Here is a 72089-nt window from a genome sequence, read left to right on the forward strand (position 1 = left end):
ATGGGTTGGTCTGAAATGGACAAGTCGCTGAACTATAAAATGAAATCCCGGGGCTCATAGTAAATGTAGCCTTTATATTTGTTTCGTTTTTTTGCTGCTGAGTTTAAGCAGTGATTACCTTTTAGCCTAATGCTCCCCTCTGTGTCTTTAATAGAACCAGGAGTTGTCTCTACTAAATACGTTTCGGAATCTGCATATCTCTGACTTTCCAATCTGTGAGGAAAGCTTTGGGTTGGAAGGTGATGGTCATACGTGTGTGTGTGTGCGTTCTCCGTAAAGTGCAATGTAAGAGAGGATTGTGGTAAGACAGCAAGTGGAAAGACATGCCGGATGGCATTAACCTTGATAGTTTTGGGATGCTTGATAAACAAAATAGTGCTGTTGGTCAACGCCGGGAGCTCCTTCCTGCTGAGCTCATCAGTGATGGCGAAATAGGCAGAGGCAAATGAACCAAGAAATCAGATGTTGCATTGAGATAAAGAGGGTGAAGAGCTAGAAGACAAACTAGTAAAGACAATTGGGCCTCATTATGAGGTCGGCGGTAAGGGGTTAACGGCGCCGGTAAGGATGCTGGTGCCGTTAACCCCTTACCGCCGCATTATGAGTTCCCTTAGCGGGTCCCGCTAAGGCCAGCTGGTCAACCAGCCGTCCTTAGCGGGAGGCGCTAAAGGACCAGGGAGCTAACAATGGGCCCATTGTTAACGGGCCCGTTGTTAGCTCCCTCCCCATTCCCATTGAGCCCTATGGGGGCTCGAATAGGAATGGGGATGGGTTTCCTGAATGGGGACTTACCGGGTCCTCCAAAGTTGGAATGACCCGGTAAGTCCCCATTCAGGGAACCTGGACCCAAGTTTGGAGGCAGCCATGCCGCAAATAGCGGCATGGCTACCTCCAAACTCGTAATGACCCCAAATGGCCTACAACATCTCACATATCGTCAAAAAGGTAAATTAATTGTAAATTGTTAGTATAATCAAGCACTTCCTGTGTGTAAGTGGTTTGTTGGTCATTCATCCACACATGCATATGTCTAAAAAGCAAGAAATCCTTGAGGTGGTCAACATGCGTTGACTAAGTTTCCACACATCTGGAAAAAATTGAACATATTGTTGGTGAGTCTTGGTCCAAGCAAGCCACATATAAATGAAGAAGTGTATGTGATGGCAAATGTCATGAGCAATTGATTACTGGACTTGTATTTGGCAAGAGCTAGCTCATTGTCGATGATTAACTATGGAAACATCAATGTAACCCGGCCACCACAATCCAAGATGGTGAAGTCAGAGAGTACTGATGGTGCCCTCCCAAAACATCCAGGAACGTGGTTCTTCTCGGTGACCAACATATCCATACTGAGGATAATTAAGAGGTGTGTTGGTGATGCCCACAGGGAGCGAATAACTCTCTCAAAGTCATCATATTGCGATTGTGGCATATTGTTGACATCGTGTGGGCAATGCTACTATGCCATACCCATACCATGCTCCTCTGTGGAAACAGGGAACACTTGGACATCGATTTAAACACAACAACACAAAAAAGGAAAGAAGGGAAAGTGGAAGAAAGGACAATTCAAAATGAATATAAGAAGTGACAAAAAAACAGAGGAAAGAAAGAAAGAAAGAAAGAAAGAAAGAAAGAAAGAAAGAAAGAAAGAAAGAAAGAAAGAAAGAAAGAAAGAAAGAAAGAAAGAAAGAAAGAAAGAAAGAAAGAAAGGAAGAAAGAAAGAAAGAAAGAAAGAAAGAAAGAGGAAGGTATTTTTGTCATGAGATCATGCAAATGGCCGCAGTACTCCGTTATACTTCATTCCCAGCAACATAACATAACATAACATAACATGCATAGCAGTGGCTAGTGAATTAACAGTGTACCTAATCATTCCTCCGCCTCCTAAAGGGTCACGGCATTTCTCAATACCGAGGGCTTGTTCTTACACTTGTTCTGAATGAATAAATTACGTAAATACGTCTGGCTGTAAATTGGATTTCCTACGCATTAACAATTGTAGCATGTAAGTGCTGCAAACGTGGAATGGCTGTCATTGCCCAGACATATCTATCTGCACCTTCTCAAAGGTTACACGTCTTGATGGAATTAAATCCGGGATCATTCCGCAGCCTTTGCCTCACGTGGGGGAAAGTGGCGGGAAGGTTTTCAGCCCTGACCACACTTTTGGGTTAGAGCCTGGTGGCACGGGTCCGACCCTGTAGAGTCACAAAGCAGCACCTGTCATAAAGCTGGCCGAGGAGCCCAAGAACTGAACGTTTTCTAAACATTTTCCTAACGCCTCAACAAAAGAAGAGTGTGTGCTTTATTCCAGGATCACAACCCTGAAATAAGTGAGATGACATCACCCGCCAGGGGGTTCAGCGTTACTGCCCGAGACACCCCTAGTGACTCCTCTGCTTGGCCAGACACCCACATTCACAAGACCCATAAATCAAAACATGGATTCTTCCCCAGGCTAAAAGGAGACTTCGTGTCCTGAAGGATAACTCCCCGGCATCGCGAGAGGACGATGTGCACGGCCTGTCTCTCTGCTCTTTCAACATGTGGCCGAACTGTACTCTAGATGCAGACTTGCACGCCTCTTGATTGACATAATTTTTCTTGTTTTTCTCCTCTCTTTCATGTAGTCTCACCCCCTCTCTCGCTCTGCAATCTAGCCTTAGTAAGCCCCCTTTCCTCCTCCCTCCCCCTCTCTCTCTTTCTCTAGGGCCTCATTATAACCCAGGCGTTAAGGGTTTAACGGTGCCGTCGGTGCCGTTAACCCTTAACACCTGATTACCATTTTAACGCCTGCTTTTAGCAGGTGTCAAAATGCAAGGCGCTAACCCGCCTTGGTGCTAATTACGGCACCGTAATTTACGGTGCCGTAATTAGCGCCTTCCCCACTCCCATTATGCCCTATGGGGCAAAAATGGGAATGGGGAAGGGTAAATGGGGAATGGGGATTTACCGCCCCACTCACCTTGGAATGGGGCGGTAAATCCGCCATCCACCATGGTTATCACCATGGTGGTAAAGTAGGGAATTTACCGCCTGGGTTGTAATGAGGCCTCTCTCCCTCTCTCTCTCCATGTCCCTTCCCTTGTTGGTTTTGACGCATTATGGTGACGCAAACACCAAAATATGGCCAAATCATTGCTATTGTAAAAGAAACTGTAAAGGGGAATTCAGGAGCAGTGTATGGCGTTTGTTATGGCAACTTGCTAGCGCTTGGCGATGAAATGCTCGAAGCACCACTCAGGCTTTGAGCCTCTCGCTCATATCTTGGGAGGATAGCTCAGTGGCAACGTGCTCGCCTTGGAAGCAAGATGACATGGAGCAACACAGGGTCGATCCCCGGGTCCGCGTTTAGAAACCTCTGGGTGTTAAGTGCGTTATAAATAACCTATCCTGTCTGCAGGCCTGCTTCTGTTGCTGGGGAGTTCTGCATGCTCCGAAGTAGGTGCAAAATAAGTGCATTAGACTATATTTGGATTTGGATGCACCAATGCTTTTTAACAGTTGAACTCCTATCGGACTATTTATAAAGTCTGCCGCGGAGTGATCTGACAAGCGCTTTCCGGAAGCTCTGTGAGGGTGAGCAGTGACGGGCAGTACCCCCAACAGCGGCCGGAGATGAGACTAGGGTTCACTCTCATATCCCCATTACAAGTCTTTGCTTGCTGCAAGCAGCCACGGAGCTCTGACTGGCGCTTGGTGTTTCCTGTTCAGAAGAGCTCCAACTCCGAGGCAAGCGCCAAGGTAAGCTTCCAACCCGTGCAAATAAGGCAGCTGAACGTCAAAATTATGAGCAGCAAACATATCGCGGTTTGCTTAGTCGCTTTTGCAAGTAAATGCAGCGCTCAAACGTGTACGTTTTGAGTTCCTTGCAGTCCCTCGGAGAAGGCACGTACACCGCCTGCAGTCTTGCTTTTGTGAAAGTGAGGGGCAGTCAAGCAAATACGGCAGGAGATGTCCCATGGGCAGCCTACAGTCTTCCAGCAGTGCCTTGGTGCACGCCAACCAAGGGGGCAATGGAATCACACAGTCACTACCACAGGGAGGGCAAAATGTGACAGTAAATCAGGCCTGTCTCGAGCCCAGAGTGAATATAGTGAAAAAGCCGGGGACGAGAGCGGGTGGACCTCCCAATGTTTAGATGCAAAATGGGGGACTTCATCACATCGGCGAAAGTGTCATGTGTGCAGGGCCTTCAAATGCGGGGGCGCAGGGGCAAGTCCATAGTAGGCAAACTTAAAAACTGCAGAGCAAAACATTTCAAGGCAACAAGTCAAACTAGGAAATGGCTTTGTAAAATGTGCTCGGCACATACAGCTATTTGAGCAAATTACAAGACTCGCTACAGGGCATAAATAAAGCCAACACTTTAATTGCCTCCAAAATGAAGATTGATTCCAGGTTTTCACAACGAATCATGCTTTTATGGAAGAGAAGGCTGCAGACAACCTCATATAGACACGCTGGTAAATATTGACAAGGTATACTGTACGATGAGGGCAACTTGGGCGAAGAGTCTCCACGTTCTACCTTTTGAAGACTAAATTATGCTAGTGTGTGGCTCGTAACCCGGGCACTGTGTTCCACACATCTGAATGTGTGCATATACTTTCTCCAGAGTTGCTCTTACATCTGATCTGGGTGCCATTTCAGCCTGCAAACTCTTAACTGCACCGGCACATTAGAATGCTTACCTGCACTCACAGGCGTTGCTAGGTCTGGAAAAGATCTGGGGCTACGCTAATTTTGAAACTGTTGGGACTCGGCTAGCCTTTTTGGTGGTAACCCCTGAACTTCTATCCGTGGCTATAACCAAAATACCCGGGGCTACAGCCCCCTCAGCTCTCCCCTAGAAACGCCTCTGCTTGCATTGAACTGTACTGAAGTGTTGCAGAGGAAAAGAGCGAGCCACCTTAAATGAGGGGCCACCTTAAGAGAAGGAGGTGGGACTCAACACCAGGGACAGAGGAGGAAGGGGAGGGGCTACTAGAGCACGGGAAGACAGAACGATGTAGAGAGAAATAAAGGAAGTTGTAGAGTTCTACGTCTCTGTGTTTGTGTCGGGGATACTAGGTCCAGGCCACGGGCCCTAGGGAGGCGGGATGTAGCCCAAGGCAACATGAAGTACCCTAGAACAGGGGTTGGTTTGACCTTGGGGTGCATGTGAAATAGAGCAATGCATGAGTTGCCAAATGGCCACTTCCACCTGTTTTCTGTTCATGTGTATAGCATGTATGCGTGTGCCTGCGCGGAAAGCTCCATTTTAATAATTGCATATGTTTTATGCACAGTGTAGTCATTTTTGCCAGAATTCAGCTGAAATAGTATGTGTGCTAACCTCGGTTTTATTCCACGCCACATCTGCTGCCATTTTTTCTCTGCTGCTCCCATAGTCCCATCGACCCCGGCAAACCGTGGACAAACTGCTGCAGTACTAACATATCCATCTACGGCCTGACTTTGGGGTAAGAGCGCGGAGTCCTTAAAACTGTCAGTACTGGGAGACCATGTGGAATCCTTGTGTTTTTAAAGGGGCCTATAAATGCAACGTGAAAAGAACATCAGTAAACGCCAAAACTGTTGGCCTTGCCAATGCTTGTTTCTACTACACAGTGAAGTGTACAGTACGTCAGGGCTGGGGAGCTGAGGGGTGCAGACTATGGAAAAAGTGCTGTTTTTCATGGTGGAATCGGGTTCTACTAATGTGTGGTCAGAGAAGGGAGCAATACCCAACCAGCCTTCTTCATTGACTACCAAACCCCACTTCCACAATACAAACAATAGTCTTCAGCAGTCCCAACTGGTGAATCTGTAAAGAAGAAAGGTCAATGTTTTTTCCTGAATAGACCCAGAACTAATCCAGTAAATATTAGGGCAGTGCTTCACTAGTGATATTTTGTGAAAGAATGGGTTGAAAGTGTACATGCCCAGACTAGCATTCTGAACCTGCTAGGTCCAGAGACCCAAGCCACCCTTCCTGATGATGCCCGGTGAGGCCATAACATGTCTGGGGGTGCTTGTGATCTCATGCAGAAGGGATGTGACCTAGTGGTTCAGGCGGGACTGCTCCTGTTGGGGTGGGACTAAACATGATATTCATATGGTCTTTCCCCTTCTGGCAGGCAAAGCACAATGTTCTGTAGGGTTGCTCAGAGCTGTGCCCGTGGTTAAGATTAATTCTGAAACTTCCAGCCATCACCTTTTGGTTTTATGTCCCCAAAGAAACACATGAGGCCTGTGTCAACAATGTATGTCTGCACTGCTCTGCTTTTAAGCAGGTTCTACCCATATCATATTATTAGGTCTGTCTGTCCACCTTTCATGCTTTTTGTCTCCAAAGAAAGTAATGAAGCTGATCTGAACACATGCCAGCAATGCCACTGTGCAATACATTGTCGTGCTGCCCGTCTTGCATGCAAATGGTGCTAAAATTAAGTCCTGCAGTCTGTCTCAAAATATACCCACACTGCCACCAGCTCGCAGTGTCCACAAACTGCGCCTTTGCCCTAAACACGTACAGCACATACAGACATGTACACACAAACTTATGCAAACACACATGCAAACACATTTTTTGCATACTTTCTTTCTGATTTATGTTCCTAAATGCCAGGAATGGATACTTTTCCACAACTGACATTGGAAACATTGAAATCTTAATAATGGCAACACTTGTTCAAACCAGAAGAACCTTTGTGTTAAACCCACCTGCCTCTATTCATCATTTCATAAAGGTATGCACATCAAACAAGCAACTCTAATGGTTAAGCAGAGGTGAGGGATTTCAGAGGAAATGTTGCAATGTCTGCTTCCAGGGGCGCAGCTAAATTGAAACTTCGGGGGGATGTGGTAACACTTCAATAGGTGGGCAGAATCGACCTTTAGGGACTGTGTGGGCAGAGCCAACTTACATGTATTGTCCCCACTTCCCGTTCTCATGAAGGAATGTTTTAGGAACCAGGGCCATTTAAGCTGTAAATGGTGCATTTTCAAATATATTGGACCAGTGACATTTCCCAAAAACAAGATAGGATTTGAAGACAAAATGCAAATGTTTAATGGTACCTCCTAGCGTGGTAATGCTGCGGTTGTGGTGTGTTGTGTGGTTGGCTTTGCCAGTTGCTAGTTCACGGTCCATGTCTATCTGCATTGGACCATAATTCCATGTAAAGCTGAGTAGGATTACAATTGGAGTGTCTTTGAAGTGTCAGTGTGCAGTCAGAACGGAGGAGCAAGATACTGACTAGAAACTGTGGGCTTTGAATATGTGCCATTGCCACCTTTTGTGGCATCAAGTAGCCTAAAATCACATAATATGCCATAGCCAGGCATAAAAGCTAAATAAACAATCGTTTGCATGGATGAAAACATGGACATGTGACCAACTGCGATGTTTCCAGAGTGAAAAGGGTTATCCCCAGTTTTTTTGTGGTGTCTTGGCCAAGGCATGGTTAAAATAACCACCTCAACATCATTCTACCTTCCACTCTATACATCTGAACATACTGTTCCAGCACAACAAAAAAAACAGGTTACACAATGGAACTTACACCACCGAAAGGCATGTGTTTACCACACTAAAAATGCTGTATACAGGCACATTATACATTCCATATCAGATCATAACACACCACAGATAGACTGGCACAGCTCTCCACAGCCCTTAAACAGCTCCCTGACAGACATCACAGACAACCACATGAACAATTTTCAATAGCACCCAGAAGCAAACATTAACCAATTGTCCTGAAAACTCACAAAATATCTAAAAAATAAACGCCACAGAGATCATTTCAAATGTGCACACATCAACATTGCAACAAGGCAACCTTGCCCTACTCCCCTTGCTTCTTCTTTAGTCCTCTGTCCGGCTTATTGCAGATTATGAAGCGCCACACACCCATAACAATGGAACAAGGGGTTCTATACCAAATACAATGACATAGCATAACAGGGAATATCAAAGAGTTTCACTCATTCTTCTATGAGGCCATATTCAGGACGGTTCAATTAACCTTCAGTGACTGGCACAACAGAGAAGGAAACTCATTCTGGCTCTGCCACAATCAGTCTGTCGTCTTAGAAACTCTGGTGCACTGACTGGCTAGTTGGAGGGAAAACAAAAAGGAACAAATGAAGATAAGAAAAAGCCATACAAGCCATACAACCACGTCATTGCAATGCCGCTAGCCGAAGCAACGAACATGACTCAGTATTTGCAAATAAGTATCACTTCAACCCTGCATGCTCAAGGGCCTGTTGACTAAATTGAAATGATAGTGAAGCGCAATTCAATAACATTATTATATAGGCAGTGGATTATTTTGAAAAACACATAGATCATTAAACATGTGTAAGATGGTTCAAACCAAAGAAACATTTTGACGGTAAAACAAGGATGGCCATCTATAAATTCCCAAAGGGATCCACATGAACCATCATGGAAGTTCAGGCTATGAATATTTTACAGAATCTGAAGCTACTGGGGGTGATTTGAATATGTACCAGGCATTCGAGAGTAATACATTCTCTTTTCAAAATTAGTCCTTAAAAAGGATAGCCAAAGATATATGTAGTGATGTTGATTTCTTGAAATCCAGAGTGTCATGTACTTCTGACTCTCATCCGTGTTTACATTCTAGTGACTGCGGACGCGAGGCGGAGGAGAGGCGATTGGCCAGAGCGTTGGTCGAGTTCTCCGGAGCGGGCCTGTGAAATAAAGCTTAAGCTTGTAACTACCCCCTTGTATTCTTGGTCCTTTACAATGGCGACAAGGATGGGATAAAGCTTAGCTACAGGCCCGCTCGAGGAGAGGACATGGTGTGGACTCCTGCTCAGCCGCTGTGGACGTTACGCAAAGTTGAGGACACTCGTCGGCTGCTTTCCCCAGAGTTGCGGGCACCCGTCAGCTGTTTTCTCCGCACCTCAAACGTGCTAGCGCCGGCTAAAACAGACAGCCGGGGTGCTGTGACAGCTGCCTTCCCCTGCGAAGGATTGCGGGAGGCACCACCGGTGTGCGGAGGGTGCCAGCATCCGACCCCGCCCCACTTTACCGGCACACCAAACAGAGGTGAGGAGGCGGGGGTGGGAGAAGGAAGAGCGAAATCTACGCAACGTGTAGAGCAAGAGTCACGTAACGTGCCACACACTCTTTGAAAAATTAACCCTTGAAGACCCACAACCAGTGGGAGGGATTTCATTTAACTAGTGGAGCAGACTGCCCAGAGCTCTGACTCAGTGAATGATTAACCCCAGAAGTTCTCACTAAACAGTGGGAGGGGTTTGAGTAAAACTGGGAGGCATCAATAACCAGAGAGAGGAGTATCATTCCAACCTGTGAAGTCACTGACTAAACTAAGCTGGATACGGGGAAACCTCCTACAAGACTTGTAGCACAGGTCATCATTGTGAATATAGATAAATGGCACCCAGACTCAGTACATCTGCCAAATCATTCTCCTAAAACGAGATACCCTGAGGCTTTAAAGATCTCTGGAACCAGCACAAAGTCCAAAACCTTCACAAAGCATCTAGCACATTGCAAATTGAAGGACACTCAATGCCAGTAGTGTCTACACACTTGTAAAAGCCAGGAGTGTCATTCTATAGGTCTTCATATAGTCAGCTGAGTATATTTTAGAGTGAATTGCTAAACCAAGTTTTCGACATGGCTGCAGCAAGCATGGCAGCACCTCCACCATTCTTACCGAAAGCTGGCACACCCATTATCAGGTGGGATAGGTGGAAGAAACTGTTCGACACATACCTTGTCGCAATAGGAGGGGAGATGTTTGCTTCTGCTAGCAAAGAAGCTATTCTTTTGCACAACTTAGGTGCCGAAAGCCGTAGTGTGTCCAATGGGTTGCCTGAGCCACCGCAGGAAGGTCAAGGGGAAACTGACAGTAAGCAAAAAGAATGGGTATCCCCTATACCATGGACCGGGAGAACTAAAACATGAAAAACTACAAAAGGAGGTCACATGGAGAAGCACTAAAATCATTTACGTGCTCATATTACAGGAGGAGGTCAAAATTGAAGAGAGGTTCAGTCAGATGTTCAAATTTCACTTCATATTTTAATAGTTATTCAGAACATTATAAAAACACATATGTATACATCTGCAAAAATATCAGCATTAAAAACACTAAATCATGATAATAGTGCAAAATGTTTGTATCAAACTTATTAATAAAAAGAGAAGTTATAAGATAATAAGTTCCTAAAGCTGTGTTGATGGAAAATAATGAACAACCATTAAGAGGTTAATTCCATTAAACTAGGTGGAAATGTTATAGCAACCAGTACTATAGGCAGGAAAAGTGTCATGTGCCAAAGTGCTAAGGGCCTACTGTAATAACAACATGTAAATCGAAAATGTTATATTTTATCCATGTTACAGTTTCGGCGACAAGATTCTATCTAGTTCATCTAGTTTGAACTGGTAGTCGCCTTCATCAGGTCGCACTAAAAGAAGTACAAATGGCAAACCTTTGAGAGTTCTACTGTGAAAGGGGGTGAGGTTTGTATGGACTGCGAATGAGAGGAGGCACTCAATAGAGTCAAAGAAGCAATAATAAGTGCACCCTCAATTGGAAAATGTATGACTTGTGACAAGTGTGTTCTAGTGGTGGATGCCAGGGGTATTGGGTTGGGTGCAACCCTAGTACAGTCCCACAGCGAATGGTTTAGTAGAAAGAGTGAACAGGTACTTGAAAGGAGGGATCCAGATGGCGTTAAACATGTGGCAACCATGGAGAGAAGTGTTGAAACATGTAACATGGAGCTGTGTGACGACTCTGCATTCTATAACGGGCGTTGCTCCGTTTGTGTCCCTTAAAGGGAGAGAACCTAACACCAAACTGTGGCTTGGGATGGCAAAGGCTGTTGATGTGGATAGGAAAGAGATAATGAGGTGATTGAAGAAGGGCAAGAGAAGAATAAAGAGCACTTTGATACCAGGAAGAATGTGAAAGTACATGAATGGAGTGTGGGTGAGGAAGTGTTTATAAAGAATCCCCAATTTGTGGAAGAATGCACAGAGAGCAAGTTTCTTGGACCTAAGAGGATATCTGCTGTTGGGAATGGAGTAGTTGTTCTAGAGGGAGGTGAAGTATGGTCAAAGGGGAGGCTGGCGAAAGCATATGAGGTACAAGGAGTTAGTGTAAATCATCAACCAATGGATGATAATGAGAGCAGTCAAAATCTTAATCGTGCTGGTGTAAATGGAGAGGCCGGTACGTGTAATGAGAGTGTTACCACAAAAGGAAGGGTAACTAAAGAACCAGTTTGGCTGGTAGACTGTGTGCATTGAATTATTAATTTACTGCAGTTTTATTTGTGTATATAGTTGTTTGAGGTTCTTTTTATTTCTTAAATATTTTAATTATAAATCTATTTTATTGGTTTCTTTGATAGGGGGGGAGATATGTAGTGATGTTGATTTCTTGTGTTCCATAATCCAGAAATCCAGAGTGTCATGTACTTCCGTCTCGCGTCTGCCTCGCGTCCGTGTTTACATTCTAGTGACTGCGGGAGCGAGGCAGAGGAGAGGCGGTTGGCCAGAGCTTTGGTTGAGTTCTCCGGAGCGGGCCTGTGAAATAAAGCTTAAGCTTGTACTTACCCCCTCGTATGCTTCGTCCTTTACAATATCCCACTTTTGGGATCATCAGCAAATGGAGACATTCACCAAATGCATTGAAGAAAATGTAAAACCTTTAAATGTAACAATAAGACAAAGTTTATCTATTGAAATAGTAACATTTCTAGTGCACAGCCCACCCCAGGGGCAAAGTCTTGGGCTTACAAACATGCCCATGTAGGTCCATGTAACATGTAACAGGGATGAAGGACATACTGTCCCCGACAGGTGGGAAGTTAATATATGGGTTGCAACCACTTTTGTAGGTTGCGTATATATGTCCGTGGCCACTCAAATAGTTAAGAAGGGATGAGACTGATCTACCAAAAATTAAAAATGCAGTAATTTTGGGTAGACATTGTATTTCTTTCAGTGGTAGTATTATATAAAGCATAATGTGTTCATTCATTCTTGTATCTTCCAGTTCAACAACTTCCTTCTTATTTGAGGAACACAAAATATGTTAACAATTTCTTCCAAGATCTAGATATGGGCCATCCCTGCCTTCTGTTTCATATAGTTATTGATCATGACGGCCGGCTAATTGCCTAAAATATGTCCTTCATCAGTGCTCAGTATCATTTTTGGAATGCTCCAACCAGCATCTTCAGTGGATTCATTGAAGTTATTCTCAGAAAATGGTATTATCCGAATTGACTGATCACAATTGACAGTTTGAACTAATTGACCGAATTACAGCGGTCCTAATTGACCTTCTGTACAATCGACTTTTTCATTATTATATATATATATATATATAGTGGGTTAGTTTTGGTGGGAATTGGATAGGGGGCTCAGGGGGGTTTGGATTGGTTGGGAGGTTGCAGGTGGTTTCCCAACGCATATATGTCCTAATTGACCTTTTAAATTCAGTCAATTGTCAATTCGGTCTATTGTAAAAAGGTCAATTGTGAAACGGTCAATTTGTATACAACCCAGAAAACATGTGTTTGTATATGGGAGTTTATTGTCTGCCAGGAAGAACTACACCATAGGCCCTATATTTGCTGATTATATGCTAACATTATGATAGGGTAATTTGGGTAACATGTAATTTTTGGTGAGGCATTGGGTATCTTTGGCAAATATGTATGTCTCTATGGAGATGCATGGATGAGGTCCTCCTTATGTGGCACACATGAGAAGTGATGATGATAAGGTTCCGGGATGCCTTCATTGATTACTAGTACATATAATATTCTCAATGGAATGTTCTCAAATAGACGTATATTTGTGCTTCAGTGTATCATAAACCGACATCCGTGAATTCAGAACAAATCCAAAATCTATTGTTAACATTTCCCTTGAAGAATTGCTGAAGGACAAGAGTAAATGTTTACAGATGTTACTGTTCGAGAGAACTCAATGAAAAACTGAAGAGATGATAACAAGGGGATACTGCAGCGACGTCGGTGAGGCTATTTACTGGAAAGTTAGTAGTACCAATGAGTCGTTTCTTGTCTCTGTTTGTAACACGTGCATTATGAATAAAAGCTCAAACGACACTAGTTGTCCACTGACTCCTATACTGTGAAGGCACGGGTTGGTGACTGTTTCAGAATGTATCATCGATATAAGAGTTGCGTGATCAAAAATAGTGTAGTTATATTCAGTAAAATGTTGTCATGTAAGGGTCTAAACTGTAGGGCATAACTGTGTGCCTCGTTTTTACTGCATTGAGGAGAAACTAGCATCAAGTGCAATATTTGAGACATCAATTTTCAGGACGAATTTCAAGAAACAATCTGTCGCAACACTGGCAGTGACCAAAAAAGTCCTATTCATGAAAAGGTTATTTTTATGCGGTTCTTGACACAACTGGCAAATTCTTCCTTGTCCACCTAGTCAAGAGAGAACATTTATTTAACAATACATTATCTAGATTAAATGTCTTGATAAATAGCAAATTCAAGAAACCTTATTCATTTTTCAAATTCTTGAGCAGCAATGAAACGTACACAGCGTGTACATAAAACACCTGGCAACTTTTCCACAAGAATTTCCATTTCTCATACAATCTACTTTCCTCACATGGCATCCATATTTCTTCAGCCTGTTCCGCAACTCATGATATTAAGGTCACAATAGAACTACTCGTACATGTTGCTGATGTCCTGCCAAAGTATGTGAGCAAACCCGATTCTTCTCCCAAAAGATTACTAGAAATATATTTAGAAATCTTTTAAATATGTACATGTTACTATTGCAGCGTGTGTGCAATTTCACTCCTTCACCACACATGCATCACATGCACACACACACACACACACACACACACCCCCCCTCTGCATGCAGCACTTCTATGATCTGTAGAGTTATGCGCTAAACAGCCAGAGAGCTCTTCTGCAACACTTGTTGCCTCTTGTCCAGTTTCGTTTGTTACACCTAAAACCCAATGCAATGCTGCATTGATGTATCCATTACGGATACATGTTCTCATTTAAAATACATATTGTATGCGCATGCTATGCTTTTTTGCTATGTTCTGCAGTGTTATGTTCATTAGCTGTGATATTTTAGGCAATGGCAATACACTAAGCTGCGAGGTCTTATTATGCTTTGCGATGTGAACATGCTCATCTATCTTATACTATGCTATGTTTGTTTTGGTAAGCTGTGGTACGCCGTGCCTTGTTTTGGTGTACTGCGTGCTTCCACTCTACACCCTCGGTTATCTTTCTGAATTCTGCCTTTGTTACATGTGCCTTCTCAACGTGGCAGGTTGTCTGGCTATTTCAGACTTGGATGTCTAGTGCCTACCTCAAAATGCAGCCCGCCCAGACAGAATTCCTGTTCTGCCCTAAAAACACTGAACACCCCAAACAGTATCTTTCTTGGTACCTACTCTTTGCTGGCCTCCATTGTTCCCCTACATCTACTCTCAGCATTACCACATGCTCCCAACTGACTTAAATGTTAGCTATGTCTTACCACTAAAAATGGAAATGCTATGCCTGAATGTTATGTTGTAAGGACTGTCTTCCCATATCAACCTACTATATCCCTGTAATCCCTACTGATGTCAGAGCTCCATATTTCCCTGAAGCCATGTTTGCTATGTTTGCATTTAAAGTAAAATTAAAATCAACAAATAAAACAACTGAATGAAGGATCCATGAGGGAAGACGTATTAACCAGGATTTTTATCAAATTGCTCCGACTTTGAAGCACATAGATATTGGTCATGCAAGTTAATAAATATTAATACTATTAAATGGACAATGGACAGGCAATATCCAAAGGGAACAACATTCTGAGAGTGCATTGCAACACCACTCCGGAAATATCTGGAACTTAAAAAGAGACAACATGGTAGGGTAGATGGAAAAAATACTGTGAAATGTTGTTAAAAATTGCGATCTTGAAACCATATGTATTGCTAATTGCTCCCTGACCACGGTCCTGCACTCTCCCGAAATATTCTAGGACTAGAATGAGACTAGGAAATTAACCTAATCCTGGAATGTGTGGGAAATGCCTTATGCTTTCAGGAAATACATATCTGACTAAAAGACAATCTTTATACGGCGAAAGATACAAACAATATCTGGAAACACAAGAAACTGCAAAATCACAATAGAACTAAATTGCCAGCTGAGAAATAAAAGCACTAGGTACCAGGGTGCCTAAACATCCACTGAAACAATACAAAAAATCAATGATGAAATTGGTCTTAAATCACAGTTAATCTGAAGGTCTTTCTTAACAGAACAGTCATATTGAGACTCAAGGTATCATTGATGGAGTATGGCTAAAGCACACGTCTTGATCACTGACTTTCACAAACACAAAAGAAGAATGAAGCCCGTGTGTAATATGTTGAACCAGATGCAGACATGTAATAAGATATCACAGCTATTTAACAAGGTAAATAAAGGTATGAAGAGAATTCTTTATTTATGCGGCTCTAATAACCTGGTATATAGTAAATACATTTACAAATAAAAATATTCTCAATTCTATTGGAAAATGGTTTACACACATTTTTACTAAGTCTTGATTTGTAGGACCAACACTTTCCAATGAAAGTTTTTGCTTCGAAAACCCAACCATCGAAAATATTTGCATTGAATGCATTTTTTTGTTCCCCTGTTTTTTTACCCTTCAAAACCCACCCCAACGAAAATTAACACTTTACCCATCACATATATGCATTTGATGCATATATTTTCGATGGATAGGTTTCGATGGAAAATGTTTTGTTGGAAACCTTTTCGATGGAAACACTAGATACCGACCAACATGGATCATTGCCATGTCCAAGAGGTGGACATTTTCTGTTGGAGAGCGATATAAAGCTACCCCAAAGTGCCTCATGAATATGGATGTGTTAAAAACATGTAAGTGCATCTGCTGGAAATATTTATGTTAAGTAATACAAAACATGTATATTTCAATAATCAGCGGTAGCAAAGCACTAAATCAGTGAACACATGCACGTCTGCTAATTAACAATGAGACAACAGTCCATTTTCAAAACGGGTGCTGCAATGGACACATTGCCCTTTAAGACCCTTTCAATATACACATATCTTCATTTTCAGACCCACCAGGTGTCTGCTTTGCCTCCTGGCCTGGCAGCTGGGAGGCAGTGGCACCTCCATCAGTCAGTTTTCTTGCACTGCATGGTGTTGCTTCAGATGGCATGTCCCCAAAACGGGGCTTGCAGGATAGTCGCCCCCCAACCCTCCTCCCAGGCCTCTCCAATGTCAAATGGATTCCAATCAGCCTGCACGTGTGGCCACATGGAGATAATCTCTTTGCATTGAATGTCGCCCCCCAACCCTCCTCCCAGGCCTCTCCAATGTCAAATGGATTCCAATCAGCCTGCACGTGTGGCCACATGGAGATAATCTCTTTGCATTGAATGTGGGGTGGAGATTACCAACAGCCCCGAACCAGTGCTGCTTTGATCACCTTGCAACAATCTCCGCCTTTCACTAATCAGTTTGTGGTGCTACCACTTTATTTGGAGATGGCAGATCAGAGGTGGGTCACAGTGGAGCCTAGGCAAGGCACAGGCAGAGCTAAGCAGAATAATCCATATGCCAGTCACTGAGCTCTACTGAATTGAGACCCATATTTGTAGGACAACCTGTAGAGCTACAAAGTGATCAGGAACTATTCTAGTTATATATTTGAATGGATGATAATGGTGGTCATAGGTAGCGCAATATGTCAATGATGTATTCATGTACTGAAACTGTGTGTCTTCCATGCAAGATAATAGTTTGGCAAGGCCACCTGAACATGTGTTTTCAGTCCTGAGCTTTTGTGCAACAGATAACACATTCTGGAAGTTGAGGTGTTTTGTTTCAGCTGGATTAACATACTAGAAAACTGTGATTTTGAAAAGAAACCTCAGAGGTGTTCTGATAACATGAAGTCACCCATTTGATAGCCCCAAAACATCCCACAAACTAGACATGAGCCTAGTCACCTGCGAAAATACTTTTAACTAATGCTAATTCTCCCCACCTCATATTACCCCTTGCTGTAGCCATTTACTGTGGTGTCCCACTCCTGCAGGTAATCTCTGCCAAAACAAAATGTGCAACCCTTTGATTCCATCAAAAAATAAAACTCTCCATTCTAGCATGCCAGTGCAATGCAGAAATTATAACACTGTTTAAGCATGATTAGATGCACTAAGAGATGCTATTTTGGGTGGATGCCTTCTTAAATATCCTCTATTCAGAGTATTAAGCCATTGGCTGCATCATGGGACATAGATGGGTATGGGCAGGGCAGGATTTTGTCCCAGCCTCTATGCGTTTACTGCTGTGCAATGTGGTGACGGCCCCCTGCTCTTCCAGTGGGGAGACTAAAAGGCTGCCTGCTGCGTGTCTTACCCCAATTGTGCCCAGGCCCATTGCCCAGTTTGCCTGTCCCTCACAGGCCGTATTACACTACTACTGCCAACCAATGAACTCTTCTACTGATCACTGAAATAAGGCCTAGATGTAGACCCAACTCTAGAAGCTACGAAGGTGCCGGGAATTATTTAGTCATAACCTTGAATGGATGTTGGTGGTGGGTATTGACAATTCAATATGTCTATGATTTATTCATGTGCACATCTGATCGGGAAAAAGCACAACAAACTTTGCAGTGTTTACATAAAACTGAAAATGACACAATACGTGACCTATGATAGCAACGCAGAGAAACTTGCTATGAACTGTCCACCAGACATAATGGGTACTAATTGATGAACAAATGAAATGTGATATGCAATAAGGATTCTTAACAGCAGTGATGAAAGAGATCTAAATCCGATCTTTGTAATGAACTTCTGAAGCGCAATAAAGGTGGTTGGCAAACAATTAAAATGCCTAAACAAATGGCGACTCTTCATAGTTGGCCATACTAACAAAATCAAGAGACATCCTTCCTATGATTATTTTCCTTTCAGAATCCTTCCCCCACATCATTCCTAAAGAATGCTGTTCACAATTTACAGAAAATAACCACTACATTTATAGATAGAAATATCTAATACCTAATTTTAATAACTAAATGATAACATTGGAAGGCTGATGGAACTGGTATTTGGCAAATGTACCCAGAACAATTCAGTATTCAAATGAATCCATTAAATGTGTGAAATAGTTTTGATTATCAACAATGGGATAAGTAAATGGTACATTGTGGCATCTGACATTTTTAGTATGATAGCATTACAAATATTAAGGCATTCCTGTGAAATATAGGGACAACTTAAAGACTGTGGGGAAGTTCTCATAAAGAGTAAACTCACCCAATTTTTGGATATGATGAACGTCCTTTCAAGCTTTTCAGACTGGTGGAAGATTGAAAGAAATTTGTTGATGGGATTTGTCCAACTGATGAGGGAGCAGGATGTGATAGAAAGATGTATAAGAGCAATATGAGTTCAATTATTTCCAATATACTACACAAAATTCATTTTGTGGCAAATCCAACAAAGGTATTACAGTCGTTAACCACAATGAGGAGAGTAGTATAAAAATGGAATAAGAGTCTGTGTTTAGCTCAATATTATAAACTAATTGATCTACAAATCTGAAAAATTACATATTTTCCGACAAAGCGAATTAGGGAGTATTTTTGAGTATGTTTAGTGAAGTGAATAACTTATTTTTTAACAAAATCAATTTATTTTTGCCAAAACATAAATGTTTTCATTTAACCAATCAAATCATTTTATTGAAAGCAGTTTATTATTTAACGCATTGATTTCAACCAAATGAATTTGCTTTTCTACAATATTGTTTTGTATGAATAATAATATGAAGGAATAGTCTGTAAAAAACATGTTTCTATAAGGTAGGAAATGTAAGGTGAAATCAGGGTGATTCTCAATTTTGTGACAATAACCATCCAATTAAATTGGCCTACGGTTATTGTGAAGAATTGCCATCTGACAAAGCTTTAGAAACCCCAGCTTTTATGATTTTTATTAATTAATCAACTGATATGGGTCTGCCAATCACATTCCACTTTCATAAGCTCCATTCCAAAAGCATAGTGTGATGTGCTCTGCTGCATTTGTCTCCTCAACTGCAGTGCCTGGTCTCAAGTGGCACACCACAGGTTCAGAGGGTGCATGTGCCTTTTGGCAGCTGCTGTGACAGGCAAGTCACTTCAGCTCAGAGGTTGCATTTAAAGACTGCACCTTTGTTCCAAAACGGCAAAGCCATAAATTCTGTTGGCAGTTTAAAATGTAAACATAAAACCTTATCTGAGTTTAGATTATGACAAGCAGTAATTCACATAACTATAAGAAAGCCTCTTCAGATTGATATCATACGTCAGCACTGTGAGCCCATGCTGGCTGCGGAAAGATTGTGCATATTCTGGTCAGACAGTCTGGCTCTGACAGCCTGCAGGAGACTGAATGACTGCACCTCTACTTTGATCCTTTGTGAGGTCTGGTAAACACCTCTCTCCAGCAGGACAGCCTGACAGAAGGAGATCTCCTGGGAAAGGGGAATCAAAGGGGTGAGAAACTGGACAAAAAGGGCACACCCATCACAAAAGGACTAGACTCCCACCACTGTGCTGCATACCAAAAGGACTTTTTGGACAAGGGATGGGGCGGGGCTAGTGTAAACAGAGGGAGCTCAGCATAATAGGAGGAACATTTCACCATCTTGTTTCTCTCTTTATACACCTCTTTCCTTCCTGTTTTATCTGTTTCCTTGAGCACAAATCACTTTGGGTATGGTGCCAGAGGCAATGACCACTTGTCTCAAGAACAGGGATTGAACCCCTTAAGCAGATTTGCTTTTGTCCAATCACCTCTGGGATTTTGCTTGTAAAAGAAGGGGTCGCCCACTCATTCATTAATTCACCTCAATACTTCATGAAGAAGAAGATTTCATTGAACCCTGTTGGGAGAGCTGTCCTTTGCAAAGTTATTCACTTGTGAGGTGAAGGCAGGTGATCCAAGACAAAGGCAAGCCCTGCTGCCTGGCCATCCCCAGGGCACATTGGGGGTGACCTGCTTATGGAGTACTCAGGATCTCATTGGAGGTGAAGGACACTTGCAGGTGTTAGATAGCCTCCCCGGCATTTGGGAGAATGAGAACAGGGACCACTCTTTTCCCTGTGACCCTGGATTGGACTCATAGCAAAAGAAAAAGGCAAGCAACTGCTCTCCTGCATTCTGACATTAAAACCAACAGAACTTGTGGTTCTGCCATTCGCACTTCTTCAAACTCTAAAGGAATATGAGGGCAAGAAAAGCCTTCTTTTTTGTTAAAGGGGGGCTTGACTCAAAAAAGGCATTTGGCATAAACAAGAAAAGAGGAGAGTCAACAGCTACCCCTAGTCAAACATGTAGAGGAGGTAGGCTTAAAAGAGGCAGGGAGCTAGTTTGCAAATACTTGCCATTGGGGGTCACAGAGAGGTTGAAAAATGATTACATGTATTTGACAGCAATAACATACTACTAGTGTAACAGTAGTATTTGAAATCCACATTATATATGTATGCTACTAACCCTCACTTATCCAACTGTGATGTAACAACAGTTTGTCACCTGTTCTACTTTCCATTGTAAGCAAAATGAGGCTCATATGTGACATTTTCAAGTTTGTTTTTTGTTCTTTCTGTTGTGAACCCACTATTTTTAGATGTGTGTCTGAATCTATGAATACATTTAATCATTTTTCAACCTCTTTCTATCCTATCTGTGACCCTTAATGGCAAGTATTTGCAAACTAGTTCCCTGCCTCTTTTAAGCCTACCTTCTCTACACGTTTGACTAGTGGTAGCTGTTGACTCTCCTCTTTTCTTGTTTACTTCTTCAAACTCTCCGGACAGCTGCTGCTGCAACCTTGAACCAGTTCACCGCTGCATCAAGACAGCTGAGTGCACTATTACCTCAGAAGAATTCAAACCACTGCATGCCTCACTTAGAACCCAATTGGATGCCTCGTTTATATTTGTGCATATTCTGTGTCCCATTTATATTTGAATATGGTGTGTTTAATGAAAGTATACATATTCTTTTTATAGAATCTTGATTGGACATTGCTTTATTTTTGACGGCTTTACGTTGCTGTTTGGGTTGCTACTGTTTCACATTCACACCCCTCTTAATAGTATATCCTGCCCTTGGTCTCAAGTTGCCATAAAGTTGAAGGGGGTATATCTCTTGACCGTGCCTACTTCACCCTTATGATTGTGATTCCTTTTTTAGAAGTGCGACGGCTGAGTAGGCGGTGTGGCCACTACTCATCCTTGTACTGCTAGAGGGCAGAAGTCATTTCGTCACAGTTATGTTTCAAGAAGTTCAGTAAGCGAATCCTAATAACTTTGACCTGTTACACTGTTAGAGCGAAATATATCCACAAATACTGCCGGTAGGGAAACATGTTTAGCAAGACGGGGGAAAGAAAGCAACGTGCAATATAGCAGGTACCTGTATATAAATGACGAAAGTCCAATTGCAGATGGCACTGTTTCAAGCTCGTCCTCCATTCTGCAATGTAGCTTGGAAAATCTTCTCAGTTAGATGTAAGCTAGCAACATGTTGGGTAAGCGGAAGGTTGTGTGTACAGTGCGCTTGGAAGAGGGCAGATTGAAATAGTGGGCTGATGTACATTGACGAGCAGAGAATATCCCCAGGTGAGAAGACTGTGTGACAGGGTCTTGGAAGGAACAAAGCTAAAACTGCGGGGTGCTCATAAAACTGGCACCCCGGATTTAAGTAATTCTGCAAAACGTACAACCAGACGCACTCTGCATCATGTGTTTACAACAGTGTGAGATAGGCATGCATTAGCCAGGGCAAAAAGGCAGAGGAATTGAGAATCGTATTCTATAACCCAGCGCTTGCAGACGCCCATGAAGATAGTACAGTACATATGGGATGGTTGCATCCCTTCTTTTCCTCTATGTGAAGTTAGACTGAATCTAACATCTGAGTATGTGTGTTCTCTACCGCAGTGTCTGCAGCTGCGTAGTTCTCATTTTCGCCTCCCAGAGCAATGGGTCTTTCAAAACAATTGTCGATGAGCTGGTCGTGTGAGACTGCACCTTAAAGGAGTTTGTGTGAGCGAATGCCTTGCTCTCTGCTGTGTTACATTGAGTTCCAGATGTTGGTAGAGGTGGTCACCTCATGGAGTCATGGAAGAACAAGGGTTCCATGCACCTGGAGGACTGTGTGAGGTCCCTAAGCAACTGCTCTCACTGTACCTCGAAGCACAGAGGGGGGCACGCAATGTGTGCTAAAGGCAAGACACAGCTGGCACCACCGAAGTGAAGTGCTTGTGCAGAACTGTCTTCTTATCCGATGGATTGTTGTACCATATTAGGGTGAAAGCACATGCATCTATTAATAGTGCATTGCCAACGGATGTTGAGACAGGTGCCCATGTGAATGGGTGCTACTTGGCTCCATGTACAGATATGTAGAGGCTGATTCTGTGAAAAGCGTTTGTGTGTACAGCTTGGGTCACCCAGGTTTCCACACATAATGTGAATCCTCCCTGATTATTCCAACTCCTCTAAAAGATGGCTGCCAGCACCACTAAGGAGAGGTAATGTAGACATTACAGCCATGGAAGAAGTCAACGGCAGTAGGGGCCCCTACAAGTCAAAATCCCAGGTGGCCTCTGTTGGCTGAGCATTTAGAAATGTTCTTTGTGGCCATGAGAGACGATGAATTATGTGGCTATAAATCAGATGTCAAAAGATATTTAAAACAATCAAACAACTCCTATGCTGTGGCCACGGCGGCCCTCTTGGCCAACTTCAGTCCCTTCTGAACACACACTCCAAATGATTCCAATTGGCTATAAGTGCAAGAACTGACTGAATCACAGAAACCATCTACTGTACTTGCGGCTAATTGCAGTAAAACGCAGACCTATCCAATCATTAAACCTGACAAGACATAAATATTTGACGGGTCTAAGGGAAAGGTAATTCAACAGGGAAGGATGATGCCAAAGATCATAATGCCATGGGATGTTAATAGGCTTTTAAAGACGGAAAAAGGGAGTTTTCTTGAAAAAGGTGACAGAGGATAAGGTTGACATGTTCTACTAATCTAAAAGAAGATCAGTGGAGGCGCTAATAGCCAGTATTAGGAGGATACAAGCGAGGGGAGTGTTGGTGTTCATCAATGTTTCAGGAGGCTGATGATCACAAGAGATGTAGTTGTGAGACAGATGATAGACAAGAAGCCATCTTGCAGGGTCTAGAAGGGGTAACAGCAGCTGCTTTTTATAGTCCCAAAAAGATGCCCCCACTCAGTTGATGCACTTCTCAGAAGAATTAGCTCAATTCCCAGAGCTCTTTGGCATTGGGGGAGATTTAATTCTGGCCGTAGAGATCATTAAACATAGGTGCAACAGACAAAATCTGGCAAGGGCCCCTCCCCATGAATAGGTCAAGGCTAGCTTTGGGGAAAATTTGAAAAGATCTGGGCTTGACAGATATACAATGGACATGGAATTCTGTGCAGCTAGCATACTCGTTTTATTGTGTGAGACAAATATCATACTGCAGTATAGATTTAATACTATCTCAAGAACATCATTCAAAGCCATCTCTTATGTAATGGACCCTAAATGTCTTTGAGTGGATTATCTCCCACTAGGATAGGGACCAGATTGACATACAATAAGAGTCTGCATTTATACTTTTTAGGCATTTTTTAAAGAATCATGTTAAGGAGTTTAGGGATTTCAACAGGGGCTTTCAGATAACCGTCTAATTCTCTGTGATAGGTCAACGACATTCTTGAGGAGGAAGATAATATTGTTTTCAAACAACCACAAGAATACAAAATCAGATAGAGAAGTGTAGATGTGAAAGGTGATGGGAAAGGCAGAATCAAAACATATGAATGCAGTTATTAGGAGGCAATCACCTAGAAGAAGAAAAGTGGAGTATTCTACAAGAGAAATTTACTTAAGCTTCATAGACTCTGCCCAAAGGTTATATCGGGAGTTATGGCCCAGACGACTGAGTTAAAAGCCAGAGCACAGCAAGAACATTCAACAAGGTCTATGGGTCTGTAACTTCTAGTACAGCATAAGGGGTGGGGTCTATTAAGCTATTATGGCTTGGATTTAGGGGAATGGGGGATTGACAAAAAAAGTAGGCAATCTGCTGAGTTGGTTCCCCAGTGAGCATGTAGTAACATTCTGAGGGAGAAGAGAGGATCCCGGTGTGATAACCATGCAAGGGTGCATCTGCTGAGTTCCTCCTGGCAAATAAATATAGTGGCATTCTAGGGGGAGAGGTGCTGTTCAGAGTCAAGGCCGGGCTGCATATGCAAGGTGCAGTCCAGCAAGGATTGTGTATGTCATCTGGCGGCAGAGCCCTGCACCTGGATCACGTATTTCAGAATCAACACAAGTTTCAGGTAAGGAGCAGGGATTCGGAGTGCCTAGGCAGAGTCTGTCAGGTGAAGGCTTGGCGAGGAGGGGAGCAGTGAGGGAAGCAGGGTGCCCAGTAGTGCTCCTTAGATGAGAAGGAGTGATGCCCTAAGTGTCCTGCCTTTGGGAGTCATTGCGTGAGTCATATGGCATCCCATCATTGGACAAGTAACATAAGTTCTTGGCTATTACTTTACCCGGTAATTCCCACCCACTGAGGTATTTTTTTGCTTTTTTGAAGTAAGTTGGACTGTACTGCTTTGCTCCCTAAGTGAGAGTATATTGTCTAGGTAATTTATGGAATTAATGTCCGCTGAAAATGGGTGCGCAAGTGTGAAAATCGCAGTGCACGCGTACAAAACCCGCGCAAGTGCCCGTTTGTCGATTCATGGAAGGTGCTGCGCCTGGTTTACCTGTGATCTGCGCTGAATCTGCATGTGGCGCACACGTCATTGCGACATCCTGAATGCTGTGCACAAGACAGCCAGTTAAGGCGCATACAGGCCAGCGCACACACCTAAATTGGGGTCGGAACATGCAGAATGGTGAACAACACGTGAAAATGTGGATGTTACGGGGGAAGTACCGCTGCCAAATCCTTGCAACACCCACACGTGCGCTAACAACACGTATTCATGGAATCGAACAGGGGAGACCCGCGTGCCACAAAAGACCCGCTAATCTGGAAACACATACGCCAGGCGGAAGCTGGCAGAAGCACCCCCGCGCAGAATAAAAGTGCGCGCAAACAACAAACAAGCTCATACCGCTACTATGAATATACCCTTCCTCAAAGCAGTGGTTGTGGCACACCGCAGGAGGAGGAGGCTAGCCAGGCCCTGCATTTTCTTACCCAGAACCAGCCTTTTTGGGATGCCTGATGACCAGGTCTATGGCAGGTACAGGTTTTCACCCCATATCATCCTAGACCTGGTCGCTGAGTGGGAGGATGACCTCACATCACCCACCCTGTGCTCCCAAGCACTGAGCCCCTTCCTTGGAAAAGAAGCTCAATGTACTGCATTTCTTGGCCACTGGGTCAATTCAGCGGACAAGTGCCATAGTTGGGGGCGTCTCACAGCCCACGCAGTCACACTGCCTACACCAGGTGTTGGCGATCATGACTGCATGCCCCTCAGTCTGCAGGCACATATACATGCCCAGAACACCCGCAGAATGGCAGGCCATGGTCCAGGACTTTTACGGGGTGGCACACTTCCCCAAAGTGCTTGGTTCCATTGATTGCACCCATGTGACCCTACATCCACCTAGGGCCACTGAGCACATCTATCGCAATCTGCAAACACTGGCATTCCATCAACGTGCAGGTTGTATGTGATGCCAAGGGAATCATCACCTCTGTATATGCCAACTATCCTGGGTCCAGCCATGATAGTTTCATATTCAGATTGTCACCCCTAAACCGGGACCTGGAAGCTGGGAGGCATGGAGACACAGGGCTCATTGGTGAGTACAAATGCCTCTGCACATGCATGCATGTCACACTCAGAGAAATGGAGAACACAACTAATGACAATCATTATCACCTCCCCAGGGGACAGTGCCTAACCTCTGAGCACCTACATGATAACGCCAATATGGAACCCCACCACACCACCCGAGGTAAGATACAACGCAGCCCATATTGCAACCCGGGGCATAGTGGAGCGCACATTCGGAGTGCTGAAGTCACGTTTTCACTCCCTTGACTGCTCTGGCGCCCAGCTGCTATATGCACCACCAGTAGTGTGCAGGATTATAGTGGCAGCATGTGTCCTGCACAACGTTGCAACCCGGCGGGCGTGCCGGTGAACATGGTGGTGCACCGACATCCCCAACCACATGCATGCCTGCTTCGCATGGGAGGGGAAAGGGCATGTGGCGAGGCAGCCCGTACCAAGCTTGTGGCAACATTTTTCACCTAAAATCTTACCCCTGCGGAGTGCACACAGGCCTGACACATACCAGCTGACAATCGATGATGACAAAAGGACAGTCAACTGTCACAACAATACTACCCTGAGATTGTTTCCCTGGAAGTGCTACATTGTGTGCATCCCTAGCTACTTAAACAGACCCAATGCCGTGTCAGTAAAAAGCACACATTCATGCTGCATGAAGGACTACCCCCTTGCAAAACAGCACACACAAATACTGGTATGTCACCCAACCCCTCCCAAACCCCATCTCACCCGCCCGAGACACCATGGCATGGCATGCAATGTGAAAGCAACCAAATGAAAGCACAACACATGACACAGCTGTCACAAAGTGCACCGTTACAGATGGAAGCAGGCCACAGACAATTTCCTCTCACCTATGAAAAAGAAACAGCACACCTGAACATATACTTACCAGCATGACAAAACATGAATACAGGACCAACAGTGGCAACGTCTGACAGTAGCCAATCACAATAACCTGACAAAGGCAGAACATTGATCCCTCCCATCTCCAGTGTGTTGTGGTAGGTAAATGTGGCAGGGTACTGAATACAACATGAACAGCATCTGCAATGGAGAAAGTCAAGGTAAGACATGAAGAAGCTACATTTAAATGTGCATAATGAGCAATATGGAATACAATATACAAATCAACCATGCAGTGGAGAAATCATCAGTAATCCCCACTAGGGGTGTATACACAGTTTGGACTACAGACTGGCCACACAACTGATGGAAGCCCAATGCCTCTGTGTAAGTTACTGTCACACAGTGCCACCCTTGCGAGCCCATGGAAAAGGGAAGCAGGAGTGGCATATGTGTTTGGACCCCAAGCCTCAAACACAAACACAAGACAATCCTGCATGGGCCCAGCTGGAACACACAGTGAATGCCTGCGGGTGCCACACAAAGGAACACACTGTAACATGAATGCACAATAGACAAAACAAGAGGAAAAACAAAAATAAAAAAATCCCCCAAAAAATTAATTGGCCATGGGTCTACCAGGAGGGAGGAGGTGCAGGGTGCACCCCAACACCCACATGCGTGGATGTTGAGAAAAAAAGAAAATACCCTCCATGTGCTCATGGCCTGCACGGCTACCCAATAGTGGGAGAACTGCCATCGCTGTCGTCATACTCTGGTGCTACATGAGAAGGTGTGCATGGTATGGGAGGCAGACTATGCAAAGCCCTGACATGCTCCTCCATGGCAGCAAGCATGCGGGTTTGAAAGGTTTGGTTCTGCAGGATGATGATCCAGAGGTCCCCAAGCAGCATGTCACAGGTAGCACGGAGTTCTGCCTGCAAGACTTCACGTGATGCACGGATCTCCTCACGGGTTGCCTGGAGCTCATCTGAGATTGTGCGTGCCAGCTGCTCCTGCTGCTGTTCTGAATGTATACTCCGGGACACCTCAAGTGCACCCAGAGTAGCTCTGAGGGAGGTGTTTTCTTCCCCCAGGGCATCCCTGTGGGCCCGTGCCTCTGCAGATATGGTTATGCGCAGAGCCCCCAGTTCAGCCCATCGGTCCCTGTTGGTGGCCAACATGTCCTGCCTGTGTGAGCGCCACGTGGACCACGTTGCCTGCTGCTGGAGATCCACCTGCCTTTCGGGGGGGAGAATGGAAGTGGCCACCCTATCCACGGCCTGAGCCAGCATCTCACATGATGCCCCCTGTTGTTGTGCAGTTGCATGCATGAAGTTCTCCCACATAGTATTGCCCGGTGGCGCACGACCACCGTGTTGCCGGACATGGCATCTGTCGGCCCCAAGTTGATGTGCACCTTGCTGTGCAGGCACTGCTTCAGGGTGCAGGACTGCATTCCACCTTTGATCTGCTGCCTCAGGAACAGGAGTAAATATTTGGGAGTGTGACCCTGCATCCGTAACTGCCACAGGCGGACATTCCTCACTGAATGGGCAATTGAGGGGTTTATCCCCAGTGCAGGTGCATTGAACAGAACAGCATCCCTGTCAGAAACACTCACCTGCGACGGGACATTTGTGTCAATGTCTGATTCAGCACCTGAGCCATAGAGATCATCAGAGGTGTACCCAGACACACCCGTGGACAGGATGGTCTGTAGGACCAATGGATTTTCGTGCCCCACCGCCCCACGTCCTCCAGTGGTGCTTGGTTGGGGCTCTGAGTACTCCTGCTCTTGCTCCATCGCCTCCTCCTCCACAGCATCTAGTGCCTCATCACCTGCACAAAATGAAAAGAGAAGTCATGAAGACACGCATGAACAGCATAGCCGACACACATAGGCATCACAATGTACACATCCAATAAATTAATCAGACATGTCACACATGACACAAACTCAGCCATGCATGCAGTGGCAATGAAGCGGAAGGGGACCCTGAAAGCAGACACAGATGACTACAAAATGAAAAATCAACTCATGTGCTGCATGGTGCATAGTACCTGCATCACACATTAGCCTGTGAGTGTCATGGACCATCCACAAACATGACACATGCCAGCACACAGATGGCACGTAGCATAGCCAATGGAGAACTGACAAGGACACCAAGATGGGAGTCAATCAGTACTGTCCCCCATCCATGTCAAACGCATATCATCAAACAGAACATGCAAAAGAGTGGGACAAAACACACATGTGTCACACGCTGCAACAACGCCAGTGTGTTCAAATACAGTGATGGGAGGCACATGGATAAGTCAATGGTAGGTCATTTGGCCATGACACAATTGAATTGTCATGTTGAAGATTCAAACAGGGCTCAGAAGTGATTGGGTGCAGTGCATTTGTAGGTGCACAGCGGTCAATCAGCCTGATTGATTAAATCATTTGCGTAAAAAGTGCACATTTGTGGGCCTTTGTGGGTGAAAATCACTGTCTGAAGTAAGGCGATTTGGGGGCAGAATGGCACACAAATCTACATTTTTCATGCAAATGATTCCATCAATCAAGCAGAATAAAGATAAAAAAAACTGTAATAACACTGTTGTGGCATGATGGCAGTTTAAGGGCAAGTGCAGTCATCATGTGCAAAGTGTTTGCACTGGTCAGTAGGGATACAGTGAACCCCAAACCCAAGGGCGGCGGATGGCTTGGATGCACTACATGGGTCACATATAGTAGTTATGACTACATAGCCTGACCTGGCACTCAATCACAACACATCACCCAAGCAACATACACATCGTCTGGACACGCACGCATGGGCACTCACCGGATATTGGGCCTCATTACAAGTCCGGTGGTAACTGTGTCGGAAATTCCGGCAGGTTACCGCCAGACTTGTATTACCATTCCGCCACTGTGATTGCCGGAATCACAGGGGCATTACAACCCAGGTGACCCGGTAATTCCAGAGGCGGAATTCTGTTAATCCCCATTCCCATGGAGTTCCATAGGACTCCATGGAATGAGGAAGTGGAAACACCTGCACCATGCTGTAATGGTGCCGGTGTTTCCATGTCCGCCTGCAGGCGGGTGGTGTTAAACCCGCCAGGTCAGACCTGGCGGGAGTGACACCTCCCGCCTGCAGGACTCTTAATCAGCTGGTCCAGAAAGAACGGTGGTGGCGGATTTACCACCACCGTTCTTTCCGGGCTGGCAGGGTCATAATGAGGCCCACTGTCTGAAGATCTGGTAGGTCTCCCATGCCTTGGATCTGATCCTCTGCTATGAACCCTCCAGCGATTGTCTCATGTTCTGTGAGTTCATCCTGCTCTGGTGGTGACCCACTGCCAGTCACCAGAGTAGAGGTGTAATTAGAAGCCAGCTTGTTTTTTGCTTGGCGTTTGAGGTCATTCCAACGCTTTGAGCAATCATCAGCTGTGCGCTTCACAAATCCAACTAATGTGTTCCGCGATGTACTGCCAGAGGGCCCTACACTGAGCAGTCATAGTCTTGCACCCTGCCGTCACCAGCATGTTGCGGTCATGCTCCGACACATAGCCTAAAAGTGCGTCTAGTTCCACATTATTGAAACTCTGCTTCCTTGACGTGCAATAGGGGCGAGCCGTATCTGTGGTCTCAGCCTCGTCTGCAACAGCACGCTTCTTCCTCTTGAGAGGTGGTGCATACCCTGAGTGGCTTACGCCTGTCTGGTCTGTAGGGGCTGAAATGCAGGTGGACTGGGTACTCGAAGCAGGCACTGGCACAATGACCAAAGGTCTCACTGCAGGCATTGGCTGCTGGGTGCTGTTGCCAGGACCAAGCGGCACAGCTGCTCTGGTGTGAGGGTACGGGACCAACACTGCCCCGGCTGGGTGACTCAGAGCCGGGGTGGAGCTGCCCCTGCAGCCTCCTCACCCTGGCTACTCGGGGCAGCAGATGACATTGCTGCCCCAGACCCACGTGGGCTGGTGACAGCAACTTTCACCGCCACATGTGGCTTGGACTTCGTGACACGGAAGTCGGCCTGTGAATCTTCCCGTGTCTGTTCGGTTACTAGTCTGGGCCAGGCTAGCACGGCCTGAGCTGGGATGGTGTCAGCTGCATCTCCCTGACCCACTGGGGGGGCGGGTTAGGTGTCCCTGAATGGTTCTGGACACACTGCCCAAGATCTTGGGCCAAACTGCTCATGTTGCCCACCACTGCCACCTTGGTCACCCTGGCCACCCTGCTCATCCTGACCACGTCCCCTACCGCGGGCACCTCTTGGAAGTCGGCCACCTTTGCCTCCCTTACCACTTGGTCGCCTCCCAACCATGGCACTGATTTACTTGTGGGAATGGGAGGTGCAGAAAACAATTTTCCTTGGCAATTGAGGTGAAGGGGGCAGGGTACTAAATGGAATAGGCACCCCTGTGCTCATGCAAGGCTGTCTGCGACCCCTGGGGAAAAATGATGGGTTACGCAATGCACAGGCACCCCAAAAACAAAAACAAATGTGCACGCGACCCCTCGGTAGCCCACGTGCATGGAATGAAGGACCCGCAGTACGCTGTCGCACCCAGAAACACACAAAATGCCTACACGTGGTACACGCAGGCTACAATGACCACTGAATGGGTACGCAACACACGGGGGCAACCACAGTGGAAAAATACGTGCGTGACTCACCGTCTGCCTGGAAAATAAACAGAAAAAAGATGTGCGTGTGCGCGTTGACAACACCCCCGCCAAAAGAAGAATTGAGCTCTGCCTCAGTAAACAAGGAGTACGCACTGCAACCGTTGTGAAGTAATCGAGTGTCAACTGACAAGAAGTACAAGAATCACATGCTCGCTTTCCACAAAAAGCAGGTACAAGAAAATGGCGTCCTATGTGGACCTCTAATCCCTGCGCACAGCAACGACTATGTGTGTTACGCTCACCTGCTATCCACAGGGACGCCACCCAGCCAGGTTACTCGCTGGTATACTTCTCAGTGGTGCCCAGACGTGGTCTGTGGGGAAGTTCCTGCCTTCCTTGGAGGGGCACGTTGTCTTTCGTGGGCGTGTGCGGTCCAGTTACTTCACTGACGCCGGCCCGTTTGATATCGTTCAGGTAGGTCTTATTGCTGTTCATTAGTATTGTTGCTATCCTGCATGCCTTTCTTTGTTTAATAATGTCTCTTTTTCTCCCTTAAGTATGCAGGGCTTCAGCGCGGCGAACTGGCTTGGTTGAGCCTTGTTGGTAAATGATGGCGCATTAAGAGCGTTATGATGCGGTAAATAAGCGCTATGCGCAGCGCTGCAATGTCTTTCCTTTACTAACCTGTTTTTTCCTTCTTTCCTTGTAGGTCGCAGTGTTTCTCAGTGCATGTGGAATTTTCGGAGTGGTGCCAGCCGAGAAGCGACCAACCAGCTAAGCCTTTAGAGCAGTTCGTAATTTGCAATGTCTCTTATGCTTTCTTTAATGTTGCCTCTATCTTCCTCTTTCGTGTCGTTCAGTCCGGGAGCCGTGCAGATTCAAGGAAGCTGTTCTCAGGAGCTGTGAGTAGCTAAAGATGAAGACTGCAGGTAAGATGCTGGTGCTAATAATGTTCCTTTTGTCTCCTTGCAGGTTCTGCTTCTCTGAGGTTCGTGGGTAAAGCTGGACACGGTGAGCGTCATGTTGCAAACTGCAAAGTAATGCGAAGCGTGTTGTCTTGCTCGGGTGTGGTTTAAATAGCCCGAACAAAATAGTCCAGGAAAAGTAGTCCCTAGGCTACCACACCCAAAACACTGGATCCTAGGAACCAAGCAATGTGGATGCCTCCATGTTGGCTGACAAAACAATAAAGTCGTTCCCAAGCACATGTTTTTCATGGTGTATGAGCCTGACGCCACAGGCGCCAGGAGGGCTTTTGGAGAGGATGCCAGGCTCTAGAGGCCCGAGTCCTGACTTCACCTGGCCAATGGGTGTGCCAGAGGGGGTTTTGTGCGAGGGTCGTGACAACGTGTGCCACATCACTTAAGCACTTACACGCTAAGGGCCTTTCCTCGATTTTCACGCATACGTGCTGATTTTCCGGTGCGGATTCACTCTTCATCAAGCTGGCCACGTGACAACACACGGAAGACCACGCTCCTGCCCAGAAGGCCATTTTTCTCCCCCCCCCCCAGAGCCCTGAGCAGCCTCCCACGGGCCATCTGCTGGTGCCTGCCTGCCTGCTGGCCACGTGCCCTGCTATTTGGTGCCTGCACATCACCCATCTGCAAGGGTCCAGTTGCTGCAACCACCCCTGCTGGAACAGAAGACTCCCGACTGCTGTTCCATTGCTCCACAGCCCAGCCCCAGGACACAGCTGCCCACCCACACCTGCCTCGGGAGTTGCCATGTCAGGGCAAACACCATCTGAGACCAGTGGCAACCCCCTGGCACAGAGGCAGAGGGCTGCCAGCTTCACTGCAGGAGAAGTTGGCATCCTGGTGGAGCAAGTCCTGGTGCATTATGATCCCCTATTCGGATGGGCACGCCCTGACAACGATGGACGGGAGAGGATCTGGACATAGTGGGTGCCATCAACGCGGAGGGGGTGGCAACCCGCGACCTGAAACACATCCATAAGCGCTGGTAGGACTTCAGGATCCTCAGGAAGGCCCGGCGCCTCTTGGACGCAGCGGATGCAGTAGGGTGCCGGGTCCTGCTTACCACCAATCAGATGAGGGTCCTGGAATGCATTCACCCAGTACTTCACCTCCAGGTCCTCGAGAGGCAGACCCGTCTGGAGTCGAGCGGTAAGTGTCCATGCGTACTCATTGGATGCAGTGCATGTTGAGGTGTGCCAGGTGTGTGCAGCTTGAACATATGTCTGACATGGCCCATGTATGGATGTGTATGTTCAGGGACATGACCATGCTGAATGTGAGTCCAGTTATGTGTGATGCACGTCAATGGTGTATGTGTTCCAAAGCATGATGCACAACTGCATGTGAAGATGAAAACATTTTTCCATGCCTTTGTATGTACTGAGCCATGTTTGGGGTGTGACACTTGGATGCTCGTCACGCCTTCATGTACGTGGATGGTGTACATATCCGTGTGTGTGTTTGACATGTGTGTGACTGTGAGACGTCATGGATGCATGTGACCCGGACATGTGGGTACCTGATTGGCAGATGTGACTTAGTTGCCGAAGTTTGCACTATTGTAGGTTGTGGAGATGTACAGATGCATGTCTGTCTGGTGGCGTGTGTGCATGTGATCGGCACTCCCCATGTTGCTTGTGATGTCATGCCAACCTTTGGTTGTTTATGCAGTTATGTTTATGTGGATGCTGATGCCTGTTGCACGATCCCAGTTTATTTGTGCATGTGTGTGCGTTCAAATTATATGAGTGTTGGAGAGTGTGATGCCATCTGTGAAGTTTGACACTGCCACTCATGTGCAACTGTCATGTGTGTATCATACCATTGTACAGTGCCCGGATGCCTGTGTTCTATCTCTCCCTGTCTGCAGCGTCGACTGATGAAGAGGGCGGAGACGGTGCTCTGGAGCACAGCGGCGGGGATGCCACCGCCAGCCGCAGACACAAGTCCCAGCTCCCCTCCCAGGTAATAATATCTTCCGGGAGTGAGGAGTCTGGTGCCGCATCCCTTGCCGCAGCTGCCGAGGGAAGGTCCAAGAGGGGGAGGTTGGAGGTGGACTCCTCGGCAGCAGAAGGGGCAGCTGAGCCCCCACAGGGGCCTATGGAGGAAGACGGCACAGCGTCATCCAGGTTGGCAGGAGGTTTGGTTGAGGAGGAGGCCGTGACAGCCCCACGCACGGGGCCTGGAAGGGGGGATTCCACTGGTGCTAGTGGTGCAGTCCAGGGCAGGGACAGGAGGCAGCAAAGGCCACTGCGGATTTGCCTTTGTGTAATCCTGTCCCCGATCCTGTGACTGCATCATCCCGCACCAGCAGGGATGCCTTCGTCCAGACCCGTTTTCAGGGAGGGGATGCGCGAACAACAACTGGCCTTCCTCTCCCAGGGCGTTCTTGGGGACGTAACTGGTGCTGTGGGATGTTCGCTGTGCCATGGCTGCAAATGGCTTTGGAAATCCATGAATATGTGGTGCGCCAGAATGCTGTTTGGCGCACGCGGCTGGTGCACGCTGACGCACGCTCCCTCTCTGAGCTAGCCGTGTGCGCTACTTCTGCGCTGAATTCTATGAATTACCCCCTGTGCCTCTACATGTGTGGATTCCCTTTTTCTGTTTGTGTTTTTGTTTAGAAAAGGTATGCATCTGATGATGGTAAGCCTTCCTCCAACATTGGGCTCATTTCAGAAGGAACCATCAGGTTCTACACACCACCTGTCCAGCCGGACCTTGTTCCAATTGCCAGGCGGGCCCACGCATCCTCCAAATGGGCCATTCATCCGTGATCCGGCATCCTTCCTTTTAATTGCCCAGTTTGGTGACTCCAGTTTCCACTCCTGCCCAGCGATGACACCTTTCCTGTTCATCCACTCCTACTCCCAGCACGAGCAGTGAGTTCCCTGGCTTTTTTGGCCTTAGAAGAAGGCTTCCATCTTTTCAGCCGAAACGTCAGCAGCACACAGACCCAGATTTTCCATGGGCTTTACCTAGTGCTGCATCCATTCTTCTAACATCTTACCCAGACGTAGACCAAATATAAGGTCAGACTTTAGCTGGGCATAGGAGACCTACAATCAACGTCTCCTCCAACTGTACTCACATCCTGTGTTTTTTGTACCTAACTACATGGTATCTTACACTCACTAGCAAATTGTTTGTTAAATGTACGAGTGTACTGTTTATGCCTTGGACACCTGTAAACACTGCGCATTGGATTTCAGATATAACCATGCGTTTGTACATTATAATGGTCATCATGAACTGTTATGCATATAAAAATACTTAAATATTTTGCAAAAGAAAGAATATCAGCTAATTAATAATAAAAAGCTGACATTTTCAAAAAGTAAGAGACATGTGTTCATTAGCAGCGAGCATTTGTTTCTAACAATGGTTGCCCCATGTGTATGGGCTTCCAAAAGGGTTTAAAACTAGTTTGCATTTAAATTGTTTTGCATGTTTTTGAATCGTAGAGGGTAGGACAACCCCCCAGTTATAGATTCGCCATTGCAGCGACAGGAACAATCCCAGTACTAGAAAAGCTACTTATAATCCATGGCACCATGGAATCGTTGAGAGCTGACAATGATCCTCCACTCCAGGGACTCTTGTGCTGAAAATTCCTGTCACTTCTGCACTATGCATGTTGTGGGAAGGTGGTCAGCAGCTGGCATATGAGCTTCTCAACTCCACCCACTATGTGATGCTTGGCGGGTGTTAAATATCTTTCTTCTTTGTGCTGCTATGTGAGTGTACCACCTCTGACCTCTGTGTACTTGGGTATACTTGTGTCACCTCTGGCATATGTGTGTTTTTATATGGGGGTATTACTTCTGGCCTCCTTACATGTATGGGATGGAGCAAGAAAGCAGCCAGAGACATGAAGGTAGAGGTTCATCTGTTGGAGGCTGGTGAATTGTTCTTTGAAGAGATGTCTTCAAATCGACCTTGATGTGCATGAGAGATGGGGTCATGACCCTGTCCCTTTAGTTAGTCCTGTAGGGAAAACATGACATTGCTTTCAATGGAGGCAGTGAAGTGAATGCAAAGACAGACAGCAAATTGAAATGCACTGAGCATGTGTAAAATGTTCCATATTATAGTGAAAATGCCATCTGTCTAGTTTGCACTGAATAAGCTAGCCCAGAGTAATCAACTAACAATTTCCCATTAAATAACATTTCCCCAGTAATTAATCAATATACCCTTTAACACTTCAGACAGGGGCTCTTTCGGGATAAGCAACATAGAAATCCTGCACATTAGAAGTGAGTATTGGTGAAACTTTGAGAAGCGTGCAGATAATTGTGGGATGATAATTGTGTGATATTCCGTCAGTCAGACAGTCAGGAATTTCTTTAAATTATTTTTGTTTTCTCTCTTTCTTTCGCCTGGGTAATTGGGAATCACTGAAATATGACAGAGGAGAAAAGTTGACATGCTATTTTGCTATGTGCTTTATGTCTTTTCTTTTAGACGGTACATTCTGTAACCGCATCGGGCTGCAAGGTCTGGGTAAGAAGAAATGAATGTTTTCATTAGGAACAAAGGTGGCTCATGTATCTATTGCTGAAAGGTTAACTTGTTCTAAAATTTGTATTGCAGAACCTATTTTTAAATCACAACACATATAAAAAGATCTAAGAATAAAACATTTTTTCAAGTTCTTTAAACATAAAATGTTACTCACAAAAGAACAACTGTGGTATGAAATATTTAATACAACAAATGTTTCTTTAATGTTTCTTTAATTATAGCTACAGTTCAATATCTGAATGCCTTGAATCTACTGGGAAAGTAATATAAATGTTCTAATATGTAATGGTGGGGATCCTCTGATAATGTAACATATCACAAGTAACCTCTTGTTTCTCTGGGATTTTCACTGCTTATGTTGGATTGCTTATTGTTTCAAATCAGATGACATTCTGCATTCGACCATGTAAAAAGATGAAATAATCTTGATGTAAATATTGAAAACGTTGATTTTTCAACTAAACCAATTTTGAATTAAAAATTTAAAAAAAAAAAAAAAGAAAAGAAAAAGCATTTACAAAAACTGAAACGGTGGAGTTGCATTTTTGTTTCTATGTGGATTATTTTTAAAAGAGGGGACATAATAAGGAAGTGTCATAGTGTACCCAGAAGCGGTAAAAACATATTTTTACCACATGTGGCAAAGTGGGAGGTACATTTTAGAGAATCAGCTAGCAAGCTAGAAAATCTATGATGCATGTGTGTGTGTTGTCACGCCGTTTGAAAGAATATCGCCTTGACTCAGTGCAGGGATTTATCCCGGAAAAAAACGACAGTGCATATTATCTTTTAATCAACATTTGTTGTATTGCAAGAACATTTGGCACATGTTCTGTTCAGGAATCTTACTGTGAACACAAGAATCGTGGTCAATTTGTAAAGCACTCTTCGCTTAATTTGACTTTAAGTATTTGCAATGGAAACATAAACCTGGACTGGCGCAACAATTCTACCAGCCTTGAGGACGACCCAGTGGGGGTGGAAACATGTGTCGGCTGTACTGACCACAGCAATTGAACAATTGAAACACTCTCCAATGATGTTGATCTACTGCTATCCATTCTCATAAGGATTTTGGACTGTTTATTTACAATGAATGAGTATAAGAAAAATGTGTTATAATCCAATAAGGTAGTGCGCAAAATATCTTAAGACCCAGCTCCCCCCTTTATTCTCTTTCACGTTTCATAGGCCATTAGGGGTTGGCCTTTGGCTCTATTGGAATTCGCAGCCTTGCATCTTTCTCATTTCTAGGCGTCTTAGCGCCTTCCCTCTATGGAATCATATCAATCGTCCCGGGAGGATAGCTCAGTGGCAACGTGCTTGCCTTGGAAGCAAGACGACACAAAGCAACACAGGTTTGATCCCTAGGTCCGCGCTTAGAAACCTCTGGGTATTTAAGCGTGTTATGCATATGCAACTAAGACAAAAAATGTCTCGATGCCCCCGGGGTGTGTGAGCGCTTTAATAATGCAAATAAATAAATAGATTGTACCCATAGAAAAAAAACATTTGGTACTGCCCAAGTTATGTAATAGCCCTCTGACAAAACCCCCTAACAGTTTACACTGGAATATGGTTGGATGGTTAGTTCTTTCTACGTGCTAGAATTTGGGACTGGCATCCTACACTATGTGCCTCATTACACGGTAGGCGGTGGACTAAGGTGCTATTAGCACCTTGGTCCATGCCAGTAAATTACCGGCACCGCCTTGGAGGAAAGGGGAATTACCGCCCTATTCCAAGGTTGGCGGGGCGTAAATTCACCCTTCCTCCATTGCCCTTCCCCATTCCCATTTTTGCCCCATAGGGCATAATGGGAATGGGGAAGGTGCTAATTACGGTACCGCAATTTGCGGTACCATAATTAGCACCCTGGTCCCTTTGCGGGTCCCTACTTTAACGGCTGGTCTACACCAGCCGTTAATGTCGGGTCCCGCAAAGGGACCTCGTAGTAAGGCGTTAAGGGTTAACGGTCACCAGTACCATTACCGGTGACCGTTAACCCTTACCGCCTTCCATGTAATGAGGCCCTATGTGTGTTAAGAGATGAAGCGGTTTCTGCATGTGACTGCTGCTCTTAGAGTGGAATATTGGTGTTAAGTGTATCTTAAGTTTTCAATATGGCTATATCACATCTTTATCCTTACACTTTATTACACTTTTATTATGGGTGATACCCTCTGGGCTCTTTAATATGGGTGTGTCACTTCTGCCCTCTGTATAGGCTGAGTAATCCCAAACGCTAGGCTATGTTTCACCTTAGCCCTCCGCCTTCGGGGTGTCACCCCTGCCCACCTTGTACGGTATTGTTGGTATAGTATTGTTTATTAAATATGATATGTTAGGTTAATTATAGTGCTTAATACCCAGAGGTTTCTAAGCGCGGACCGGGGATCAAACCTGTTTTGCTCCGTGTCATCTTGCTTCCAAGGCGAGCACGTTGCCCCTGAGCTATCTTCCCGAGACATATAGTGCCTATACACAGGCAAGTATTTCAAAGCGCTTGTAAGGTGAGTAATCCAAGACCCTAGGCTGTGTGTCATCTCAACCCTCTGCGTAGGGTGAGGAATGCAAGACGCTAGGCTGTGTACCACCTCTGCCCCCTTTCTGTGCCCTCTGTCTGCGTTGCAGAATGCCAGTTGCCATCCCAGGCTGTGTGTGTCTTCTCTCTCCTCTGTTTAGGGTGAGGAATGCCAGGCCCTAGGGTGTGCGTCATCTCTGCCCACTTTATGTGCCACCTGTCTAAGGTACTGGATGCCAGATTCTAGGCTGCATGTGTATCCTCTCTCTACTCTGTTTACGGTGAGGAATGCCAGGCCCTAGGCTGTGTGTCACCTCTGCCCACTTGGTGTTCCATCTGTCTAGGGTGTGGGATGCCGGATCCTAGGCTGTGTGTGTGTGTGTGTGTCCTCTCTCTTCCCTATCTAGGGTGAGTAAACCGGGAGGAATGCCAGACCTTACAATGTGCGTCATCTCTGCCCAGTTTATTTGCCCGATGTCTGTGTGTGGGGGGCTGTGTGTGTGTGTGTGTTTGTGTGTCTGTGTCCTCTCTCTTATATTTATGAGTTGAGGAATGCCAGATCCTAGGCTGTCGGCCACCTCTGCCAACTTTGTGTGCCCTCTGTCTAGCAAGGGAATGCCAGATCTTAAGCTGTGTGTGTGTGCGGCTTTGCGTGTGTGTGACCTCTCTCTTATACGTCTAAGTTGAGGAATGCCAGACCCTAGGCTGTGTGCCACCTCTGCCCACTTTGTGTGCCATGTGTCTAGCAAGGGAATGCCAGATCCTAAGCTGTGTGTGTGGGGCTTTGTGTGTGTGTGTCCTCTCTCTTATACGTCTAAGGTGAGGAATGCCAGACCGTAGGCTGTGTGCCACCTCTGCCCACTTTGTGTGCCCTGTGTCTAGGGCAGAGAAGGCTAGATCCTTGGCTCTGAGTGTGTGTGTGTCCTCTCCCTCACCTGTGCAGGGTGGGGAATGCTGGTCACTACGCTGCCTGTCACCTATGCCCTATTTCCATGAAGTTACTTGATGCCCTCCTTGGGCACCTCTGCGACAATGATTTCCAGTCTCTCGTTCTGAGAAAGGGCCGGTTTGTCAAGGCCTCGCGCTCATCGCCTTGTCTGTCATCTAAGCCAAAATCCCTTGCTTGTTTAAGGCAGATAAATGATTCATACAGATAACGTTTTTATTCGCAGGCCAAGAAATTATTGAAATACTTGCATACCTGCCTGACTGCGACCGAAACACGGAGGGCCAAGAAAGATATTGGATCAGGCGCGGAGCCAGTCTTCCGCGCTTATGTTTTTCATCGCTGTCTTTCAACACTCTGCTGAGGGAAGGGGAGGGTTGCATGGGCCAGGCAGATTAGAAGAGACATGGAGGTGCTGAGGGAATTATGCATACATCGCTCTGAAATAACTATTGTTTGGAGAAAGCCAAAAAAAAGCAAAGGAAAGAAAGAAAAGGGGAGGAGGCTTGCAGAAATAGCGCTTCTTAGAGCAGCTTTGTGGAGCAAGACATTTCAGACAGGAACACCCGGACTTGATCAGGCATATGCAGAGGAAACATGTGTAAAATGGCCGACCCAAAGATAGTGGGAACATGGCCAAAGGCACGTTCTAGAACATGGAACAAGGCGTAGCACGTGAGAAAAGGCTTCAGAATAAATGGCAGCCACGTTCCCCAAACACAATCCAGGCTGCACCAGTGATGGTGTCGGGACACTGTAGATTGCACGAGACACACTCTAGCAAGACGTACCTCACATGCAGACAAGTGGCGAAAGAGGACGGGGCTAATCAAGCACGGGTTGCAACCCGCTCCCCTTCCCCACCTAACTCTATTCAATCCCCCACCCACCCCCCTGGCAGCATCCATGATGATAACGCAGGACATGATGGGCGACCTTGAACCCAACCATACACCACACTCACTGCAATACTGCTACGGCTGAATTCCGTGCAAGTGCAGCATTTTTTCGGCACATGATGCTTTTGGTGCACCATTGACTCAGTCAATGACATCACATTCAGCAACCTCAGCAAGTCTTTGATTCCAGAGTGCATCAGCAACGAGCAACATACCGTTCCCAATGGGACAGGGCACAATCAGTGCCACCGCAGGGAAGGTGTACGTTATAGTAGACTTCTCAAACTTCATTTGGTGGAATCATGTATCTGACTTAAACAATTGAGGGCTTTGGCTGAGATGACAGACAAGGCAATGAGAGTGAGGCCTTGACACTCCCTGCCTTTCTCAGAACGAGAGACTGGAAATTCTTGTCGCAGAGGTGTCCTTCATTTTTCTAGCCCAGGCAGAGCATCGTGTAACATCATGCAACGAGGGCAGAGGTGACATACAGCCTGATGCCTGCCCTTCCTCACCCTATACAGAAAAGAGCGAGTACAGGACAGGACACACACACACACACACACCTAGGAACTGGCCTTCTGTACCCTAGACAGATGGCACACAAAGTGGGCAGAGGTGACACGCAGCTTGGTGCCTGGCATTCCTCATCCTAGAGAGAGAAGAGCGAGGATAGGACACACATACACACACACATGCACATACACACACACACACGCAAACAGAGCCTAGGAACTGGCATTCTATACCCTAGAAAAAGGGCACTAAAAGTGGGCAGAGGTGACAGGCAGCTTGGTGCCTGGCATTCCTCATCCTAGAGAGAGAAGAGCGAGGATAGGGCACACATACACACACACATGCACACACACACACACACGCAAACAGAGCCTAGGAACTGGCATTCTATACCCTAGAAAAAGGGCACTAAAAGTGGGCAGAGGTGACACGCAGCTTTGTGCCTGGCATTCCTCATCCTAGAGAGAGAAGAGCGAGGATAGGACACACACACACACACACACGCACACGCACACGCACACGCACACGCACACGCAGCCTAGGAACTGGCATTCTATACCCTAGAAAAAGGGCACTAAAAGTGGGCAGAGGTGACACGCAGCTTGGTGCCTGGCATTCCTCATCCTAGAGGGAGAAGAGCGAGGATAGGACACACATACACACACACATGCACATACACACACACACACGCAAACAGAGCCTAGGAACTGGCATTCTATACCCTAGAAAAAGGGCACTAAAAGTGGGCAGAGGTGACAGGCAGCTTGGTGCCTGGCATTCCTCATCCTAGAGAGAGAAGAGCGAGGATAGGGCACACATACACACACACATGCACACACACACACACGCAAACAGAGCCTAGGAACTGGCATTCTATACCCTAGAAAAAGGGCACTAAAAGTGGGCAGAGGTGACACGCAGCTTTGTGCCTGGCATTCCTCATCCTAGAGAGAGAAGAGCGAGGATAGGACACACATACACACACACATGCACACACACACACACACACACGCAAACAGAGCCTAGGAACTGGCATTCTATACCCTAGAAAAAGGGCACACAAAGTGGGCAGAGGTGACACGCAGCTTGGTGCCTGGCATTCCTCATCCTAGAGAGAGAAGAGCGAGGATAGGACACACATACACACACACATGCACATACACACACACACACACGCAAACAGAGCCTAGGAACTGGCATTCTATACCCTAGAAAAAGGGCACTAAAAGTGGGCAGAGGTGACACACAGCTTGGTGCCTGGCATTCCTCATCCTAGAGAGAGAAGAGCGAGGATAGGGCACACATACACACACACATGCACATACACACGCAAACAGAGCCTAGAAACTGGCATTCTATACCCTAGAAAAAGGGCACTAAAAGTGGGCAGAGGTGACACACAGATTGGTGTCTGGCATTCATCATCCTACTCAGAGGGGAGAGAGGGCAACCCCACACACACAGTTTTCAGGCAACAAAGTGTGCCGCACAGGATCTGTATTCAGATTGCACGTGATGCACATCCATGCTTCACACTGGTCTGTGCCTGGTTCCCTGGATAAGCCTATGACTTATTAGTACCAGGCGAGGAGGGGGGTGCCGGGCTCATAGCCAAAGAGGAGGCTCAAAACGTGGGCGTTAGCACATCGTAATCCCGCTGTCTGCTCATAGCAGGAGGCCGCCATCTTCCCCCGCTGGTTGCTCAGGTAAGTGCTGCCCTACTCTCCCGCGTCCCTCCCCTCCTCAATTTCCACATATTTACCCCCTCCCATCCCGCCCCCGTTGCCTTGTGCTGCGCCTGGTCCTTCGCAGATGCCGGGAACCCATCACGGAAAGGGAGAAGGGACTGCATACTCCCTTCTCTGGATCTATGGCGTGCTTTCTCAACTTAACAAAAGAAAACAATCAGTATCCGGTACATCATGTCGGATACTAATAGCAATATTACACTCACAATGGGGCATTACCGGGCCTGGCAATGCCCTGGGCTAACATTAAAGCACTCTCTTCGCTCTGGCTTCTACCTGGCCCGGAGCATTACCCTGCCCGGTAATGCCCCCCTGCTCAGGTAATATTGCTTAAATTGTCCAGATGAACAGCTGCCAGTCCCAGATCATGCAGAACAAAATATTGGCTAGCAGACAAGGAAATACAAATCACAACAGTACTGACATACATACTCATGAAACTGCATAAACCTCGATACGGGGTTGTGGCTTCACACACGTGGGCACCTGACCATGCCCACACAACGGACATGAACACAGCTGTATCACATTGAACACCAAGCGGATGAACCTGTACTGAAGCCAAAAGACTGCATTAATGACAGGCAGAGACGCAAATACACCAAAATGCTAAGGGTAGCTGAAGTGACATCAAACACCTGATGACATCACAGAAGTGATGTCAAATGACCTCTGACATTGATAAAAATGACATGAAATAACATCCCATGACTTTTAACAACAAGTGAAGTGACTGACGGTGTGAAAAACGCACACAAGCTTACATTTCATAAAATGCCATACCTGTACCACAGCAGACATAATGCTTTTTAGATACCAACCACGTTTAAACTAGGGTGCTGGCTTAATATGACATGTAGGGGGTCATGTTATGACAGGGGCAGACCTAATAGAACCAACATAGACAAGGGACACTGCCACGCATATGCCACTACAGCTTTATATGGCAATGTATTGGCAACCTATAGCAATTATTGCTGCACAGGTCCGGTCCAGTAATCATATGCCTAGTAAAGCCCCACATTTCCAGGTGCTGCCATAATACACTGTGGCTATAGTAACCTTTGAGGATGCTTTCATCTTCTGTCTGTTATAGCCTTACAGTTTAGGCATGGTCAACATACAGCTTTATATATCCAGTTGCTTCTTTCATATGCCAAACGCATTCTTAAATGTCAAGTAATGCCACCCATTATCAGTTAATTCTGCATACATCTGGTATTGATATTGTATTTGTATCGCGCTGGTACACAAGTGTTTCAGAGCGCGACAAGGCAAGGCAGGGGAAAAGGGGAGAACAAAAACAACAAACGTACTAGGCCCAGTGACATTGAGAACGTGCAAGTGGTATTGGATACGGTCAGAAGAACAGCCAACTGACACAACACTCCAAACAATGTATATAGTAACAAAGAAGCATTCATTTATTCTTTATATCAAAGAAACACTTTCACCATAATGTCAAGTTTGTAGCTGCAATATCCATCAATCCCATTTTATACCAAAAGTTCATAACAAACTGAAAGCAAAGTCATGTCTCCACAACACGTTTCGATCTTCCTCTAAACTTTAATACTTCGGAGTCTTTTTTACACTACCTCTTGATAGTATTTATACACCATACAGAACAATACAGATATGTTGTTTACTTAGGGTAAACAGCAGCAGAGCTGTCTTGAATTTGCCCTCTCTACTCTCTCCCAATTCACGTTTCCCAGACGCCCTCTCTTTCAGTTAAACCACAGCACCTGAAAGTTATGGAAATGGCAGCGGGCCATGGTATCAATCCCAGTCAAATGGCTTTATTTCATTTTTGTTTTCGATCAGCTGTATGTGTTTTCACACATTATTTCAAAAGACAGAATTATATCTGGGACACAAACAGATCTCTATGAAACAACAGCCAATCAAATTATATTCAAAACGTATGAACTAAACCACGCATGATATAACAAAAGAAATATACAATTGCATCATATTTTCTACAGAAAGGAAAAGGACACCGATTCTCACACTAATATTACATTCTATTGCATAGTTTTTGAACTAAATTATTTCTGTCCATTTCACGAATGTCAATTAGGTTGGCCTTACAGCCTCCCCATGCCCTATTTCATATTCCTATGTCCCCCAACAACTGGCCCTTTCTAGTCGGATCCCAGCTACTGTGCGAATTTGGGCAGCGCCTAGACACAACTAGGGTGTCATTTCCTGTAATTAGATGGACTCCGAGCTTGTTTGTGGTCAGCTGAGACATGCAGCACGGCTTTTCAGGCTGGTGCCGGAAGGAGCCCACCATTCTGAAAGCCCTTCCATCTAGGTCTCCCATTAAAAATCTCATTTTAGCTCTGCCATGGCAGGTTCCTCAGCCCCCGAATCGAGGATTCCTAAAGAGATTAGACAGGGTAAGCAATTAGTAGAAAATGTATGCTTTCTACATGTGGGTGCAGAATCTACAGGTTCTTTGGCAAAACATATTCCTTTTCTTTCTGCTACTGACAAGGATCATCATGTTGTTGCATCAGGCTAGTGCAGACACCGTTAATGTCTGCTAGATAATGATTCGGAGCAGGGTCATTGAAAGGCATCATTGGCTACACCTGTGTCCATGGTGGGTAGTCAAGCTGTCTGAGTTCAGTAGCTCATTGCCCTTTCTTCATATCTGCTTGTCTCTTCATTACGAGTTTGCGGTAGATGGAGCATGAGCCTGTGGGGGATTCATGCGCTTGGACATGACTGACCACTTCAAGGGCATGAATACCAACTTTCAGGTCATTCACAACATGCAACTCATTCACCAAGAATGTCTCTACCAGGATCTGTCAACTACATTTGTCTTTCTGCTGAAGGCTCCCTTCACTGCGTATCTGACTTCGCTGTTTTTCTAGTCGTGGCTGACAAAAAGCCAATATTGGATATTAGTACCCCACGAGGGTCAACCAGAATGTAACAAGCTTGGGGCTTATTGCTTAATTCATTAAGTATTGGACAAGACAAGGTTTTTGGCACTAACATCCATCAACCTTGTTTGTTTAGTGGAGGCCCATTTGCTCCATGTGCCACCTTGCTCTTCTGAGTTTTGCCTTGAGGACAGTGTCTATTTCTGGTATTAAAATAGTGGCATGCTTATGCATACATTTGGTTAGGACATTTCCTGTGACATCATCTTTTTATTATTTGTGTTTTGGTTTCACAAAGGAAACCTTCCACAACATTAACATAACCATATGAACACATATCACAAACTCACAAAAACAAAGTTTATAAATTAGCAATAGTTAAAATCACACAATTTGTCTAATTCACCCTAAAATATTTAATGCAAAATTCAAAGCATCAATAATTCATGAAATGTTATTGCCAAATAAAATGTCTTTCCAAAGGTTGTAAGTTAACAAAGTAGATGTGTTTAGTACAAAGCATTACTGGCGTAACAGGGGCCTCCGCGATGCAGGGTGCCCCATGATGCTCATGCCTAGCAGGGGGGGCCGAGTGGCAGTGGGGGGGTACAGCAGGGCTTGCAGGGGGTGCACCCCCATTTTGTGTTACACACTCTACAAAGCATGCAATGTAAAACTCTCTCTTCAGATTGAGCACTGGACACTCAACACAAACAGTTACTAAGGTCTCCACTATGTTTGAATGAAGGCCAAATATACACACCTAATTAATTCCCTTTAGCAATGTGTTGTCTTGCACCCAAAACATTGCTGGTCAAAAAGAGGTGACGCCTTAGTCTCATAAAGTTGATTCTCCATCGTCAGGAAATTTGACTAGATATTTTGGAATTTGATTTAAATGTTTTCCAACCAGGTTGGAATAAGAAAACAGTTTATAGTTAGTTAAAAAGTCCCTGGTACAAACCCAGTCAATTGACCACAATTTATTTTTCTCTGATCTTGGATTGGAGACGAAGCCATTCGTACCCATATTCAACAAATGTAATACACCTGAACTAGGAGCAACCCAAGTATGTAAAGCTGCACACGAATGATTAACAAACAGATTGCTCAGTATAACGAAACGTGAATGAGGGGAAGGATTCCATATGTCTTCCTAGACTAATAGCCGTTTCACCTCTACCGTAGACGGCAAAGAAAGAAGTCCTAGTTCATAGCATGTAATCGTGCTAAAGTCCGATGGGAGCCAAATCCAAGAGGACCATGTGTTCAGCATAAGTGAAATGCTGGATGGAATGCGAAGTCAGTCGGGGCAGGAACGCGTTCGATTGAGCGAGAGCATTTTCCTAGATGTGCAATGTATGGATCAGCTTTTTTGTTGCCATGGAGATGTGCGGTTTCCATTTTTATGGAGATGAAATGTTCACCCTAAGGTAGGAGTACTTCACCAGCTGCTCCCAAAATACTTCATCAAGGAGAAATGAGTGGGACATTCTTCCTTGAATAGTTCAACCAAAACCTTATTTTTGATTTATTTGTTTTTCTTGATAATAAGCTATTTCTGATTGCAGTAATAAATCACCAATGAGTATTGCATTTACAATGTGATTGATGTCCTTGCCAAGAGGATAGACTCATCAGCGTAGATTATGAGGGACACTGGAGCATCCACTATGCGTGGCGCAGTGCCAGTGGCCGCAAGGACTTCAGTGGCCATATTGTTTATGTGTGAACTAAAAGCATCGTTTCTGCTGTGGCAAACTTGCAGATGATATGTTTCAGAATAAAAATCTGGTCATAAATTGATCGACCATCAGAAAATACCCTTGCACTGGACTCAGGTTTGATCTTTGGTCGAGTCATTAATGACTTTTCGGAGGAGTTGTCTGACCATTGTGTAGGCCTCAAGCCTAAAGGGACCTCTCCTGCTTTTCCACTCTCTTAAACCCTGTGCTCCTCATTTACCTCTTGCAGTTAGCATTCGACGTCCCAACATGTACTCATATCACATCCCTCAATTACCCCTTGGCATGCTTGCTCCTTCTCCTTAACTCCTTCTGAACATTTCTGCTGCCCCTACTTCTACCTGCTTCTCTCCGCCTTCTTTTCCGCAAATTTCTGCCACAATATTCCTCGCCTTTGGCCTGTCTTCTCCTCCAAATGTCTCCTCGTGATTCTACACCTGTCCTCCCCATGTCATTCTCCCAACCTCCTCCAGTCTACACTTCTCCTCTCATCGCTTGCTGTTTCCACCAACTTGCTGTTTTATTTTCCAATCCTTTCTCTCTTTCTTTAACTTTACTGACAACACCCTCCTTCATTTTAATATTCTCATTCTGTGCCTTCTCAACCCATTCCTCCTCCTTTTTCTGCCCCACCACCTTGCTCTCCATCGCTCCATGCCCTCTGCATGTCACTGTGACTTTGTACAGACTTTGCACCTGTGCAAAGTGTCTTTGCACTGCAAAAATACACTTTGCACCACTCTGTGAATCAGGTTGTTTGTTGGCAGTGCAAAGTCACTTTGCAATGCGCTAAAAATTCCATGAATCAGGCCCAAAGTGTTCAAAAGCCATGTATGAGGTATTCATTCGAGCTCCACATAAATACCTGACCCATACACTCGTTCGTGGAGTACCTTCTGCTCATTAAAGCAGCACTACTTTTTTGCAAGTCTACTTATTCACTTTCCAGGCAATAGCTTGGCTTGAATTATCACCATTAGGGAAGTTTATCAGTATAGGATGAATTTGTTTCCCATTTTTGCTATCGCACAACTGTATTTAAGCATAACCACCCGGGCAAATATATTATAACTTTCCTACTCAAACATATTTTTAATTAACTACAATTCAACAATGGCCGCCTTCACCTTTTTTATACCTTTTCCATCCCAACTCCTGCCATTAACTCGCCTCGAATTACCACTTTAAAACGTCCCAGCAGTAATAATGTCATCCCTGATTTATCTGAAATTAGAGCAGAATCCATCTTTCTAACGTTGCTGCCTGCACCCCAGTAATGACTTGTAAATGAACATTTGTCTCTGGTTGCTTCTCAGTTTATTTCAGAAACCGGGAAATGGGAATACCGGAGCTTTTGGATACATACATACATTCACCCACCAATGAAATTCCATCTGCCAGGTGTGCTGAGTGAAGGGATCATTTAAATTGGGAGTTATTGGTCGGGAATTACATTATCGAAAATCGAATTGTCTTTCATTTGGTGTTTTGGGTAGCCAACTCCCGCCTCGCCATTGTACCAAAATGTGTTCTGATCACCTATAAAATTATTAATGGAGGAGTTGAGAAGTGTAGCTTGTATAAGACATGCCTGAATTTTGACCTTTCCCTCTGCATTTTACGACATTTGTCCCTTTGTATTCGTATTATTCATTTGTAATATATGTTCCATTGGTAACTTCAGTTTGGTGTTTTACAATATCTCAGTCTTAAGGTGACTTAAAGAAAGTCATTATTGTTTATGTTATACCAGTTTATGTGGGCATTCTAATGCCGAAAATATAACAGCATTTTAGAATGTTTGCCTTTATGAACTTGAGCTCGCTCTAAACATAATGTGCTTCGATTCCCCAGAAAAGCTCAAGAGTCCCCCTCTGCCTTTTGGACAGGACGTCATCATGCACCAAGAACACCAGGGCAGGAAGAGCTGTGCTGGATGTGGCGCAGCTAGTGAAATGCTTGCTGCCCCAATGCAATGCGCTTCAGGGGCCCCCCTCCTCTCTTCCCTCTGTGAAGGCCTAGCGCATTCTTAATGAATGGTCATGTCCCCTTCAGGGACGTCATTTCACCAAAATGCCAGGGGTAGCGGATGTGACATTACATGACCCTTGACCTCTGATGACATCACAGGAAGTTATGTCATTTGACCCCACTCTGAAGTGGCATCATGGGAAGTGATGGAACACAACCTTTCACCCCTTGACAAAACAGGAAGTGGCATGACATAGCATTGTTTCTAAGTACACTACGAAAAATATGGTTATGATATCACTGTAAAGTGATATGCATTTCATAAAGGGATGGATCACCATATGTATCATTAATATCAGTGTGTATAGGCCCATATTACCAAATTACTGTGAATTCAAGCAGGCGTCCAAGGCCAAACGATAATTATGTATTAAGTGCTTCATACAGAACAAATATACATACTGTGAGGTGAATTTACAGGCCCTAAATAGAAATCCCTGTCACCAGAAAAGTGGCATTAAACATTGCCACCAAAAACTGCTCTGCTTTGCTTTCCCTGGCACATGTGTGGCAATCATTTGAACATTTCATCAAGAACCGCTCAGCGTTTGCTTTTCTTTCATCTGAATAGAAAGAAGTTATGCACTGCATTCAAAACGGCACTGCGTTTGCTTTTCTTTCATCGGAATACCAAAATGTTATGCACTACATCCAAAACGGCCTTGTTTTACTGTTAATTCACATGAGGGGCAAGGATTTCAACATTGCAACCCGACACAGATTTTGTTTTCCCTTTCATGTGAACAGCAGCACTCTAAAACACTGCAAATGAAAAAACGGCTTGGCTTTTTCTTTTATTCAGAGTCAAATTAAAGAACCCTGTGGAGGGGGCCTACCCCTCTGTGTCAATGGACCAACAGCAAATGCAAACATACTCAAAAGGGACAAATTAAAGAATCCCATGACCTACAGAACAGCATTTCAAATGTTAGATGAAAAACGGCTTGCCCACGTCTGAACTAACGCCATGTAAATTATGTTTTCCCACACAAGACTTCAATCACCTTGGAAGAGGCTCAGAATACTAGAAAAAACATGTTTCGGGCTCAGGCACAAAACTCAATTAAAAGCCTTGCATCCCACTGGAAGTCGCACCTATAGGTGAACTGTTCCGCAATGACATGTCATGTGACTGAGGGCGTTATAATTCCCTGCTCTCTCAGACTAAAAGCAGTACTAGCAGGGAGGACCAACAAAGCAAGTGTGGATAGAGCTTGACTAGGAAGTGTGAGTTACTCCTGCACCCACTATCAAGGACAAACTGACAAACTTCAAAGGGTGTAATACAAATCTTTGGTCACTGGCTGAGCCCTGGGAAAACAGTTGGCTGTTGGGGATGAAGCACAGCCCTCCAATATGTGACAGATCCTCCAAATTGACATTAAGGGATTGATTCATTTTAGGCTTTTTTGCAGCACTCAGAATAAGAAATTATTTTGTGTTCTGCTATTTTTCCATGTGATTTCCAGGCAGTTGTTTGGAGACTAAGTGCATGTTCCTAGGACTTTGTGGGCTGAAATGGCCAGCAAAGACTAGTTTCTGGCTGATTTAAAAATGTGAAAAGCATGAGATTTGATGGAAAGATCGGAAATTAGATTATGAAAGTGCTTAATCATTTGCAGAGTTCTAACTGTTATATATTTAATGAAAAGGACAAAAATGCGCCAAAGGGCCATGCTACCTTGAACGGAGATGGCGATTGGCTTACCTAATCTCCTATGACTAACTGAAACCGCACATCTATTTCTTATGGCGGTGCCTAGTATGAATATGAAGTTAGGAAACATAACTCCGTTTTGCTAAAAAGTTGACCTGAGAAACAAAGAACTGTAATAAATGCCAAACAGACAGATGGTGCTCCCTCCCCTTGAACCAATGATGCCAGGGGGTGGGGAGAGGAATGGTAGATTGACCTATCAGAGGATAGGGGTAATTATAGAGTACCCCCCTTAGATTGTAAAGTGAATGATGTCATGTGGGCTATATAAGGGGGAACTGTACTAGACAGAGGGACAGACAGACACACACACAAGAATCTGGGGAAGCAGGAGAAGGAGGATGGAGAGGAGGCAGCTGAACCGTACCAAGGAGAGTGCAGAGACCAGACCCGTTGCCTTGCTGTCCAGAGTGTCCTGAGATCCAGCTGCCTGTCCAGAATCCCATCCAGGAGAGTGCAGAGACCAGATCATTTGCCCTAGCTGCCTAGATTGTCCTGAGATCCAGCTGGCTTTCCAGAATCCCGAACCAAGTCTTCCTTTGTAAGTAGCAGATAACCCCATTGAAAATCCCATTGAAACCCCATTGAAAATCCCATTGAAGTCCCTAATTGACTCACCTTACCATAGAATAATCTGTATTAGCCTGTGTATGTTAGCGTATTCCCTTTGATAAACCTCTCAGTTGTCTGTATACATCCTTAGTATTTTTTCAAGTAAATCAATTAATTCCCCTATAAGGAAATTCACGGTGTAAATTGGTTAAAATTTGAAAATAACCACCTTTTGCCTAGAGTCTTTTTAAAAATAATTATAGTCATTAATGTATTGCCTCAGAAGGATTAGTCTCCTTGTCACTGAAAACCGAATTTGTCTGTGTATTGTGTGCCGTCCCCACGAATTCCTATTTGCATCTGTACTATTAAAAAAAAAGAAAAAACATAGTGCCATTAAGAGCAATCCTGTTTGCCTATAATTCTATCTGTTATGTGCCTCTCTCCTTGTCTTTGAAAAACTGATGTCCGATTTTGAAAGCTAAACCCTTTCCTTAGCTACCTGTCATTGTAAATCCCGTGTTAAACGAATTTCCATTTGCTGTTTGTATTTTTTTTTCTTTTGCATTTGCTTTCTCCCCAAAATCGGTTTTCCTACCTTATTTCCTTGTTGCCCGGGTGTGCTGATTAGTAGTCTCTAAGTGTCCCTGTCTCCTCAAGTGTAGCAACACAAAAGTCCTTCCATTCTGTCCCATAGCAGTTGTGAGCAGCCGTGTGAATAATAATCCAAATCCGATTCTGCCGTTTTGCTCCAAAAACAGGTTTTCACTTTCTTTTCTGGCTTCCCATCTTCGGGTGGTGGGCTTTATTCCAAATCCGATTTTTCTCTCTCTATCATTACTCCTTGCCACTGCCTTCCATTCAAAGGAATTAAGTTAGCTGATGTTTGAGGTGAGTGTTGCAGGGGGGAGTGTTAAACCTTGATGCTATCACTTGATTAAAAACTGTTATTTTTCCTGTTTTGCCATTAAATATCCATGTAAACTGTGATAGGATATCTGAAACTAATTGTTCTGTAGGAATCGCTGTATTTGTGTTGTCACACATTAGTGGCTTTTGTATTTTGAATATGTTTTCGTTTTTCATTAAATAGTAAATTAATAAATATCTTATTGATATGCATCGGCCTGGTTCATAGTCCATTGTGACACGGGGTGTTTGTGAACGTTGGTGCGAGACGGGTTGAAGGCCTACTCAGAAAGAATATGTAGTATAATAAAGATGAAAAGCATTTTTGTTGTGTGCCACATTCATTGTCGGGGAAGGAGTCCCTGGCTGGAGTGTGCCATGTTATAAAACCGTGACAATACAATATCACCTAACATGTGTTAGTACTCATTTATCAACCTCAGCAGGATGAAAGGCTGAGTTGACCTTGCTGGGAGTGTAACCTGCAACCTGCAGCTCACACACACACATTTCACTTGCGAACGCTCAACCCACTGAGCTATCTTACTGCTATAGCTATCAGAAAACCAGCCACTCTAGAAACAAAGAGCCACATGCTGCTGGCCACAGCCCATGAGCCTCAATGTAAAAAAGTAAAATGTTTTTTTTTTTAGGGGTAGCAAGGAAGACCACCGGGGTAGCAAGGGTGACCTCAGGGTCGCAGGTGCAACCCCTAAATGACATCCATTGTCCCCTTCCTCTATGGCGATTCCCCTTTCAATGGAAGTCTGCCCAAGTAATCTCAATTCTACACAGATGAAAGGAGACACCGCTGGCAGGACCTGGGGGAGAAGAACAAAAGGGAGCTCCAGGTATGGGGATCCCACATTCAATACAGTGACACAGGAGCAATAACTCAATTTGAGGGAGCTCCTTTCACCTCTTTCTTGCATACCTACAATTTATTTTGATTATGTATTTTTTCATCTATTTATTTAATGAATATGACAGGGAAAATGAAGCATTTCTGGCAAACATGTGCTTATAAAACATTTTAACATTCATTTACAGAGCGAAGGACCCCTGTCCTTAACAATGGGTGAGAAGATGTGGCTATAAGACCAGATGATGCACTTGAGGTGGAAACATGAACCAGCGACAAGGACAGTAGAGCATAATGTAGGAACGGGATAGTGGAGGAAGTGCAACTATTTGGGATGAACAGATGAGGGATAGGAGCTGTAGGGTTGTCATAGGGTGGTAGATGAAGTGGAGAACAGGGAGATGTGCTGGTGTACAATGCTATGAAAGTGGTTCTTCAGAAAGGAGGAGAGGTAGGAGGTTTGATTTAAATAAAGATAGAGTGGGAGTTCTGTGGAGAGGAAGAGCCATCCAGAGTAAGACAGTAAAGAAAGGTAAAGAGCCGAAATGAGAGGGAGTGCAAGTGGCATGGGAGATGGCAAGGAGGTGATAGGAGGATGATAATTGCAACTGAGGGGGAGATTAGGGAGTGAGATGGTTCAGATAGGTAGGGTGGGATAAGTCTGTGTATATATTTGAAGATGATGAGAATGAGTTTATACTTTGCCCTCTGTCTCATAGTTAAGCAGCCTAACTAACAATGGCCTGGGGGAGAAGGAGATGAAGTGGCAAGGAAGCTTGAAGAATGTACAGACAGAAAAGTTGAGGACTTCGACTGGCACAGTAGTCAAATTGAAAAAATTCTGAAGAAGAGATTAGGTGTTTAGCAGTGCTGAAGGGACGAAGATGCCTTATCTTTCTGATGTTGAGGAGATTAAGTCTTGGCCACAGTGTCAGATTTGGCGATGAAGAGCGAGAAGTTGCGAGATGGATCGAAGATGACACCAAGGTTGCGAGCAGAAGCAGAGTAGGGAAGATGGTCAGGAGAGAAGAATAGAATAGGGGGAGAGGAAGAGATGCTGTTTAGATGAGAAGTGGGGAACGTCAGTCTTAGTTGTGATCAGCATGAGTGAGTGAGATGCCATCCGTTATTTGATGGCAGAGATAAAGTTAGATGATTTTGACCGTAGCTCATCAGATAACGAGGGAAAAGAGAAGAAGAGCTGAATGTTATCCGCAAAGCGTTGTTAGGAGAAGCCATATGAGGAGATAAAGGTGCCAAGAGCAGAGTTATAGAGAGTGAAGAAAAGTGGTACCAGGACTGACCAACAGTAAGTGGGGAGAGTGGGGATGTAAAGCTATTCCCGGACACCTGCAAGTGTCTGGGGGTGAGATATGAAGCAAGACAAGTGAGGTCCTTGTCCCTGATCCACAGGAGAGGTACTGTTGAGAGAAGGTCAGAATGGTTGATGGTAATGAAGGTAGGAGAGAGGTTGAGAAAAATACAAAATAATGAACAGTTAGCATGAGGAACGGAAGAGATGTAGTTGCAGTCATTAATGAGAGCTGACTCAGTAGAATGCAGTGGTCGGAAACCGGATTGAACAGGCTCCTAGAGGTTGTGTGTGTCAAGGAACACAGTGAGTTGGTTGAAAAATACACCCTTTAGGATTTTTTTATAGTGAGGTAGAAGAGAGACTGGACAAAGGTTGGCAGTGTGGTTAGGCCAGGTTTTTTAAGGATAGGGATGACAGTAGCCAAAGTGATGGATGATGGAAAAGTATGATTGTCAAGAGAGGTATTGAAGAGGGAAGTGAGTAAGAGTGCTGATTCCCTTCCTCTGGTTGGTATGAATGTGTACTGGAGGCCACGTAGAGGGGTTGTGAGATTTCCTATATTCCGGTATTTTGTTGGTCAGAATTCTTTTCAGGATTTTGCCTATGAAAAGTGTTTTGGCATGGGTTGTTTGTTAGCCCAGACAGTGAGGTCAGCTGTAGGTTTTTTAAAACGAAGGGAGGTCAAAGGCTCTCTTTAAGCCATCCTTGATGCTGCCATGTTCAAACGAGAAAACTGACCCACTCAGAGTTGAGTGTGGATGTGTTTTCTTTGATGGTGTGTGGCAAGGCATGATAGAACTTGTTCCAATGCTGCATTCATCTTGCTAGCAGTTTTTATGTGTTTAATAGTGGTGATGTATGTGGAGTTGGTCTCCCCTCAGGGAGTGGTGACTCAGTGGATCTGAATTCATTCACAATGCTCTACTAGATGTCAGTGATTTTCTCAGAGAACAAGAAAGCTCAGTTGTTTGCCAGTTGTTGGAAAGTAACTTGGTAGCAACCCCTTTTTGTTCTTTACACACGTATAACAGTTCAGCAGATTTGGTTTTGGCGTTGGTGATGCAAACCTGGTGAAAAGCCTTCTTTTTATCAATTTATTGTTGCATAGTACTCTCTCTCTAAGGTGGCAGAGCATTTAAGCGTATCGTCTTAGTTAATGGTGTTTGTTCAGCTGCCCGCAAACTTTGCATTTATCGGTTTCAGCAGGGCAAGTTCTAGATCGTCATACCATTATTAGGCAGTTTTTTGTGGGGGTTTAATGTTTTCCTGAGAGCAAGGGCCAGGATATGAATAGTCATAGAGAGTAATGTAGATGGAGGTTTAGTAGTAAGGTATCTGGGTAGGTCATTTGTTGATCAGGGAGTTTGAAGATCCATGCAAAGTAGAAGGGGATTACCCTCCTCATGGGTTTCATACAGATGATGTGTATTTAGGGGTGGGGTGTTGAGGGTGTGCTTGGCAAGGCTATCAAGATGCAAGAGGATGAGGTTGTGGTCTGCCCATTTGAGGGACCGACATTGATATTATAGTGGAAAAAGTTGGTGGTAAGAATGGTGATCAGGTCATGAACACCCAATTGAGTGAGTTGAGTAATGAAAAGTGAGGGGTTCAGATATTGACATATTTGGGGAAGATATATCGATAGATATGTAGCATGTGGCCTCAGGGGAGCCAGCTAGTAGGGGCTACATGCTTGTCCCCTAAGCAACCCTAGAAATAAAGACAGAGGCACTTGGGTAATAACATTATTTTATTAAATGTAGTGTGTGTTTATTTCTATGTGTGTGTGTATGTGTTTGTGTTTGAATTGGACTAGTCCACCCAACCCACCATGGGGCTGGATAATAATGTATACGAGTAAGAAAAACTTTAAAAATTTACAATAGAGCAAAACTCTGCTGCCCAAGAATGGGCTGGGGAGAGAAGAGTCCAGTGAAGATTTGAAAGGGAAAACAGGGACAGTTTGAAAAAAGGGAGTAAGAAAATGAGCAGCGAGAGAATAAGCAGAGATGAAAGGGGAAAACGAAAAAGAAAATATCCAACTGGAGGTGAGAAAGTGCTGCCTTGAGTGGCCCCAGAGGACACAGAAACATCGAATCACTGGGGAGGCTAGTGGGGGAGCCTGCCCAGAGAGAGATTCAGGGGGCCAAGATGCTTATGTTAGGGGCAGGTCGGCCAAACCAGTACTGTGGTGGATGTCAGCCCACCCGGGGTTCAGACCGGACGGGCCCAGCTGTGTAAAAGGCCGGGGCAGCATGCGTGGTGCTGCCCTGGCTGAATAGCTAAATAGAAACAGCTGGGCTACATGACGGGGGAGCTCGAACCAGGCTACCTGGCCGTGCCCCCCATTGGGCCACTTAGCAGCAAGCTAAGTGGACCCCATCTAAAAGTCCGATTGGGCTGTGGCAGGGTGGGGAAGTAAAGTGCCAGATTGGCTCGCCTGCCAGCCCTGGTGAAGAGGAGGAAGGAGGAAAGTTCTGGGCTGCTCCACTAGGCAGCCTGGATGAAAGAAAGCCCTGGGTTGCCTCGCGGATCAGCACTGCTGAAGGACAGTTGCCTGTCCAAAGGGTCTCACAAAGCATTGCTGAGGGGGAAGTCCCAGATGCCCCAACATGCTGCAGGCACGTGACAGTGACAGAGTGGGCATCCCCTATAGCATGGGGATGGCGCTGAAGCCAAGATGGCACTCAGGAGTGTCAGTGATTGCAGCAGCGTCTCCATGGTGCAGGGGACACTACCTGAAGTCAAAATAGTGGAGCGCGCTGCAGTGATGACGTGGGATGACCCCCATTCTAACAGCGCCACCCCAAAGATTTTAAATCAGGTGGTGAATGTGGGCCAACTGTGAAGATTTTAAAAGTGCCACGGGAAAGGTAATATAAGTTTATGTGTTTATTTTTTTAAATAAAAGAAGGGTCCCCGTTGGGATACCTATAAAATTCACTGTGGTGTGTTTGTCCATTGGTAATCTAAGAACTCAGGCTAGCCCCTCTCCTGTTAATAGCAATTTTATTTGGCAGGTGCAGCACCCCTACCTATCCAGCTGGACTGGTGGGTGGGGATGGTGGTTCCCATAGGGGTTGACCCATCTCCAGAGAAGAGAAGAGAACACCCTTGGACGGATCAGGGCCAGAAATCAGTGGCTACAGATAGATAGATAGATAGATAGATAGATAGATAGATAGATAGATAGATAGATAGATAGATAGATAGATAGATAGATAGGAAGGATATATTGTAAAGTTGAGATGATAGATAGGTTGGGAAGTTAGATAAATAGGATTTATAGACAGATAGATGTGTGTAAGGAGAAAAAGGCGAGAAGAAAGGATACCCATGTACCATCACAGGATGCACAGGCATGGTGGATAGATAGATGGATGGAATGAGATATATATATATAGACAATGGATGTAAAGATAGAATTGAAGGACATATAGGTTAAAGGTAGAGCAGATAGTACGGTTGGAAGAATGGACATAAAGTGCAGATATATACAGAGAAAGGACTGCAGATAGACAGTAAATAATGCAGAGTGCAGGGGACCTACAAGAACCAACCAGGATTGTTCTACTGCTGATCTTGTGACCCCTGATCCTATAAACCAACATCTTTGAAGGGTCTTTTCATCCTCATAAAGGGCTTCAATTTAGCTGAGAGGAACTCCGAGCTCAGCACATCACCAGCAGAGGCCCTAATTCCAACTGCCTCAGGCTGACAGCAGAGGGCAGAGGAACTGACAAGAAGCAGCCAGGGTCTATACACAGGCTGATCACATGGTCCTGGACAAGCTTCATCAAGAAACTCACTTATGGGTGTTCTGCCCGGGGCATCCAGTTAAGGAAGCATGGTAGGGTAGATACTTCCCCCCCTGTGGGATGCCATTCTTCAGCCTGAAACTCCCTTTGCAGGCCTTCTTCCAGCTTCTCATCAGCATCTTGTGATACTACAGCTACTTCTTTCATTGTCAAAAGAGGACTGGCTCCCTGTTTCCTGATTATATCTATTTCCTGCTGAAGTTCCTTTGGTTAGTTTGGGAATTTAAGGAATTTCCTTAAGGCTTCTACTCACCTGGAGGTCAGAGCAAATGGTTGACAGAGCTAAATATTCTTGCAATATCTGTTCCCTTTTACATTCTTTGTTCCCTCTTGGCCCCTGTTTCCATTGGTTGCCACAAAATATGCCTGCTATAAAGCACACAACCAAAATGTATATGAAACTCCATCACAGCACTCCACTTAAAGAACTAGTTGAATGCACTGCATTCTCATCAACTGCTGCTGTGGACCCACTCACACACATAAAACAATGAACTCGCTAGCACACACTCCCCAGATATACTCTTCCTTTCAGAAACATGGCGGCTCAAACCTCACCACACACACCTATTATCCCTGGCCTGCTTCCCCCACACTATCTCATCCACCACAGAGACAGCCCATACAATCAAGGGATTGGCATTGCCATCATATATACAAAGTCACTCACACTTAACAATCCCACACACATCCCACCTTCTCCACCTCATTTACCTCTCCCAACACAAAAACGCAACTTCCACCCCTACTGGATTGACTTCACAAATAACCCCAGCTCTGCCTGCATCAATATCTACCTTGGTGACTTCAACACTGGTAGTTCTCATTCAGACAGCAGCCCCATACTAAAAAGTTCCCTCACTCCACTCACCCCCTATGAACTTGTACAACTCACCACCCACCCCACACACACACAAAGCCATAAACACCCTTGACCTTTTGTTTTCAAGCAAAAATCACATCTCATATGAAAATCGAATCTGGGAGACGCGGAAAGACCACTTTGCTATCCCCTTTAAGCTCACTCTACCACACAAGATCTGTCCACCTGCCATGCATCCCCCTCGCACCAGCCAGATAAATCAAACACATTACATAGGTGGCTAGTCAAAGGATCGAATCTAAAGGGTCGACAGGTCAAAGGATCGACACCAAAGTGTTGACAGGTCAAAGGATCACATTTTTTTTAATTATATATATTTTTTTAGATTTTCGTTTAGGGGAAAAAAATGTTTTTTAGCAAAAAAGGGGGTTGCGGGGGACCCCCCCCAAAAAAAAAATTATGTGGAAAAAAAAAAATATGTGAAAAAAAAAATTCGATCCTTTGACCTGTCGACCCTTTGGTGTCGATCCTTTGACCTGTTGACCGTTTAGATTCGATCCTTTGACTGGCAACCCATTACATACATAGCCTTAACGCCTCCCATACTGCCTCTTCCTCCCCACACAAACAACCCTCACCTTTCCTCAACAATTACAACAGCATTATCATAAAGACACAAAACAAAATTAAATTGCCCCGTCAAATCACAAACAACCGACAGCTACAACCATAAAGCATGGTTCAACAGCACCCTCCTCCCTATGAAACAGGAAGCCAGGCACCAGGCGTGGCTCGTCACTGACCCTCCAGGACTGAGCCAAGCTGCTTAGCCACTGAGCAACATTACTTAAATAAACAAACAAAATAGCATTTGCAGTTTGTTTACGTAAGTAGTGCTCTATGATATGATATGGCATTTATAAAGCGCCTATTCACAAGTGTTTCATGGTGCGACGAGGCAAAGGGAGGGGAACAGAGGGAGGACAGAGACAACGATCTTACAAGGACAGGTGACATTGAGATCGCGCAAGTACCTCTTCTGTGCATGTATCCTGGCAGCACATTACTTGGGCTCCCCCATCACACATGCACAGTCCCTCTGTAATGCCACATTCAAGAGGGCAACAGGCCAGTGATTACATGGGAGCCTGGGCGCTCTATTTCAGAGCCCTTGGGTTACTAGAACAGTGTCAGGCGCCGCCCCAGTCCATCTCAGTGTTGGCAGCCTTGGGACTTCAGCAAGAGACCCTGCCCCGATGCTTGCAAGACTGGAGCGGAAGTAGTTTGAGAAAAGAAGAGCTGAATTTATGAAGGTGGGATGTTGTGCGAGTGAGGGAGGGCGGGAAGCTGGCTTGTGCTGAAAGACTGGTAACTCCAACCTCTTAATGTGCTTTGATATCATTTCGTGGGTGGGAAGCGGCAGCACCGTCTGCATGTAAAACGTCCCATATCTACGCACGGAAATGAGAGAAACTCCTCAGCCGCCAGGAGGGAATGTCTCTGCCCTGAAGCCAGCAGGCAGGTCGGGAAATAAAAATGCATTTATTTTTTTGCATCATCTCGAAACTCTCTGAAGCGAAGGTGTAGGGAGGGGTTAGGCACTTAATAACATACGTTTAACAGCCGTGTCTGCATGAAAGCACATTACTTATTGGACTCATATGTCAGAAGATTAATAACACGGGACAGGCATTGCATGTGTGTAATCATGTATAGTACATACGTGTTTAATGCTTTCATCGGCATGTAGCAGGCAGGCTTCTGTGATACGGAGCTGTGTTCCATATGTGTTCCAAAGAAAACAAGCATTGGCAAAGCCAAAGGTTTGGACTTTTAGGTAGTCATGGTTTAGGCGATTGCTAGGCACTGCTATAAAGGTACTACGGTGCCATAATATCAGAACAGCTTCCGAATTAAGTACATGGTCATATGATGTCAGACCTGACAAATGCTTATCTAATACCTTAAGTCAAAAGTGTTGGCTTTGTCATTGTTTGTTTTTAACAGGATTCCAGTGTGTGCAAGAGATATAAATTGAGTGGCCGAAGGCACTCTTGGATAAGACATTTTTATTACACCTGCAGCCTTTTATAGCTGTGTTTACACCTTTAACTCTAAGAAGACTGCTTAGAACAAACACTGGCAGGCCAGAGTTTGCTCACACTTCTTGATAGAACCATCTTAATGAGATCCCAGAAGGATGTGTGTGGGGCGGGGAAGTTAGTCGGTAGGAATGGCCACAGTGATTTGCATGGCCATCGGCCATCAATGGATGAGTAAATAGCCAAACAACACCCACAAGCTGTGTGTCCCTCCTCATATGCCTTCTCTCACCTGCCTGTACTCCAATGCAATAGCTTTGGCTTATAGGTTCCTATCTTTCTGGCACACAAAGGGTGAATGTAGTTTAAAGAGGGAGACCTAGACCTAGAAACACAGACTCTTGCACACTTCATGAAGGGATGGCAGAAATTGTCACTGCGAGCCAAGTGCGGCACGGAACCCGGCGCTGAGGGCCTGATGGGGCAGTGCGAGATTCACAATGAAGAAAAGGCACGACATGAAGCATAACAATGTATGTTACAGGGGCAATGCTGAAAAAGGCATTATGATTTTCTTCTGGCCGAGCCAGCACAAATATGTACTGCAAATTCTGCTGTACATTGATCCTGTGTAAACATTTCAGTATTTATTGTGCCCCCGCCCCCCACAACCAATTGTAAATTGTATGGGTTTTTATGCATTTTCAATAAACACTGTGCTGTAAACTGTACATGATGGTACAATATTTAAAATGTTTTTCAGAGCAATGCTCCCTCGTCATCTTTGCTTAAGTTGTTTAAGCAATCTCTGTGCATTCATTAGGGCCAATTTGGGGAACACATTTACACCCCACCACTTACAAAATCCACCAGTCGCCACTGCCAGACACCTAGAAAGAGCCTGGCAAAATCACCCATGCCCCATTACCATAACACCACTCAAACACTAAAGCAACAAATACAAATCATCCGGAGGCAAAGCCAAAGCCACCCGTTACTTCCAAGAACTCCAACCTGCCATCAGTCATACACAAAAACTATTCAACATTGTCAAAACCTTCTCCAAACCACCGTCCACAACTTTCACACTCCCCCACTGCAGGATACATCTCCCTCCTGGACTACTTCAACTCCAAAATACACATCAGGCAAGTCGTCCATGAAGGTCTCCAACTCCCAAACCCAGTACAAAACAGTCCAACACATAGGACACCTTCCTCCCCATCGACACAGTCACCCTCATCACCCTTACTAACAAACCAAAACCTGCACACTTCCTGGATTATGCATGCAACCTCAAGCCACATCCAATTGCATCACCACCATCGCCCCACTGGCTCAACATCATCAACTTCTATCTCTCACGTGGTACTAGTCCCCTGCACTCAAAACTGGACAAATCTCCCCCCTCCTCAAAAAAACATCTCTAAAGCTCATATTCCCCGGAATTACTGTCCCATCACCATGCTGCCATATCTTGCCAGAATCATAGAATGCCTTGTCAATATTCAATTGCAACAACACATCACCACAAATAATCTGCTCAACCCCTTCCAATCTGGCTTTCGACTTGGACACAGCACTGAGAGCGCTACACTCCACATTCTCGATGATCTCCACAGCATTATATACAAAGAGCACACTGCACTACTTGTACTCCTCAACCTCATTCCCTCACAGAGCCACATCCTCAACAGTTGTCAATCCACCATCAACACCTGAATGGCCACCCACTTCCTCAAGCTCAACCCTTCCAAAACAGAATATCTTCTCATTGTCTCACTCCAAACACAAACCCAAATTCACTCTCTGGATCTAAGAACTCTCCACGGACAACCCACATATAGCCCTAATCCACGCCTATCAAATCCCTTGACATCAACATCGACCCCCACCTTTCCTTCACACACCTCATTGCTGATGTCATCAAAACATGAAATCTACAACTATGCTTTCTACATAAAATCAGACACATCTTTCTCCAGATGACTCCCCCACTGCAGTCCAAGCACAAGTTCTCCACAAGCTGCACTACTGCAATGCTCTCCTCGCTGGACTTCTCCACAGCACCCTTGCACCCTTGCAGGCCATACAAAATGCAGCAGCCGGCCTCATCCTCCACCTACCCAAACATTCACAAATCACCCATGCTCTCGTCCAGTTCTACTGGCTCCCTGTACCCCATAGAAGGACTCTGCATTATTTTCAAAGCCATTTACCACAAACCCCCATCTTATCTTCAAGAGAAACTCAATCCCATCGCCCACAGAAACACTGGAAAAGAAAGCCTGCATCTCCTACATATTCCACTCTGCAAACTAACATGCACACACATAAAAAACATGTACCAACTGGGCACCCAGGGAATGGAACACGCTACCTCTTCACGTCAGCACTCTACCCTCTATAAACCCTTCAGAAAGAGCCTCAAAACATACCTGTTCCCTCATACAAAGCCCTGCCACCCCATCTCCCATGCTACCATTTTTTTTTAACCCATTGCTTATTTCCTATCCTGAAACATTTTTGTAAATTCTGTTTCACCTCCCACCTGTCAACTTTTGAACCTTGTAAGGCTCTCTGAGACCCTCTGTGTAGGGCCAGAATTATTGAAGAAAATTGTCAATCAATCAATAATTAAAATAAAGAAGCAAGGTGGAATAGGAATAAGTAGGACGTATAGAAGGATAGATATATGGAATTGGTAGAAGTATAGATAAAAATGTAGAGATGAAAAGAAATGGAAGGATGGCTTTGTAGGGGAGAAAGATGGGAAGGATAGATAGATTGATGGACAGACATGTTTTAAGGATACAAAGACTCATGGGCTAGATAGGATAGATAAGAAGAATTGACAGACAGGTAAAAAGATGGACAGAGTGGTCGAAAACATAAGAAAGATGTGATGATATATGATATGATATTTTATTTGTATCACGCTCATACACACGTGTTTCAGAGTGTGACGAGGTGTGGGAGGGGAACAAGGGAGGACAAAAACAATGATCTTACTAGGCCCAGTGACACTGAATATGCGCACGTGCAGGGAAGAGGGAAGGTGAAAGTGCAAGAGAGAGGGTAGAGGTGCAAAGTGCTGAGCAAGGGAAAAACAACAACTGGTAGTACAGCCACCAAGGTGGCAAGTGCGAGGCTTAAAGCGCAGGCAAGGGGTGTCAGATACGTGCAGGTAAGGGGACTGTAGGATTACAGATACAGACCCAAGTGCAAGGGTTGCCAGGAGGCAGTGCGGGTGTGTGGCTGGGTGGGCAGGGACCTGGGCCTGAACTCAGAGGGTAGCCAGGTGCCCGGAGTCAAAGCAGTTAGATCAGCAGGGGAGAGGAAGAGCGAAGGCAGAAGCAAAGAGGAAAGTCTTGAGGTGGTTCCGGAACCGGAGATGGTTCTCCTCAAGTTTCATAGTCGCAGACAGGCTGGTCCAGTGGGAGGCACCAGCTGACGAAAGAGATCTACCCCAACTTGTTGCTTGGAGAAGCGACTGACCCTGAGGGAGTAGGAGGTGGAGGAGCGAAGAGGATATGAAAGATAGTTAGGAAGGATAGAAGGTAAATGGGGAAGATTAAAATATAGATAGGAAGGATATAAGCATATGTTTATAGAGAAAGATAGACAGACAGACAGACAGACAGACAGACAGACAGACAGACAGATAGATAGATAGATAGATAGATAGATAGATAGATAGATAGATAGATAGATAGATAGATAGATAGATAGATAGATAGATAGATAGATAGGTTGGAAAGAGCTAGATGATGGAAACAGAGCTAAACAGATAAATTAGATGGATGGAATGATTGTGGATGAAACAGAAAGATTAATCTCTTTCATAACTTCTTTCTCTCAACCGCTTTCTTTCTATTATTATTATTATTATTATTATTATTATTATTATTATTATTATTATTATTATTATTATTATTGCTGTTATTAATAATATAATTATTCAGGTTTTTATTAAACGCTAACCTAGCTTAGGGAAGCAACAGAGCACTTTACAGATCATAAGGGGAAGGACCGGGTGAGGGAACCAGAGATAGAAGGTAGTGGAGAACAAACAACAGAGGAGAGACAACAATTTGGCGGCAAGGGATATACAAACAACAAGGGGGGAAACGAGGGGGAGCAGATCACCCAATCTCAGGTTAGCTGGAGGTTGGAGGGTGTGTTGAACAACGTGATAGGAGGAGCCATACCTTGAAGAGGAGGGCCCTCAGCTCCTGCCTAAAATGTAGATGTGAGCAGGCGAGGCTGGCTTGTCTTATGATTTTTGTCTTCCGGCACTGACCGTGTTCTAGTCGGCACATGTCCTTACTTCTGGTGGATGATAGGCGTCCAGAGATGCTGTGTTTCTCAGTGAGGCAACTTGGGGACTACAGGGTGACAGCCTGGCAGGTGATTCGGGAGGATTTTAAGATGATACAGGCTTTCAGTGGAAGCCATTGCAGTTCGATGAGCGTCGTAGTGATGTGGACAAATTTGCAGAGGCCTTTGATGAGTCATGCAGCAGCATGTAGGACACACCTCAGGGCTGCCAGAGTAGAGCTGGAAGGACTTCCTGAATGGCATTGACACCATCTGGGAGAGAGAGAACCAAGGCTTGGACAAATCTGAAAGTGTTTTGGGAATGAAGGGCCTGATTTTCCACAGGAGAGAAAGTTAGTACCAGGCCCTTTGTGTGCTATGTGCTGTTTGAAGGAGAGAAGTCTGTTGATGATGAAACCAATGGTTTGGGCGTAAGTGATCTGCTAGGGCATGTAAACCGTGAGGTTCATAGCAGAGAGCCAGGTCAGGATGTCATGGTGTTATTGGTCAGCAGTAGGAATTCAGTCTTGGAGGGGATGAACTTCAGGTCAGGTAAGGTCGGGTAAGCATTGGACATCCAGGACTGAGCAGGCCTTGAGCCTGTGGATGTCTGTTAGTTTAACTCCTTTTCTCTTACTGTGTTACTTTCTTCCACTTTTATATCATATCAGTCCAATTTCTCCTCGACCTACCCTCTATCTCACTATCTCCTCCTCTGTCCTGATCTACCACTCCATTCCTCCTTATTTACCTATTCTGTTATTGTGCTTTTAAATAGCTTAGCTGTACTTATTACAGCTTGGAATGTAAAAAGAAAAGGTCTGGAAGCCCCTCTATTGAGAACGAACATGGGCCAAATAATCTGTTCTCTGGGAAAATGCCCACTCGACAACGTTTAGCTCACTGTACCCTTCAAAGAGGAGAAATATCCATTTGCATATCAGTCTGGTACCACCCACCTGGGCAGTCCCGCACCAAAATGCTAGGCAATTCTCCTCGGATATGAATGATAGTACCAACAGCATCCCCAGAAGACACATGCTCCAGCCTATTTGGGACTCATCAGTGAGGTGAAGCTGTGTCTGTCTAAGCACATTGACCAAGGGGCACACATCTGGCTTACCCATGGTATCTTAGGGTGAAACACCAAGTTCCTATTTTTTTTTAAAAAGGCCAAATAACCTGTTCTCTGGGAAGATGCCCACTCGGGAGGGTCTACAACCACGTTTTATCTCACTCCACCTTTCACAGAGGAGAAATACCAATTTGCACATCAGTCTGGTCCCACCAACTTGGCAACTTGGGCAGTCCTGCACCGAAATGCTAGGCAATAATGTTATTCGGTTATTTGGCTCTGTTTGTGCGCAATAGAGGGGCACCCAGACCTTTTTTGAACTTATTACAGTTTAGGACTGCCTCCATTTCGTCACCTCTTAACTCCTGTTTCTACCCCATCCCTTTTCCCCATATCGTGTCTGATTCTGATCATGGGCAGTGTAATAGACCATATAAGCAAGCCAACATAACAAAAATAGGTTTGCCGGTTTACCCTACCCTTTCTTCTCTTCAGCTTCCCACCTCAATTTCCTCCTATATCATGGGGTGTATGTTTGTCTGCAACACTATAGCAGCATGCATGCATGCAGATAGTTATGTTGGCACTTACAGAAATACATATTCTCAGTTTGTGGCTGGGCTTGAAGTTTAACTCTCTCTTGGATGTGCTGCATGTGTGTTCTCCTCAGCCTTCCGTGTTTCGTGCAAAGGATTGGTTTCTAAGCAATGCATATTTTTCCGCTTAAGTACAACTTTGGGGGCCACCCTCCTGACGCCCTTTAACACTGTAAGCAGGAAACACGTAAAGGAGGGACTATGTGCAGGTAATTCCCACAACAGCCTAGCAATGACATAAAAGGAACCCAGTGTCACAAAACCACTGGCACCCCAAAGAGTAGAATGTGTTACTCATGGGTTTTGCCAGAAGAGCAGGCGCAGGGCATTTCACTCAGCTGTTCACTTATTTGAGAGTTTCTTCAAGGTCACCCATTTATAGAGCAAGGCATTTGTCAGTGTTGATCAAGGGCCCTGGCCCAGCATAGACCTTGTATGAAACTGGTACTTACTTTGTAGATGTTGACTGTCTGAACTCTGTTGTTATTGACGTTGAAGCTCCCTACTGGGTCCAGAATACCTTCAGCTATCCCTCTGTAAATACCTCCCCTCTCAAGCTCTTCGCTCCTCTACCTCCAATTCCCTCAGGGTCAGTCGTTTTTCAAAGAAACGAGCTGGGGGTAGATCTCTGTCTTCGGCTGGGGCCTCCCCCTGGAACAGCCTCCCTGCCATTCTAAAACTCTAGGAGAACCATCTCTGGTTCCAGAAGCACCTCAAGACCTTCCTCTTTTCTTCTGCCTTTGCTCCCCCTGTCCCCTGCTGATCTGTTCTCTCTTGGCACCATGCACCTGGCGACCCTCTGTCCTCCGGGCCCAGGTACCTGCTCACCCTGCCACCCTCCCGCACTGCCTCCAGGCCACCCCTTGCACTGGGGTCTGTATCTGTACCCATACAGCCCCCCCTTTTTCTTCCTGCACTTATCAGACCTACCCTGTCTGCTGCCTTAAACCTAGCACTTGCAAATTGCTGGCTGCACTAAAACTGTTTGTTGCCTTTATGATTTATTTATTGTTATTTATCTGTTTCTCCTCTGCTTCACGCTTTCCACTTCTCCCCGCTTCCATGCACTTTTCCCCTCCCCCTCTCCCATGCACTTGCGCGTTCTCAAAGTCACTGGGCCTAGTAAGATCGCTGTTTTGTTCTCCCCTGTTCCCCTCCCTTGCCTTGTCACGCTCTGAAATACTTGTGTACGAGCGCGATAGAAATAAAATATCAATATCAATATCAATACTGTAAAAATTGACCGACAAAGAAAAATGTTTCTACAACATATACCACCAAAACAATCAAAGGAATTTAGCACGGTCTTCCTGTTCATTACAGAGTAGATGATATAGGCTATCGTATGTTCCGTTGCACTTCTTCCCGCATGTTGGCCTCTCAGTGCTACCTGTAAATTTGGCAAGTTCAATATATTTGCAAACCGCCATTTCTTTATTTGTGTAATAATGGCCATTGTCCGCATGCATGTCTGCAATTTCAGAATGGCGTCTTCTGTTAATTAAATGAGATCAGTCAACCATAGGCTTTGGCAGGAAAGGTTGGGTCTGGCTGCATGATTGGGTTACATGTGATTTTAACTAATTCAAAATAACAAATAACATTGATGTCTAAACATTTATAACGTAAAAAAGACTGTTTTTTTTATTTGGGGGTCTTTACCCCAGACCCCTGTATCCCTTCATTTATAATCCCAACCCAACCCCCTCCCCACCCGTTCTATCCCATTGCCCCAACCCCCAAATATATATTTTTAAAAAATGTATTGCTTTCGTTATAAATGTTTAGACAAGGATTGTAGGCCCTTGTGGAATGGATGTATGTGATGTATTCGAAATACTTTACCTAATGGAGATTTGACCGAATGTATTTCACCAGAAAACTAAATGAACTGTTTACCTTTTCTACTTCTTTTTAGTATTATGCGGGGCAGACCCCCAAAAAACCCCTCACCCCTCCCTACTGAACTTATACCCTTACCCCACACCTCACCTATCATGCTCTATAGATATACCACTTTACCTACCATATTTGGTGAAATAAACTCGGTGAAATCTCCTTAGATAAAATTGTATTCGGTGAAATGTCGGTATACATTGTGGAACGGGCTTCTTCAGTCTCAAGCACATATGCCTGAGTGAGGACCCCCAGGACTGAACGATACTTCATTTTAAAGTAAGGCATTGTTATCATGTTGGTAAAAGCCAATCCCATGTCTGTGGACAAGATTATTCAATGGCTGCACTTACAAAATAATCAAGGGAGTTGAAAGAATGGAGCCAAGCCATCGGGAGACTGCAATTTTTGGCCACTGTGTAGCGGATTCCAATGGACAATTGCCTTATAGACAATGCAACCCATTTTATGGCAAATACAGCATCTAGAGAAAGCCAGTGCAAGCCAGCCGGAACAGGAGAAATATTGTGATGTGTCCCTATTTCTGATATAAGTCTTGTAGCGGCATGAAGTGTGAACCTCAGAGTGATCCCATGAAGATAGCATTACCTTTATCGATATGGGTCTATACCAGTGGCCGTATCAACGTTCTAAGGAGATCTTAGGGAACATATTTTTACATGTTCTTAAGCAAGGAGAGTTGAAAATGATTGGCTTATTTGAATCCATGTTCCTTCATTGAGAGATTATTGTCAAACCCTAAAACTAGATATTGTGTTAATGAGGCAAGGTCTGCCGAACAATCATGTTTACTCCAGAAAGAGTTCTAGGTGTTGAATAAATACTGCTTGATATGAGGGATGACTAAGATGGTTCGGTTTTGGACGAATTGAAGGTTGGCTGCAGCCATTCAGTTCCAAATTTCTGTGAAATATGACTTTAATCACTTTATCTACCAACGATAGATAATGTCAAAGTAAGGCATTGTCAGCATTTTGGTAAAAGCCAATCCCATGCGTGAGGAGAAGATCATTCAATGGCTGCACTTACAAATGAATCAAAGGAGTTGAAAGAATGGAGCCATGGGGGCACAGCATATGAGGCAGGTAGGTAAGGTGAACAAACTGAGTCTTCCCCTGAAATCTGTCTGTCATCCAACAGCAAATCTAGTTTAAAACCATATCTCCAGTCCCCATACAGAAAGCCCTGAAGGAAAGAATCACCTCATGCCTGACTGTATTGAATGCAAGCAGCACCAGGAAGCAGGCATGACTGGAGTCTGCCAGTCAGAGAATTTCATCCTTAACTTGAAGCATCGCCGAATCAGTGCTATCCAGCCTTCGATATACTAACTGATAGATGTGAAGGACTTCAAAGTTATCTCAGCAGGCGAACAATTAATTGGAAACAACCTTTTCTGAAATCTTGCCAAAGAATGGGAGGTTACTAATCGGCAGGTAATTACTCAGAACCTCAGAGTCCACAGAAGCCTCCTTTGTCATTGATGTGATTAAACCAGTCATGTAACTGAATGGAAACTTTCCTTGGGTAAGTGAGAGATTAACAAGCATACAGGTGGGCAGAAGCACATTGCCAGAAACCTGTCCCAGACGTTTGGAGGAATTACATCATCTGCATACGGTGTGGGCTTGAGAGAAGCAATGAAGAGTGCCAACTCATTAAGCAGGATGGGACTAAAAGACTCCCATAAGGAACTATTGGGAGGGGAGGCTAAAAAAGCAATATTGCTACAGGCTTTCAATTTTAATTCTTCCTGAATTGTAGTTATCCTTTCCACAAATATAAATATGAATCTGGGCACATTTCCTAAGTGAATATAGAAGGAAAAGGCTTAAGGCAGGAATTAACACAATGTTTAACTATGTT

The sequence above is a fragment of the Ambystoma mexicanum genome, chromosome 9 (genome assembly GCF_040938575.1).
Source record: "Ambystoma mexicanum isolate Mex_15411 chromosome 9, UKY_AmexF1_1, whole genome shotgun sequence".
NCBI classification, from domain to species: domain Eukaryota; kingdom Metazoa; phylum Chordata; class Amphibia; order Caudata; family Ambystomatidae; genus Ambystoma; species Ambystoma mexicanum.